The sequence below is a fragment of the Triticum aestivum genome, chromosome 2D, assembly GCF_018294505.1.
Source record: "Triticum aestivum cultivar Chinese Spring chromosome 2D, IWGSC CS RefSeq v2.1, whole genome shotgun sequence".
Taxonomy (NCBI): domain Eukaryota; kingdom Viridiplantae; phylum Streptophyta; class Magnoliopsida; order Poales; family Poaceae; genus Triticum; species Triticum aestivum.
This window is the reverse complement of record NC_057799.1, coordinates 90481758-90553846: the sequence shown is the minus strand read 5'-3', so window position 1 is coordinate 90553846 and position 72089 is coordinate 90481758. Positions and strand designations below refer to the sequence as shown.

Sequence of the window (72089 nt, the reverse complement as noted above, 5' to 3'; positions counted from 1 at the left end):
GATGAACTTCATTATCATGAACATAGTCAAAAGGTCTTTGCAAATTATGTCATACGCTTTAGTTCTACTGTTTAAGATATGTTCCTAGAGAAAATTTAGTTGAAAGTTGGTAGTAGCAATTATGCGGACTGGGTCCGTAAACTGAGGACTGTCCTCATTGCTGCACAGAAGGCTTATGTCCTTAATGCACCGCTCGGTGTGCTGAACCTCAGCGTCGTCTGTAGATGTTGCGGAACATCTGACATACACGTTTTGATAACTACGTGATAGTTCAGTGCGTAATGCTAACGGTTTAGAATTGTGGCACCAAAGACGTTTTTTGAAACGTCGCAGAACATATGAGATGTTCCGAAAACTGAAATTGGGATTTCAGACTAGTGCCCACGTCAAGAGGTATGAGACCTCTGACAAGTTTCTTAAACCTGCAAACTAAGGGAGAAAAGCTCAACCGTTGAGCATGTGCTCAGATTGTCTGATTACCACAATCGCTTGAATCGAGTGGGAGTTAATCTCCCAGATGAGATAGTGATAGTTCTCCATAGTCACTGCCACCAAGCTAGTAGAGCTTCGTGATGAACTATAAATATCAAGGATAGATGATGATCCTTAAGTAACTCGCGATGTTTGACACCGCGAGAGTAGAAATCAAGAAGGAGCATCAATTGTTGATGGTTAGTGAAACCACTAGTTTCTAGAAGGGCAAGGGCAAGAAGGGATACTTCATTAAACGACAAATCAGTTGCTGCTCTAGTGAAGAATCCCAAGGTTGAACCCAAACCCGAGACTAAGTGCTTCTGTAATGAGGGGAACGGTCACTGAAGTAGAACTACCCTAGATACTTGGTAGATGAGAAGGCAGGCAAGGTCGACAGAAGTATATTGGATATACGTTATATGAATGTGTACTTTACTAGTACTCCTAGCAGCACCAGGGTATTAGATACCGGTTCAGTTGCTAAGTGTTAGTAACTCTAAATAAATGCTGCGGAATAAATGGAGACTAGCTAAAGGTGAGATGACGATATGTGTTGGAAGTGTTTCTAAGGTTGATGTGATCAAGCATCGCATGCTCCCTCTACCATCGAGATTTGGTGTTTGCGTTGAGCATGATTGGATTATGTTTATCGCAATACGGTTATTCATTTAAGGAGAATAATGGTTACTCTGTTTATTTGAATAATACCTTCAATGGTCTTGCACCTAAAATGAATCTCGATCGTAGTGATACACATGTTCATGCCAAAAGATATAAGATAGTAATGATAGTTCCACATACTTGTGGCACTGCCATTTGAGTCATATTGGTATAGAACGCATGAAGAAGCTCCATGTAGATGGATCTTTGGACTCAGTCGTTTTTGAAAAGACATGTGAACCATGTCTATTGGTATATATATGCATGAAGAAACTCCATGCAGATGGATCGTTTGGACTCACTTGATTTTGAATCACTTGAGACATGCAAATCATACCACATGGGCAAGATGACTGAAAGGCCTCGTTTTTAGTAAGATGGAACAAGAGAGCAACTTGTTGGAAGTAATGCATTTTGATGTATGCAATCCAATGAGTGCTGAGGCATGCAGTGGATATCGTTATGTTCTTACTTCACAGATGATTTGAGTAGATGCTGAGTGTATTTACTTGATGAAACACAAGTCTGAATTATTGAAAGGTTCAAGTAATTTCAGAGTGAAGTTGAAGATCGTCGTGACAAGAGGATAAAATGTCTGTGATATGATCATAGAGATGAGTATCTGAGTTACGAGTTTGGCACACAATTAAGACATTGTGGAAAGTGTTTCACAATTAATACCGCCTGGAACACCACAGTGTGATGGTGTGTCCGAACATCATAACTGCACCCTATTGGATATGGTGCATACCATGATGTCTCTTATCGAATTACCACTATCGTTTATGGGTTAGGCATTAGAGACAACCGCATTCACTTTAAAAGGGGGCACCACGCAATTCCGTTGAGACGACACCGTTTAGAGAAACCTAAGTTGTCGTTTCTTAAAAGTCTGGGGCTGCGATGCTTATGTAAAAAAGTTTCAGGCTGATAATCTCGAACGCAAAGCGGATAAATGCGTCTTCATAGAATACCCAAAACAGTTGGGTATACCTCCTATTTCAGATCTAGAAGCAAAAGTAATTGCTTCTAGAAACAGGTCCTTTCTCGAGGAAAAGTTTCTCTCGGAAGAATTGAGTGGGAGGATGGTGGAGACTTGATAAGGTTATTGAACCGTCACTTCGACTAGTGTGTAGCAGGGCACAGGAAGTTGTTCCTGTGGCACCTACACCAATTGAAGTGGAAGCTTATGATAGTGATCATGAAACTTCGGATCAAGTCACTACCAAACCTCGTAGGACGACGAGGATGCGTGCTACTTCAGAGTGGTACGTGATCCTGTCTGAGAAATCATGTTGTTGGACAATACTGAACCTACGAGCTATGGAGAAGCGATGGTGGGCCCATATTCTGACAAATGGTTAGAAGCCATGAAATCCGAGATAAATGGATCTTTGAGAAGAAGACGGACATGTACGGTAATGTTACCGTCCATGAAGCTCGACTTGTGGCAAAGAGTATTTCCACAAATTCAAGGAGTTGACTACGATGAGATTTTCTCATCCGTAGCGATGCTTAAATCCGTCGGAATCATGTTAGCATGAGCTGCATTTATGAAATCTGGCAGATGGATGTCAAAACAAGTTTCCTTACCAGTTTTCGTAAGGAAAGGTTGTATGTGATACAATCAGAAAGGTTTTGTCGATCCTAAGGATGCTAAAAGGTATGCTAGCTCCAGTGATCCTTCTAAGGACTGGAGTAAGCATCTCGGAGTCAGAATATATGCTTTGATGGAGTGATCAAAGTTTTTGGGTTTATACAAAGATTGTTAGAAACTTGTATTTACAATAAAGTGAGTGGGAGCGCTACAACATTTCTGATAAGTATATGTGAATGACATATTGTTGATCCGAAATAATGTAAAATTTCTGGAAAGCATAAAGGGTTGTTTGAAAGGAGTTTTTCAAAGGAAGACCTGGATAAAGCTGCTTACATATTGGGCATCAAGATCTATAGAGATAGATCAAGACGCCCGATGATACTTTCAAAGAACGCACACCTTGACATGATTTTGAAAGAGTTCAAAATAGATCAGCAAAGAAGGAGTTCTTGGCTGTGTTACGAGGTGTGAGTATTGAGTAAGACTCAAGACCTGACCACAGCAGAAGAGAGAGAAAGGACGAAGGTCGTCCCCTATGCTTCAAACGTAGGCTCTACAGTATGCTATGCTGTGTACCGCACATGGAGTGTACCTTGCCATGAGTTGGTCAAGGGGTACAATAGTGATCCGGGAAAGGATCACATGACAGCGGTCGAACTTATCCTTAGTATCTAGTGGACTAAGGAATTTTCTCGATTATGGAGGTGAAAAGGAGTTCGTCGTAAAGGGTTACGTCGATGCGAACTTTGACACTAATACGGATGACTCTGAGTAGTAAACCGGATTCGTATAGTAGAGCAGTTATTTGAAATGGCTCCAAGTAGCGCGTGGTAGCATCCACAAGATGACATAGATATTCGTAAAGCACACACGGATCTGAAAGGTTCAGACCCGTTGACTAATAACCTCTCTCACAAGCATAACATGATCAAACCAGAACTCATTGAGTGTTAATCACATAGAGATGTGAACTAGAATGTTGACTCTAGTAAACTCTTTGGATGTTGGTCACATGGTGATGTGACCTATGAGTGTTAATCACATGGTGATGTGGACTAGATTATTGACTCTAGTGCAAGTGGGAGACTGTTGGAAATATGCCCTAGAGGCAATAATAAATAGGTTATTATTATATTTCCTTGTTCATGATAATCGTTTATTATCCATGCTAGAATTGTATTGATAGGAAACTCAGATACATGTGTGGATACATAGACAACACCATGTCCCTAGTAAGCCTCTAGTTGACTAGCTCGTTGATCAATAGATGGTTACGGTTTCCTGACCATGGACATTGGATGTCGTTGATAACGGGATCACATCATTAGGAGAATGATGTGATGGACAAGACCCAATCCTAAGCCTAGCACAAGATCGTGTAGTTCGTTTGCCAAGAGCTTTTCTAATGTCAAGTATCATTTCCTTAGACCATGAGATTGTGCAACTCCCGGATACCGTAGGAATGCTTTGGGTGTGCCAAACGTCACAACGTAACTGGGTGGCTATAAAGGTGCACTACGGGTATCTCCGAAAGTGTCTGTTGGGTTGGCACGAATCGAGACTGGGATTTGTCACTCCGTGTAAACGGAGAGGTATCTCTGGGCCCACTTGGTAGGACATCATCATAATGTGCACAATGTGACCAAGGAGTTGATCACGGGATGATGTGAGTTACGGAACGAGTAAAGAGACTTGCCGGTAACGAGATTGAACAAGGTATCGGGATACCGACGATCGAATCTCGGGCAAGTAACATACCGATAGACAAAGGGAATTGTATACGGGATTGATTGAATCCTCGACATCGTGGTTCATCCGATGAGATCATCGTGGAACATGTGGGAGCCAACATGGGTATCCAGATCCCGCTGTTGGTTATTGGCCGGAGAACGTCTCGGTCATGTCTGCATGGTTCCCGAACCCGTAGGGTCTACACACTTAAGGTTCGGTGACGCTAGGGTTATAGAGATATTAGTATGCGGTAACCCGAAAGTTGTTCGGAGTCCCGGATGAGATCCCGGACGTCACGAGGAGTTCCGGAATGGTCCGGAGGTAAAGATTTATATATGGGAAGTCTTATTTTGGTCGTCGGAAAAGTTTCACACTTTATCGGTATTGTACCGGGAGTGCCGAAAGGGGTCCGGGGGTCCACCAATGGGTCCACCAGCCCCCAGGGGGCCACATGGGCTGTGGGGGGTGCGCCTTGGCCTATATGGGCCAAGGGAACCAGCCCTAAGAGGCCCATGCGCCAAGAGATAAGATAAACGGAGAGTCCTAAAGGGGGAAGGCACCTCCGAGGTGCCTTGGGGAGGAAGGACTCCTCCCTGGCCGCACCCTTCCTTGGAGGAAGGGCCAAGGCTGCGCCCCCCCCCCTCTCCCTTGGTCCTATATATAGTGGGGGGGAGGGAGGGCAGCAGCAATCCAAGCCCTGGCGCCTCCCTCTCCCTCCCGTGACACCTCTTCCTCCCCGCTTGCGCTTGGCGAAGCCCTGCCGGGATCCCGCTACTTCCACCACCACGCCGTCGTGCTGCTGGATCTCCATCAACCTCTCCTCCCCCCTTGCTGGATCAAGAAGGAGGAGACGTCGCTGATCCGTACGTGTGTTGAACGCGGAGGTGCCGTCCGTTCGGCGCTAGGATCATCGGTGATTTGAATCACGACGAGTACAACTCCATCAACCCCGTTCTCTTGAACGCTTCCGCTCGCGATCTACAAGGGTATGTAGATGCACTCCTTCCCTCTCGTTGCTAGATTACTCCATAGATTGATCTTGGTGATGCGTAGAAAATTTTGAATTTCTGCTACGTTCCCCAACAGTTGGCTCCCACATGTTCCACGATGATCTCATCGGATGAACCACGATGTCGAGGATTCAATCAATCCCGTGTACAATTCCCTTTGCCAATCGGTATGTTACTTGCCCGAGATTCGATCGTCGGTATCCCAATACCTTGTTCAATCTCGTTACCGGCAAGTCTCTTTACTCGTACCGCAATGCATGATCCCGTGACTAACGCCTTAGTCACATTGAGCTCATTATGATGATGCATTACCGAGTGGGCCCAGAGATACCTCTCCGTCGTACGGAGTGACAAATCCCAGTCTCGATCCGTGCCAACCCAACAGACACTTTCGGAGATACCCGTAGTATACCTTTATAGTCACCCAGTTACGTTGTGACGTTTGGCACACCCAAAGTACTCCTGCGGTATCCGGGAGTTGCACGATCTCATGGTCTAAGGAAAAGATACTTGACATTGGAAAAGCTCTAGCAAGTGAACTACACGATCTTTGAGCTATGCTTAGGATTGGGTCTTGTCCATCACATCATTCTCCTAATGATGTGATCCCGTTATCAATGACATCCAATGTCCATAGTCAGGAAATCACGACTATCTGTTGATCAACGAGCTAGTCAACTAGAGGCTTATTAGGGACACGTTGTGGTCTATGTATTCACACATGCATTACGATTTCCGGATAACACACTTATAGCATGAACAATAGACAATTACCATGAACAAAGAAATATAATAATAACCATTTATTATTGCCTCTAGGGCATATTTCCAACAGTCTCCCACTTGCACTAGAGTCAATAATCTAGTTACATTGTGATGAATCGAACACCCATTGCGTCCTGGTGTTGATCATGTTTTGCTCTAGGGAGAGGTTTAGTCAACGGATCTGCTACATTCATGTCCGTATGTACTTTACAAATATCTATGTCCCCATTTTGAACACTTTCACGAATGGAGTTGAAGCGACGCTTGATATGCCTGGTCTTCCTGTGAAACCTGGGCTCCTTGGCAAGGGCAATAGCTCCAGTGTTGTCACAGAAGAGAGTCATCGGGCCCGACGCATTGGGAATCACCCCTAGGTCGGTAATGAACTCCTTCATCCAGACTGCTTCCTGTGCTGCCTCCGAGGCTGCCATGTACTCCGCTTCACATGTAGATCCCGCCACGACGCTTTGCTTGCAACTGCACCAGCTTACTGCTCCTCCATTCAAAATATACACGTATCCGGTTTGTGACTTCGAGTCATCCAGATCTGTGTTGAAGCTAGCGTCGACGTAACCCTTTACGACGAGCTCTTCATCACCTCCATAAACGAGAAACATATCCTTAGTCCTCTTCAGGTACTTCAGGATATTCTTGACCGCTGTCCAGTGTTCCATGCCGGGATTACTTTGGTACCTTCCTACCAAACTTACGGCAAGGTTTACATCAGGTCTGGTACACAGCATGGCATACATAATAGACCCTATGGCCGAGGCATAGGGGATAAAACTCATCTTTTCTCTACCTTCTGCCGTGGTCGGGCATTGAGCCGTGCTCAATTGCAAACCTTGCAATACAGGCAAGAACCCCTTCTTGGACTGATCCATATTGAACTTCTTCAATATCTTGTCAAGGTATGTACTTGTGAAAGACCAATGAGGCGTCTTGATCTATCTCTATAGATCTTGATGCCTAATATATAAGCAGCTTCTCCAAGGTCCTTCATTGAAAAACACTTATTCAAATAGGCCTTTATACTTTCCAAGAATTCTATATCATTTCCCATCAATAGTATGTCATCCACATATAATATGAGAAATGCTACAGAGCTCCCACTCACTTTCTTGTAAACACAGGCTTCTCCATAAGTCTGTGTAAACCCAAACGCTTTGATCATCTCATCAAAGCGAATGTTCCAACTCCGAGATGCTTGCACCAGCCCATAGATTGAGCACTGGAGCTTGCATACTTTTTTAGCATTCTTAGGATCGACAAAACCTTCCGGCTGCATCATATATAACTCTTCCTTAAGGAAGCCGTTAAGGAATGCCGTTTTGACGTCCATTTGCCATATCTCATAATCATAGAATGCGGCAATTGCTAACATGATTCGGACGGACTTCAGCTTCGCTACGGGTGAGAAAGTCTCATCGTAGTCAACCCCGTGGACTTGTCGATAACCCTTAGCGACAAGTCGAGCCTTATAGATGGTCACATTACCATCCGCGTCTGTCTTCTTCTTAAAGATCCATTTATTTTCTATGGCTCGCCGATCATCGGGCAAGTCAGTCAAAGTCCATACTTCTTTTCATACATGGATCCTATCTCGGATTTCATGGCTTCTAGCCATTTATCGGAATCTGGGCCCGCCATCGCTTCTTCATAGTTCGAAGGTTCACCGTTGTCTAACAACATGATTTCCAGGACAGGGTTGTCGTACCACTCTGGTGCGGAACGTGTCCTTGTGGACCTACGAAGTTCAGCAGTAACTTGATCCGAAGCTTCATGATCATCATCATTAACTTCCTCCCCAGTCAGTGTAGGCACCACAGGAACATCTTCCCGCGCTACGCTACTTTCCGGTTCGGAAGGGGTGACTATCACCTCATCAAGTTCCACTTTCCTCCCACTTAATTCTTTCGAGAGAAACTCTTTCTCCAGAAAGGACCCGTTCTTGGCAACGAAGATCTTACCTTCGGATCTGAGGTAGAAGGTATACCCAATAGTTTCCTTAGGGGTATCCTATGAAGACCCATTTCTCCGACTTGGGTTCGAGCTTTTCAGGTTGAAGTTTCTTGACATAAGCATCGCATCCCCAAACTTTTAGAAACGACAGCTTAGGTTTCTTCCCAAACCATAATTCATACGGTGTCATCTCAACGGATTTCGATGGAGCCCTATTTAAAGTGAATGCGGCAGTCTCTAAAGCATAGCCCCAAAATGAGAGCGGTAAATCGGTAAGAGACATCATAGATCGCACCATATCCAATAGAGTGCGATTACGACGTTCGGACACACCATTTCGCTGAGGTGTTCCAGGCGGCGTGAGTTGTGAAACGATTCCACATTTCCTTAAGTGTGCACCAAATTTGTGACTCAAATATTCTCCTCCACGATCTGATCGTAAGAACTTTATTTTCCTGTCACGTTGATTCTCAACCCCACTCTGAAATTCCTTGAACTTTTCAAAGGTTTCAGACTTGTGTTTCATTAGGTAGACATACCCATATCTACTTAAGTCATCAGTGAGAGTGAGAACATAACGATATCCTCCGCGAGCCTCAACACTCATTGGACCGCACACATCGGTATGTATGATTTCCAATAAGTTGGTTGCTCGCTCCATTGTTCCGGAGAACGGAGTCTTGGTCATCTTACCCATAAGGCATGGTTCGCACGTGTCAAATGATTCGTAATCAAGAGACTCCAAAAGTCCATCTGCATGGAGCTTCTTCATGCGCTTGACACCAATGTGACCAAGGCGGCAGTGCCACAAGTATGTGGGACTATCGTTATCAACTTTACATCTTTTGGTATTCACACTATGAATATGTGTAACATCACGTTCGAGATTCATCAAGAATAAACCATTGACCAGCGGGGCATGACCATAAAACATATCTCTCAAATAAATAGAACAACCATTATTCTCATATTTAAATGAGTAGCCATCTCGAATTAAACGAGATCCAGATACAATGTTCATGCTCAAAGCTGGCACTAAATAACAATTATTGAGGTTTAAAACTAATCCCGTAGGTAGATGCAGAGGTAGCGTGCCGACGGTGATCACATCGACCTTGGAACCATTCCCGACGCGCATCGTCACCTCTTCCTTTGCCAGTCTCCGCTTATTCCGCAGTTCCTGTTTTGAGTTACAAATATGAGCAACCGCACCGGTATCAAATACCCAGGAGCTACTATGAGTACCGGTAAGGTACACATCAATTACATGTATATCACATATACCTTTGGTGTTGCCGGCCTTCTTGTCCGCTAAGTATTTGGGGCAGTTACGCTTCCAGTGACCACTTCCCTTGCAATAGAAGCACTCAGTCTCAGGCTTGGGTCCATTCCTTGACTTCTTCCCGCCAACTGGCTTACCGGGCGCGGCAACTCCCTTGCCGTCCTTCTTGAAGTTCTTCTTACCCTTGCCCTTCTTGAACTTAGTGGTTTTATTCACCATCAACACTTGATGTTCTTTTCTGATCTCCACCTCCGCTGATTTCAGCATCGAATATACCTCAGGAATGGTCTTTTCCATCCCCTGCATATTGAAGTTCATCACAAAGCTCTTGTAGCTTGGTGGAAGCGACTGAAGGATTCTGTCAATGACCGCGTCATCCGGGAGATTAACTCCCAGCTGAGACAAGCGGTTGTGTAACCCAGACATTCTAAGTATGTGCTCACTAACAGAACTATTCTCCTCCATTTTACAGCTGAAGAACTTGTCGGAGACTTCATATCTCTCGACCCGGGCATGAGCTTGGAAAACCATTTTCAGCTCCTCGAACATCTCATATGCTCCATGTTTCTCAAAACGCTTTTGAAGACCCGGTTCTAAGCTGTAAAGCATGCCGCACTGAACGAGGGAGTAATCATCAGCACGTGATTGCCAAGCGTTCATAACGTCTTGGTTCTCTGGGATTGGTGCTTCACCTAGCGGTGCTTCTAAGACATAATCTTTCTTGGCAGCTATGAGGATGATCCTCAGGTTCCGGACCCAGTCCGTATAGTTACTGCCATCATCTTTCAGCTTGGTTTTCTCTAGGAACGCGTTGAAGTTGAGGACAACGTGGGCCATTTGATCTACAAGACATAGTGTAAAGACTTTAGACTAAGTTCATGATAATTAAGTTCATCTAATCAAATTACTCAATGAACTCCCACTCAGATAGACATCCCTCTAGTCATCTAAGTGAAACATGATCCGAGTTAACTAGGCCGTGTCCGATCATCACGTGAGGCGGACTAGTCAAGATCGGTGAACATCTCCATGTTGATCGTATCTTCTATACAACTCATGCTCGACCTTTCGGTCCTCCGTGTTCCGAGGCCATGTCTGTACATGCTAGGCTCGTCAAGTCAACCTAAGTGTATTGCGTGTGTTCCGAGGCCATGTCTGTACATGCTAGGCTCGTCAACACCCGTTGTATGCGAACATTAGAATCTATCACACCCGATCATCACGTGGTGGTTCGAAACAACGAACCTTCGCAATGGTGCACAGTTAGGGGGGACACTTTCTTAAAATTATCATAAGGGATCATCTTACTTACTACCGTCGTCCTAAGCAAATAAGATGCAAAAACATGATAAACATCACATGCAATCAAATAGTGACATGATATGGCCAATATCATTTTGCTCCTTTGATCTCCATCTTCGGGGCACCATGATCATCTTTGTCACCGGCATGACACCATGATCTCCATCATCATGATCTCCATCATTGTGTCTTCATGAAGTTGTCACGCCAACGATTACTTCTACTTCTATGGCTAACGCGTTTAGCAATAAAGTAAAGTAATTTACATGGCGTTATTCAATGACACGCAGGTCATACAAAATAATAAAGACAACTCCTATGGCTCCTGCCGGTTATCATACTCATCGACATGCAAGTCGTGATTCCTATTACAAGAATATGATCAATCTCATACATCACATATATCATTCATCACATCTTCTGGCCATATCACATCACATAGCACATGCTGCAAAAACAAGTTAGACGTCCTCTAATTGTTGTTGCAAGTTTTTACGTGGCTTGAATAGGTTTCTAGCAAGAACGTTTCTTACCTACGTAAAACCACAACGTGATTTGCCAATTTCTATTTACCCTTCATAAGGACCCTTTTCATCGAATCCGTTCCGACTAAAGTAGGAGAGACAGACACCCGCTAGCCACCTTATGCAACTAGTGCATGTCAGTCGGTGGAACCTATCTCACGTAAGCGTACGTGTAAGGTCGGTCCGGGCCGCTTCATCCCACAATACCGCCGAAACAAGATAAGACTAGTAGCGGCAAGAAGAATTGGCAACATCAACGCCCACAACTGCTTTGTGTTCTACTCGTGCATAGTAACTACGCATAGGCCTGGCTCATGATGCCACTGTTGGGGATCGTAGCAGAATTTTAAAATTTTCCTACGCTCACCAAGATCCATCTATGGAGTATACTAGCAACGAGGGGAAAGGAGTGCATGTACATACCCTTGTAGATCGCGAGCGGAAGCGTTCCAATGAACGTGGTTGATGGAGTCGTACTCGCCGTGATCCAAATCATCGATGACCGAGTGCCGAACGGACGGCACCTCCGCGTTCAACACACGTACGGTGCAGTGATGTCTCCTCCTTCTTGATCCAGCAAGGGGGAAGGAGAGGTTGATGGAGATCCAGCAGCACGACGGCGTGGTGGTGGATGTAGCGGGATCTCGGCAGGGCTTCGCCGAGCTTCTACGAGAGGGAGAGGTGTTGCAGGGGAGGAGGGAGGCGCCCAAGGCTGTAATGTTGCTGCCCTCCCTCCCCCCCTTTATATAGGCCCCCTGGGAGGGGGGGCGCCGGCCAAGACCCATCTATGGGGGGGGGGCGGCGGCCAGGGGGGGGGGAACTTCCCCCCAAGTCAAGTGGGGCGCCCCCCCACCCTAGGGTTTCCAACCCTAGGGGCAGGGGAAGGCCCATGGGGGCACCCCAGCCCACTAAGGGCTGGTTCCCTTCCCTCTTCAGCCCATGGGGCCCTCCGGCATAGGTGGCCCCACCCGATGGACCCCCGGGACCCTTCCGATGGTCCCGGTACAATACCGATAACCCCCGAAACTTTCCCGGTGGCCGAAACTGGACTTCCTATATTTAATTCTTCACCTCTGGACTATTCCGGAACTCCTCGTGACGTCCGGGATCTCATCCGGGACTCCGAACAACTTTCGGGATTCCGCATACTCATATCTCTACAACCCTAGCGTCACCGAACCTTAAGTGTGTAGACCCTACGGGTTCGGGAGACATGTAGACATGACCGAGACGCCTCTCCGGTCAATAACCAACAGCGGGATCTGGATACCCATGTTGGCTCCCACATGTTCCACGATGATCTCATCGGATGAACCACGATGTCGAGGATTCAATCAATCCCGTATACAATTCCCTTTGTCAATCGGTATGTTACTTGCCCGAGATTCGATCGTCGGTATCCCAATACCTTGTTCAATCTCGTTACCGGCAAGTCTCTTTACTCGTACCGCAATGCATGATCCCGTGACTAACGCCTTAGTCACATTGAGCTCATTATGATGATGCATTACTGAGTGGGCCCAGAGATACCTCTCCGTCATACGGAGTGACAAATCCCAGTCTCGATCCGTGCCAACCCAACAGACACTTTCGGAGATACCCGTAGTATACCTTTATAGTCACCCAGTTACGTTGTGACGTTTGGCACACCCAAAGTACTCCTGCGGTATCCGGGAGTTGCACGATCTCATGGTCTAAGGAAAAGATACTTGACATTGGAAAAGCTCTAGCAAACGAACTATACGATCTTTGAGCTATGCTTAGGATTGGGTCTTGTCCATCACATCATTCTCCTAATGATGTGATCCCGTTATCAATGACATCCAATGTCCATAGTCAGGAAACCACGACTATCTGTTGATCAACGAGCTAGTCAACTAGAGGCTTACTAGGGACACGTTGTGGTCTATGTATTCACACATGCATTACGATTTCCGGATAACACAATTATAGCATGAATAATAGACAATTAACATGAACAAAGAACTATAATAATAACCATTTATTATTGCCTCTAGGGCATATTTCCAACATTGGGGGGTTAATTTAGGTGTTTCATACATTGTGTTATCTAGCTAATTAATAGAGAGAAGTATCTTCTCTTATCTCCGTGCTTGGTCGACGTACGCTACGTATTATATGTATAGAGAGGACTCGACACGCTAGCTAGTAAGCAAATGAAGGAAACAGAAGATCGTCATGAACATATGCATACAGAGAGAAGTGATATCGACCACCCCTCTCCTTCTCCGAGAGATTGGTCGAACAACAAGTTCTCGTATATCTATCCGACACTACTGGCTACATATATACAATAATTATCTCTTACAATATAATATCCCAATTATATACGAACTCAAGGTCCACATGGTATTCTCCGTCTTCAGCGATCACGTGGTCAAGGAAGAATGCCGCCAATTCCTCTTGAATTGCTCGCATACGATCTGGTGGTAGGAGTTCATCCCGCATCCGAAAGATCTAATTTGAAGAAGGGGGTCAATACATATATATATGAATAAATGAAACTCAACACAAATGATGGTAATAAAATAAAATTGTGAATATTATTGCTTACGCACTTCATATTGTTCGTCAGAGTAGCCCCGCTCACAGGTCGTGTAGGGGATGGACTCGCAAACGTAGTATCCATAGTAATTATTCTCGGCTTCCTGCCACAACCACTTTACAAGAAATAGAGGTCAATCAAACTGATAAGCAAGCATGCTATAAATGGTATTGATGAAACTAGCGCTTGAATCACTAGGAGATGCGCGGAACATGCTAGTAGTACTTACTTTCGGGTGTCTAAATTGCAACTTCTTCGGCAGTCCCGGAGCTTTTTTGGTGAATTTTGTCCAAACCCTGTCAGACAAAGAAAACAATTACTTGATATCAGGAAATGAACAAAGTTGCTGATATGGTGCGATAATGATCGATTTAACTTCTCGAGCATTTCAGTCATGTCCGCATACTCCTTAGGATCTTTTCGTCTCGAGTCTAAGACGGTTACTAGTCCCTGCTCAAGCTTAATCTCTAGGAGAATATAGTGGAACCTGCGCACGCATGCATAACTCATCAATTACATTACTATAACCTGGACTAATAAGGGAAACCGAATATGCACAAGACAGTAACACTCACTTGAAGTTGTAAGGAAAGAGTATTATATCTTTGTTTTCATTTATTACGAACGATCGTAGCAAGTTGGCCTCGGTATTTTTGGCATGAAATTTAACCTCATTTGCATCTATGAGATTTGTGTTATTGAACCCAATATCACCGATTTGTCTTTTCTTCAATTCGGCGATCTTCAGTCTGCATAATATAGCGAGGATAATTATAAATACATGCAATGAAAGAGCTGACCTATATATAGAGACTTAATGACAGAAGTAGTACTTACAGACAGTAGCAAGTGATCGTTGATTTATCGAGGGCCATTTGATTGAAAAACTAGAAGAAGTCCTCAAATGGAACATTCAACAGTTCAATTCCAATGAGGTCATGCTCCTCTCTAACTCTCAACGTCAAACTATTCGTCCCCCCAGACTCTCTGCAGGTTTTCATGTACCAATCATGGAATCTTCGCATCATCGTTGTTAGAGATTTTTCATCTTTGACGAGAGGCTTCCCGTACTCGTATCTGTATTCGTCCACCTCCAAGAAATCATAATGTACATCGTCGGGCAGGTAATCTCCAAGATCGCTATAATCGGGCACCATCCTTGGATCATTAGCGATGATGTCGCTAGACACCTTGAGCGGGGGGCACGATTGGTCCGCTTGTTTGCCGAGCTGGGCAATTTGTTTCCCAGCTCGTCGTTCTGCTAACCTTTGATCACTGATAGCACTTCCCGACCGCTTCGCTTCGAGAAATGACTTTTTAATAATGCGGTCATAGTTGGCTTTCGGCGGAGACTTTGGTGGTTTCTTCAGGGCAGCCAGAGTGTGCTCCGCTTTCACCGGATCTATCTTCTCCTCCGGAGGTGGATGTTTCTTTGCTTTCACCCCTTCAAAGAAGTTCGTCACTTCGGCTCGCACGATATTCGCGTTTTCCTCCACGATCCTCTCGTATGGTAACTTCGGCGGAGTCTTCAGAGAAGGACCATATCTGTATTGCCTCCCGCCTCTGGCTGTACTGCTAGACGCCGGAGCAGACGGAGCGGTTGCGGCTGTCTTCTTTCATGCTTGCTTACGAGGCGGAGGAGAAGGACTACGACGCGCCGGAGCAGCCGGGGCGGCAGCGGGTCTCTTCCGCCCTTGCTGGCGAGGCGGAGAAGGAGGAGGCTGGCTGCTCGAGCGCGCCGGCGCAGGCGGAGAAGGAGGCGGAGTGCCGCCACGCGCCGGAGAAGGAGGCTGAGTGCCCTGATCACTCGCCGGAGGAGGAGGCGGAGAGCCCTGACTCGTCGTCGGAGGAGGAGGAGGCGGTGGCGTCCAGTTCGGAAGGTTGATGAGCTCCCTCCGCCATAGGCATGGAGTCTTCAGACAAGAACCCAGCCGAGTATCCCCTTCACCCGTAGGGTGGTCAAGCTGGAGGTCCTCAAATCCTTCTGTGATTTCATCCACCATCACCCTAGCATATCCTTCTGGAATCGGCCGGCAGTGAAAAGTTGCGCCAGGTTCAGGAGGTGCAACAGAGCCAACAGTCGCCTTGACTTTCAATTCCATCCACTGCGTCATAAGGTGGCAATGCTGAGACTCCGTGATAGCATCCACGGGGTAGCTAGCAGGAGCCGTGAAGACAGGCTCCTGAAGCAGCTCCGTGGAAGCCACGCTGCTTCTCTACTGAGATGGCGGGGTAGCTTCGGGTGTAGGTTCGGCAGGTCGCGTGCTGCGAACTGCCTCTCGTTCCTCTAGCGCTTGTACCCTTGCGTGCAGCGCCTGTAGTTGGGTCAACTCCTTTTTCTTCTTCCTCTCCTGGCGTTTGTAACCGCCTGCGTCGGGAAATCCAGCCTTCCATGAAAGGGAGCCTGGTGTGCCTCGTGTCCGTCCGGGGTGCTCAGGATTCCCGATGGCCTCTGTGAGCTCGTCGTTCTCTCTGTCCGGAACGAACGTCCCTTGCTGCGCCTTTTTGATATACTCATGAAGCTTCTCGATGGGTGTGTTCAGCTACTCGTCGGTCCAAACGCACTTCCCTGTTATAGGGTCCAATTTTCCCCCAACCCCGAAGAACCAAGTCCTGCAACGGTCTGGCCAGCGTCGCGTCTCTGGTTCGATCCCTTTATCAATGAGGTCATTCTCAGCCTTGTCCCACAACGGCCGGGCTTTCAGGTAGCCACCTGACCCCGTGCGATGGTGATGCTTCTTCTTTGCAGCATTTTTCTTGTTTGTCGCTGACATCTTCGCTGCTCTCTGAGATTTCTTTTTGGTGACAAATTCGGGCCACTGATCTTTGATCTTCTCAAATCGGCCGATGAATTCTGGAGTCTTGTCTTGGTCGACAAACGTTGATTTCAGCTCATTCTTCCACCTCCTGAATAGCTCAGCCATCTTCTTAAAAGCATAAGCCTTGATCATTGGCTTTTTAACTGGATTCTCCGGATCCTCCTCTGGCAGGAAGGTGAAATTTTCCTGCAGCGCGGTCCAAAGATCAGCTTTCTGCCTATCGCTGACATAAGGCACCTGAGAGTCTTTGTCCTTAGGCTTCAACCATTGCTCGATGCTGATCGGGATCATGTCCCTCACTAGAACCCCGCACTGAGCATTAAATTTTTGCTTGGTCCGGAGGGGTTCAATCGGTTGGCCAGCGCGATCAATTTCGATGATCGTGTACCTTTCATCCGCGCGCAACTTTCTCTTCGGGCCTCGTCTCGTTACCGAAGTGTTGCTCGATCCGGAGGGCTAGAAAAGAAGAAAAATAAGAGAGTTAATATGTGTACATACCAAAAACAATTAATGCATCAATTAGCTATAGTCAGCACATGCTTAATTAATTAATATATATACCTGGCCGGACTCCGTTCGGTCACCGGAGCCTACTTCTTCATCCTGTCCTTCCCCCTCCATTCGGTCACCGGAGCCGTCATCACGGTGTCCTTCGTCCTCCATTGTTTGATCATCTTCGTAGCCTGCTTCTTCATCCTGTCTTTCCAGACCATCGGTGCATGTGTCGTTGAGAAACGACAAGACGACATCACTTCCGTGTGCGATTATCTCCCCCAACACCGCTTCTTTTGCTTCGTCTCGGGGGTGCGGATCCATAGTTTCTACAAATATTTACAACATGGCAATTATTATTCAAACATGACAGATGGATATATTAGTGGCAAATGTTGAACTAGGTAGCTAAGCACAATATAAGGAATCATATTAGTGGCATGGCCTCGACGCTTCTCTAGGGTTTGGGGTGGCCTCGGCACCGCTTCAAGGGTTTGGGGTGGCCTCAACAACGCTTCAAGGGGTTCAGGGTGGCCTCGACGACAACGCTCTTTTAACTTGGTAAATTTGGGTGGCCTCAAGAGAGTATGTCGATCGGGTAGGGGCGCGGCGGGGGGGGGGGGGTAGGAGACCGACATCGTTTTTTTCTAGGGTTTGGGTGTCCTCGAGAGTTTTGGTCGAGCGAGAGGGCCGGGGGGTGCTCCCGTGGTATAAGTTATCACGGTCGAGAGGGGGTATAAATATCGACCGTCCATCATGTCGAAGTTATCTGGGAGGGAGTTATATATCGACAACGACGACATACATACATGGGAAAATAATGTTATCGGGGAGGGGGTATATCGACAACGACATACCCGATAAAAAATAAGAAGACAAAGAAGAAATAAAAAGAGGAGAAGAAGAAAGGAATAGAGGAGAAGATCAAAGAAAAAAAGAAGAAAAAAAAGAGGAGAAGAAAAAAGGAATAGAGGAGAAGAAGAAAAAATAGAATTATTCTATTTTTTCTTCTTCTCCTCTATTCCTTTCTTCTTCTCCTCTTCTTTTTCTTCTTTTTTCCTCTTCTTATTTATTTCTCCTCTTCTTCTCCTTTCTTCCTCTTCTTATTTTCGTTTTTCCTCTCCTTCTTTTTCTTCTTCTTCCTTTCCTAGCTAGATATATAAAACTTTTCTAAAAATGTAACTTTTGCATATATAAAACTTTTCTATGGATCATCATTTCTCATATATATCCATCTATAGCCACATACATATATAAATGGAAAAAATGCTATGAACAAAAATACATATATACTTGGTAAATATTCTATGAACATCGTTTCTCATATATATCAATGCATACATCCATGGATCATCATTGCTCATATATCCATAGTCATATATAAAAACTTTCTGTATATGAACAAAAAACTTTCTATGAACAAAAAAACATTTTTGACATATTTAGCACATTCTAAATTTTCCTAACTCTTTTACAACCACAAAAATTACTCCAACTTCATGACAGTACCCACACTCCATTTCACCAAAAACCTTCTGATCCATAGTTCAAAATTTTCAAATTTCATTCAAATGAAATTTGAACCAGATTCAAATTCCTTGCTGAAAACCTATTCTAAACCAATCCAAAAATTCTGAAATTTTGCCATCACCTTTGTCTTGCATCAGTACCTCACCACAAAAAATATCATAAATTCTAAAAATGCCCAAAGCCATCTACCATTTGATCAAACACCCTCTATATGCACTGTTCATATGTGCAAAAAAATTCAGAAATTTCAGAAAATTGGACGGCGTGTTGCTGCTGCTCCACTCCTTCTCCTTTCCTCTCCTTCTCCTCTCCTTCTGCTCTTCAATGCATCGGGGCCGGCGGCGACCATGGAGCAGGGGCAGAGAGCAAGGGGCGCTCGGGCGCAAGAGCGGCGCTCGATAGGGACCATGGGAAAGGGGGGCTCACTTCGAGGGGGGCGGCGATGGCAGGAGTCCGGCAACGAGGACGGCGGGCTCGGGGCGGCACGCGGTGACGGGGACGGCGGTCTCGGGACGGCACGCGGCGACAGGGACGAGGAGGGGTGGGCTCGGGGAGGCACGCGGCGACGGGGATGACAAGGACGGCGGGCTCGGGGATGCCGGCGACGAGGACGGCGCGGGCTCGGGGAGGCGACGGCGTTGGCGGCGGCGGCGTAGACGGCGAGGTGGAGCAGCCTGACGGCGTCGTCGGCGGGGGAGGGGGAGGCAACTAGCGATGAAAACTGAAAATTTTCACAAGTGTTTGTTATATAGTCCAAGCATTAGTCCCGGTTGGTGGCGTAAACCGGGACTAATACCCCCTTTAGTCCCGGTTGCTGCCACCAACCGGGACCAAAGGTCTCTTTTCAGCAGCCCAAAGGGCGGGAAGCGGCGGCCTTTGGTCCCGGTTGGTGGCACCAACCGGTACTAAAAGGGGGCATTGGTACCGGTTGGTGGCACGAACCGGGACCAATGCCCACCTTTAGTCCCGGTTTGTGCCACCAACCGGGACCAAAGGCCGCGCACAGCGGCGTGGTGGTGGGAGTTTAGTCCCACCTCGCTAGTTGAGAGGGGCGCGCAGTGATTTATAAGCCCCACTGTCGCACCCCTCTCGGGCTCCTCTCTATTGCAGGATCACGGGCCTAATTGTCACTGCTATGCCAGATGTGCCTACTGGGCCTTCTGCGGGCCTGAATCCTGGCCCATTGATGGGTTTCTAGTCGTATTCAGGCCGTGGTGGCCCAGTAGGTGGCAATTTTTTTATTTTTTCCCAGTTTTTTGTTTTCTTTTTTTTGTTTTGTTTCTACTTACAACAAAATACTTATTTATTTTATTTTATTTTATTTCTACTTATATATTTGCTATTAAAGTTTCTAACAAACAAAGTTCTTTATGAAAATTCTTTTTGCTTTTAATGATTTTGAACAGAAAATACTTTGATAATTTTAGTTGCATCAATTTTATATAATTTTAGTTTCATAAATTTTAGAGGTTGCTTATAATGTTTTGAACAGAGAATACTTTGATAATTTTAGTTTCATAAATTTTATTTATGTTATTAAACTTTATTTTATTTTATTTTATTTTATTTCTACTTATATATTTTATTAAAGTTTATATTATTTTGTTTCAAATTACTTATTTATTTTATTTTATGATAATTCTTTTTGCTATTAAATTTTCATGCATTTACTGATTATTTTATTTTGTTTCTCTTTCAAATTATCAGGGTTTCATACGGAAACTCGTCTGTTACAAAAGGATTTCATTTTTTTGAACTTATTTGAACTCCATAGTTTTTCTATGTTCAAAATGCACCATTCAAAGCCACATCATCAATTTTCAACCCTTTCTGACTTCATTTGTTATTTTTCATGCATTTACTGATTTTTTTCAGCTATAAGACCATGAAATTGAAAAGCACTACAAATGAACTCTGAAAAGGTTAAAAGTTGGCATGGTATCATCATTTCACCCACATAGCATGTGCAAGAAAGTAGAGAGGCTTACGGCAAAAACTGGATGCACTTCGTGTACAAAACGGACAATCTCTTTCGAAGTATCAGGGTTTCATACGGAAACTCGTCTGTTACAAAAGGATTTCATTTTTTTGAACTTATTTGAACTCCATAGTTTTTCTATGTTCAAAATGCACCATTCAAAGCCACATCATCAATTTTCAACCCTTTCTGACTTCATTTGTTATTTTTCATGCATTTACTGATTTTTTCAGCTATAAGACCCTGAAATTGAAAAGCACTACAAATGAACTCTGAAAAGGTTAAAAGTTGGCATGGTATCATCATTTCACCCACATAGCATGTGCAAGAAAGTAGAGAGGCTTACGGCAAAAACTGGATGCACTTCGTGTACAAAACGGACAATCTCTTTCGAAGTATCAGGGTTTCATACGGAAACTCGTCTGTTACAAAAGGATTTCATTTTTTTGAACTTATTTGAACTCCATAGTTTTTCTATGTTCAAAATGCACCATTCAAAGCCACATCATCAATTTTCAACCCTTTCTGACTTCATTTGTTATTTTTCATGCATTTACTGATTTTTTCAGCTATAAGACCCTGAAATTGAAAAGCATTACAAATGAACATGGATAGATAAGTGACCAAATTAATAGTAGTTCATCATCACATTAAAACCAAAGTACATACATAGTTCAAATTGAACAACATATAGCTCTCCAGAGCATCTAGTTAAACCATACATTGAAACTATGTAAAACCTTTCAATGCAACAACAAATGCGATCATAATCACAACTAAGGTAACAATTGATCCAACGGCATAATGATACCAAGCCTCGGTATGAATGGCATATTTTCTAATCTTTCTAATCTTCAACCGCATTGCATCCATCTTGATCTTGTGATCATCGACGACATCCGCAACATGCAACTCCAATATCATCTTCTCCTCCTCAATTTTTTTATTTTTTCCTTCAAGTAATTGTTTTCTTCTTCGACTAAATTTAACCTCTCGACAATAGGGTCGGTTGGAATTTCCGGTTCAACCACCTCCTACATAAATAAAATCTATGTCACGTTGGTCGGCATAATTGTCATAAACAATAAATGAACCAAATAGTTATAAAAAGATAATATATACCACATCCGAATCATAGACAGGACGAGGGCCGACGGGGGCGGATACCAGAACCATCGCACTATATAATAACAAGGAATAATAAAAGTAAGAAAATTAGACAAGTATCTATCCCAAGTAAGAATTTTTTTCTTTCAGATAGAAGATAAGAACAAGAGGCTCACCACGGTGGTGCCGGCGACGAGATCGGCGCGGGCGATCGACGGCGGTGAAGACGGAGACGGGACGTGACGGACCGCTAAACCTAGAAAAATCTCGGGGAAAATGGAGCTCGGAGGTCGAGTTTCGAGAGAAGAAATATTAACTAGTGTGGCTCGGACATTTCATCAAACACCTCATGTGCATAGGAGGTGAGCTAGAGCACCCAAATGCCCTCCCCTCGCCGGCCAGCAAAAAACAGAGCAGGGTGGAGTGCTCTGCTAGCTGGCGATGGGCTATATATAGGCAAATCATTTGTCCTAGTTCGTGGCTGGAACCGGGACCAATGGTTATGGGCCAGGAGCGAGGCCCATTGGTCCCGGTTCGTTTCTAGAACCGGGACAAATGGGTCCAGATGAACCGGGACCAAAGCCCGCGAGGCCCCGGCCGGCCACCTGGGCTCACGAACCGGGACGAATGCACCCGTTGGTCCCGGTTCGTATAAGAACCGGGACTAATGGGCTGGCCAGGCCCGAACGAAAGCCCCTTTTTCTACTAGTGTTCGTACCTCGGGGCAGTTCTACCTCAGATATCAACCGTCCAACTGTGAGATAGAAACAACGCTACAAATGCAGGCTGGCAACGCCCGCGATTCATGACCATCGCGACAGACGACGGCTTCATCCACGCTCCGGTCCCTGAGTCGAGTCGAAAGTAGTGATGCTATGTAGTTCTGAAATATCGATTAGCTCATGTTGTAATTAAACTTTAATGAACTTGTATGTCTCTTTGGTTTGGACAGTCGCTCAACTTATATGTAATCGATGCTATTTATTAGTAGGACCATGAATCGTGCTATTAATGTCTTGCTTTTCTCTTCCAATCCTTTTGTTGCATACTTATATATTGCTTATGTATTGTCTGTGAATTGCTACTAACGTTTTGTTTGGCTAGTGCATAGAGATGCCGTCGTATGTCGTGTACAAGGGTAAGGTTCCCGGAGTCTACGACGACTGGGAGGAGTGTCGGAGACAGGTTCACCATTTCAGGGGTAACAGTTACAAAGGGTACACCACTAGGACGGAGGCGGAAGCTAAATACGCGCGCTATCTAGCGGGAGAGAGGAGAGAGCGAAGGAGGAACCGGATGAAGACCAGTTTCATCACAATGATGCTAATCGTGATGACCGCAGCTCTTTTTTATGTGATGGTAGTTTAGATGATCGATATCGACTTGTAATGTGAAGACAAACTCGCTACTCGCGGTCTCGAGACTTGTAATGTTCTAACTTTGTTCGGTCTTTTAAATTCGGAGACTAATATGATGAATTGTATTCGGAGACTAATCTTTTATTGTATTCGATAAATCTGTTGTTTATATGTTGTGCTGTCTATATTCTATGCAGTAATATATTTTGTAACCTGTGCAAATATCAGAAAAGAAAAAAAATCCTAATATTCATACTAGTGGCGCACCACACAGCACTTTAGTGGCGCATTGCAATAAACACACTAGTGGCGCACTATCTAGTAGTGCGTCATTAGTAACCCAGAGCACAAGGTAAATATGGCCCCCTGGGAGGCATAGTAATAGCGCACCGTTTGACATACTAATGCCGCACTCCCTGGTGCGCCACTACTGTCTGGTATACTAATGGCGCACCAGGGGTGCGCCATTAGTATTAGTTACTAATGGCGTGATGATAGTGGCGCACCTGTAGTGCGCCATTAATGGCCAAAACAGGTGCGCCACTAATTAGCCTTTTCCTAGTAGTGCCGCGTCGGCCTCGGCCTCGGAGGAGACCGTGCGCCTTATGCCCACCTTGATCGAGTGCTACCCGGCGACCACCAACGGCAGCAGCACTAACGCGACGGCACGGTTTTTAATTTCGACAACAAAATAATTTCGGACATCATATTTCGGAAATTATTTCGGATTTTGAGATTTCAAATTTCATTCTATTTTAACGAATTCTAACATAATTTAAATTTATTTTAAAGCAGTTTGAATCTGCCTTGAAATTTCAGGGTTCAAAATATTTCGGGCCCCACTGAAATATGTGAAATTTCGAAAATTTCACTGAAATTTCGTTAAAAAATTTAACCCTAATCCGCGCCAAACGTGCTGTCGCTCCTCGCCGCGCTCTCCTCCGCCGCCGCGCCTCGCATCGGTCCACCGGCCCCGACCATGTGTTCGCCCGCGGAATCTGCTTCCGCGACGCCGCGCCGTCCGACTGCCTCGCGTGCCTATCGTCGGCGGCCAAGAACCTGGCCGCCACCCGGCGCGCCCACGTCTGGTCTGGTGGCTGCTCCGTGTCATACGCCGACACCGACGTCTCCGGCCCGCTCGCTAGCACTTCCAAGTCCGACGTCGACGACAAGATGCTGGCCCCCGGGGACGCGACACCCGCGCCGGTGCCGGCGAAGAGCAAAACGATCTGTAGGTTTCCCACGTCCTTCATTCACCGTCCTCGACCTCGTTTCATCTGTACGTACATTGCTTCAAATTCGTGGGTTAATCGTGTGACTCCATTTGCGTGTGCGTGCGTGCATGCAGGGATGAAGATGAAGAGCCACCCGGTCCTCTTAGCCGTGTTCGTCGTCGCTGGCCTTAGCCACGTACCCCTTTTGGCTTTCTTCATTTGTGTGTTGTTCTTCTGTTGTAGTTAATTAAACCTATGCGTACGGTTGGAGTAGTTAAGCAGACAGACTAGGGAGTGCATGCGTACTGTTCGGCTCGGTTCGATTTGTGCACCGGTATGGAGGGAGTAGCATATCTTTGGATCACCGGCTCGAGTATTAGCTGGCCAACTTAACTTTCGAGCTACTGGATGTACGACGTACGTACGTGATCGATCTATGAGTGTCAAAAATGTAGGCGTGCGTTGGGTCAATTTCCATGCCACTCCAGATAGGGAAATGGTGGGTGGTACATGCCTCACAGATTAACCTCGAACCTGTCACAGACGCCGGCACTAGCTGCTCGCGCGCTGCTTCTGTTCAAACGGACATGCACTACATGTCGATCTTTGATTTTTTTTTTTAATTGTTTGGATTGCTTACCACATGTTTCATGTGGTATGTCGATCTTCGATTAATTACCTACCCGTCGCGCATTTTTTTACCTAACTAAAGCATCGCTACATTTCTTGACTTAATCTACGAGACCTTGTGTGATGGATGTGAGCGGTGAAAGCCGTATGGGTCGTATTTGTTCCGCACAACACTTACACATGCACTAATGATTTCCGTGCACGGCGGCGCCGTCGTACCCGTCCCCACACGTCGTTCCTCTGCAACCACCCACACTAGACGCGGAACGTCGATCGGGCTCAGTTCACTAGCCATGTATCTTTTTTTTTTTTTTTTTTTGAGAATACTAGCCATGTATCTGAAATGCATAAAACAACATCTGACATTTTTGTGCACCGATTTTTGATCGGGAACAGAATTATATATGATGTTTCTTAATTATAACACACACGCACACAAGAAACAATTAAAAAGATAGGTATTGGTCTCATGTTTTTGGTACCGGTCCCATATCTGTTTGATACTTTTCAGCACTTCTGCTTCGGTAACTCCTATTGTTACGTGAGGATGAAGGTCACCACAGATTACATCTGAACTGAAGTATTCAATTTTTCGCGGGATGGAACTGAAGCAATCATTGTAACAGTTGGACTTCATCACATGTTTGTCGCAAAATAATAGTCGAACCATGCACATCATCCAAGCGCACGTACAACGACACGTAGTAAGAGTGGCAAAGTTGAAAGGTTTGTTCGCTGCCAGACCGATATTAGCATGCATGGATCGAAGAAGCGAGCGACCCCATCAGTTGTGTAGATCTGAATCGTTCATGGCAAAGGCTGGCTCTGATCGACCAAATTGGTGCAAAGAATTTGGTGGCCTTGTGCACATGGGTGGAGTGCGGCAATATCCGGACTCCGGTGACAGTCACAGGTCGCTCGACGGTGGTAGCTAGCTAGCATCCATGCAATTGCATTGCATGGTTGGGCAAGCCTTTGCCTTTGCGCCCAAGTACGTACACCTAGCTAAGCTAAGCTCTCTTCCCTGAAAAAAAAGAAGAAGAGAAAAAAGCTAAGCTAGCTCTCCATCCTTGCATCTACATGAGTCACATAACCACACTCCGAGTACATGCGCGATTGCGCGCGGGAGATGGACGGTGAGGTGATATGTCCACTACGTATATACAGAAGAGACTGACAATGCAGCAGCAGCAGCAACGCGCAACTGTAAAACAGCTCCTGCTTGCTATTTACCGCCAAGTTAAGAAGATCGACCGAGAAATAAACACATCGGCCGGAGCCGGAGACCGATTATTACAAACATAATACATATGTGTACGTGCATGCAGTGAACAACACATGCTAGAGAAACTCTAGATCGAGTACGTAGTAGTCGCAGAGACCATGCAATGCCTGCTGCTAAAGCATACATAACATACCGTACCAATATATGCCATGCCTGCTGCTAATTAAGCACTGATCGAATGACCAGATACACGCATCGCAACCCTAGATACTTAGCTCGCACACCTCCCGCCAGGGAAGGCTCTGGACCCGGCCGATCCTGACCTCAGACCGCGGCGCCGCCTGCGCCTTCCGCTTCTTGCTCCAGGTCGCCGCCCATGCAAGCCCGGATCTTGTCCGCGATGAAGTGGTCGATGAGGTCGAGGATCCGCGCGATGCCCAGCATCGCCGGGATGGCCACCACGCCGAACACAAAGCCCTCGAGAAAGCTCACGTCGCATGGAATCATGGCTAGCTTAGCTTTCGTGGTTGAGCTGGAAGAGGCCGGCCGGGGTGGAAGAAAGGAACGAGACGGAGGGGTTACTTATAAAGACGTACGTTGCAAGCTGGCCTCCTCCTCCTCCTCACCCCTTTTCCGCTGGTGAAATGCTCATTCTTCACCGTAAGCCCGTACGTAGGGGTTGAAAAATGAACGAGACGCAACCGTCCCAAAATGGCAATACGCGTCAGCCGCTCTCGGCACGCAGCGATTTAAAGCCCGGTCCGGCCATCGCATCGTCTGGGTATCGTTTGTCACCGCGTGTCCATGGTGACCTGTCCTCGACCCAGAGTACGGGTACATCGTTGGTGTTGGTGCGGTATTGCATGCATGCAGTGTGTAAACTTTTCTTTTTCTTATTTCCAGTGCGAGTTGCTACGTGTGTAGACCGCACTCAAAATGAAGCGATTCTAGCTCGTAGTGCGATTGGGGCCCCGTCGCGTCGTGTGGTGTTGAATCGGGAATGACAGACAAACGCGAGGGAGAGTGTTGAGATTTATCTAACCCGTGTAATTAGAGATAATCTACGCTTGTAACCGAGGGACGCTTCTGTTCGACGCGTCCTTCCGAAACGTCACGCCTGTGTGACGCGCCCCCTCAGTGGGTATATATATGTAATCCATCGATCAATGAAGAAAACTGATTCTTTCTCTATCACTTGTCGATTTCCTTCGATCTCCATTTTAACACGTTATCAGCACTTTCGTTCTCCGCTGAGAACAGGCGACCACGACAGGACGTGGCGGAGCGGCATCCTTCGACTTGGAGGCGGCGTCAGTGGCGACGCGCCACCGGCTTGCAACGCGAACACGGTGAAGCATCGACGGCGTACGGCCAGGTAACGGCGAGATGCGCTGCGACGCGGCCTCAACACCCGGCAACGACGACGAGAAAAGCAATTCCGGCCACCACGCGCAGAGATTTTCCTCGAGAAAGAAAAGGGAAACAAGGTGCTCCTTCTCTGATTTTGTTCCTGGAAACTGTATTTGCTTTAACAAGGAACGGGAAGCCATGAAGAACAGGGGCGTTGGCATCTACTTCCTCCGTTCCAAAATAGATAACTCAACTTTGTACAAAGTTGGGTCATCTATTTTAAAACGGAGGGAGTACTATATAGAGCAAAGGAACGAAGCCCGTAACTAAAATTGAATCGCTCGGATCGAGCATGTAATACTCCAAGCAAGAATTTGGGGAATTACTTACCGTAAGCTGGTCATGGCGGCGGCGGCCTCGCTACACTGGTTGGCGAGGGAGCAACAGCGTTGCTCACCCGCGGGGTCCGGCTGCTCGGACGGCCCTATCCCAACGCTCCAGGAGAGAGGGCGCGGCGCCGCCGATCCATGGATACGGGGCGGACGTCGTCCGTGGTATGTGGGGAACGACTAGAATAGAAGAAGAGGTCTAGGTGCAAAAATAGAAAAATCGATTCTGGGCCGTCGGATGGATCATGCATGGTACAGATTGTACTGAGTGGAATCTGTGCGCACAATTGCCATTCGAGTCCCTCGCTCCTAACTATTTTCCTCCTGACACCCTTCTTCTTCGAGTCCCTCAGCGGCAGCGCAAGCCCCTTCCAACCCTATCCCTCCGCCGCACCAGGCCGATGCCGCCGCCCGCCGACGATGATTGGCGAGCTCCTAGAGGATCTACTCCTTAGACAGTAGCCGCTGATACAGCACGCCGCCCGCCCGACCGCGAACCCCCTTGCAACGGCGACGTAACCATGGCAATGGTGGTGAGTTCCACCAGTCCTCAAGCTTTCTTCCCCCTCCCTCCTTCACAGAGTGCAGAGCCACCACACGGCTGACTTCCTTGCAGAAATTCCTCACTCCCCTTGCCCCTCGCCATTCTCTTTCTTGTGTGGTGCATCTGTTCTCCCTCGGATGGCCCCTCTTCTACCCCCTTGCTTGTTCTCTCATGAAATTCCCGCAAACCGAGCCACCTCTCAAGCTCCAATCCCTTTCCTGGATGCACGAAATCTTGTCTCATTTTCCCTATATATATTGCAGATCAATTTGGAGCTGTAGCCATTTTTTTGCGATAAAGCTGTAGACGAAATTTAGATGCCAAACCAGATCAAGTTTGAGGTAATGAGCATCATTCTGGTGTCATGGGAAAAAATTCGTTGTATGTGCTACTGTTTTTGTACCATTGTTTCGGCATATTTTGGACGCATCTCCTTTATTACTGAATACCTCTCTTTTGTGTGTCTTGATTCTGAAGCATATGTAAGCCTGGTTAGTCCGTATTTTGGTTCTGAAGCATGTGTGAGGCCGCTGTATTTTTGGACAGTGGATTTATAGAGATTATGACTGTCACACAGGGAAGACATTTGATTTCCTGTGTTCTTTGGGTCCACATTGTTCCTCGGGCGTTATGCTTACGGAAATATATGTTCTCACACTGATGTATTCCTCCGATGGTAGGCATCGGAGTAGAGTAGGAACTAAAGTTTAAACTACATAATTTCTCCCTAACGTCTGGCCTAGAAGCAATGATCTCACTTCTGACTTTGTAACTTTCATGTCAAGATCCAGTGATGGAGGGGAGCAGTGCGACGTTGCCTTTAGTAAAGCTGATAGTTCCAATTATCTCAGCATGTGGACCAACACTATCAGGTGAGAACATCGGTCTAAGAAAGTAAAGAATATGTTGATGCACCTGACATTCTGTTAATCCTATGTGCGATGTTGTTTGCTAAAAAATTGTTTGCAGCCATGGAATTTGTCGACAGTGCTCAAAATAAACATTAATTCCTCAATGCTTCTCATTGATGATTCCAGTACACCGAAAAAGAAACAGTCATTCTCTCAAGAGGTACACACACTTTCAAAATTTATGTACTTTAGTATCTTATGTCTGTCAATGTTAAATTCCATGACTTCATTCGTGTTTCGTAGGAAAGTATACACCCTTATCATGTGTCATGTCCATGCCAAACCATTGGCCTTGCAATTTGACTGACCTCTTTGTTATCACTAAAGCAAGTATGCATGTTCATGATTTAGGATTAATTCTTCTTCCATGACACATGCCTTTCTCTTTTCTTGTTCACTTATATCTCTCAAGATGTTGTAGTTTTCTTGTTATTACGAGGTATAATATAATGCATGCCATCACTAATCTGCATCAGTAGGATAGTCAAAAAAACCCCTTTCTTGTTTGTCGTCGTTGCTACTTATGAAGTTATGCTTTTTAGATAATTGTTGAAACCTGTAGTCTGCTGACAGGGCCGTACCTCCTAAACACGGGGCCCATTGCGAAATCAAAATTTAGACCCATGTGTACAAAGCCTATAACATTTTTTATTAAGGTATAACCCTAGTACATTCGTGAAATAAAGGTAATCACTAGTACAGTTGTACAATTTTCTTAGAATTAGTCTTAGGCAGGCCATAAGGAGCTCCAGTGAATGTTTTTTATTCTTGAGAAGGTGCAGGAGGCGGGAGTTGGGCCTGGAGTGGTTCCGTGGTTGACTTGGAGTCTAGCAGCCAGCCGCTTAGTCCATTTTTACTTTGATGTCTACTGGTCCATTAGTCTTTAATTCCTAAAGTTGTACGTAGAAAAAATGGGGGCCCTGTGCAGCTCCACAGGTTGCACATGTGAATGTACAACCCTGTCTGCTGATCTTAGGTCTATACATGGATGTTCAGGCGGTCATTCTGAGTGGATCTGTAAGCCATGTTAAAATTTTGTCAAGGCACCAGATCAATTCTTTTGCAAGCTAGTGTGTTTGCAAATAATCTTGCAAGATATTTTTCATACAAGATGACCTAGCGGAGTACCCAAATAAAAACTATTGAGCTCTTTTCAGTAAAAAGAACTATAGTGATGATGTTATGGTAAGTGTAGAAAAACATACATATTTGTTAATGCTTCACAATGTCAGGAATAGACATTGTGATGTGTCTATTATTATACTTGGTACATGGTTCACTGGTTATATTAGGAAGAGTCTCTGCTAATATTGTTCTTGTCAAACTCATGACCAGTTTTGAGTGATTAAAATGTCCAATGGCTTCGAGGGTTCAACACATCATTTTATCGTACGATATGCTCTTTTCTTATTTGTACATACAATAGGCTATTTGAAAGTGCCAAGGTTTTATAAAGGATGGATTTCTAATAGCACAATTAAATAATTATATTGCCTAATTCTGCCGGTTGTGGCGAATCTCTAGAATGCACTAGAGTGGTTTTTCCTATACAAGATAAATAATGTTTATATAATTTGTTCATTATTGGTAAGTTAGGATTATCCACAAAATAGTTGGCTTGTCTGTGAATTCCAGCATAGAAACATACTTTTGTATTTGTGATGAATGCGATTTCTTCTCCATTTTTCCTTCCGTGTGGTATGTGCATGAAACACTGTCAGGTGGTGTTGTTAATGCATTTGACCAGCCCATGATTAAAAAGTTTTAAGTATGAATGTACGACACATACACGGACTTGCACTAACTGAATCATATTTGCTCCGTCCGATCTCTCCCAGGACAAGAAGCTTGATGAACAAGAAGCATTGCATCTAGAGGCAACTGTCGTGTGCCATCAAGATATCAACGTCGATGCAATTTTTAATGGCAATTCTTGTTGAGCGATGATTATTATACTCCTTCAGACTTAGCCTTGCCCGTTATGTACCAAAGCTGATGCAATTTTCACTAGCAAGGCTTGTTGATCCTGTGATGGTATTTATAACTTGATATGAATGTCTTCTTTTGTTATGTCTGGGATGTTCCACTTTGACATGTACTAAACAAATTAGTATTTGTGCCTGGAATGGTCCATTTTAACATAAAGTGCCTGTGCCTATGAGGGTGGCTTAATTTTTGTCATGTACTCGAATATCTTTGAAAAATGTTGACATACTCTTGAGTGACCATCATGTTCTAGTTTCTTGCATAATTAGTTTATATGGTAGAACCCACTATATTGTACTTAATAGAGGTGCAAAGGGAAGGAGCATGAATGAACGCTGTGAAGATATGGCATTTTTTCTTGTCAGAAGATATGGCATTTGATTTTGTCAGAAGATATGGCATTCTTACTAGTAAGAACAGAATGTTTGGACATGAAAAAGTAAAGGTAGTTATTGCAAAAGTCTGTTTTACATCTAACTACTAGAAAGGGGGGTTTCATAAAATGCACATTAAGTGGCCTAGGATCCCTCCACTTGAATCTGTACCATCCACACAGGATCAGACGGCCCAGATTCATTTTTCTATTTTTGCACCACAAGCTGTGATTCTATTGTGGGACTGTCTAGGTCTCAGTCGACTGAGACTTCGCGAAATCTCAGTCGGCTGACGTCACCTTTGGCATATTAGGCCTGCTTAGCATGGGCTTGTGGTGTGGGCTTGCTTGTTTGTTTGTTTTCTGTTTTTGCTGTCTGTTTGGCCCATTGTACCTGTGACCCTGCCCATGGACGTAGCAAACACACAACAAAAAAGCAAAAAGCCCATGTATAGCTAAACAAGAGGAAAACTTTTGCTCCTCTCCCAGTTGTACGTTCTCTCTATCAGGTAAAACCCTGAAGGAATCCCCAACACAAACTCCACTGACTGAGCGTTGAGTGGAATGCTCTTGTTCAAAACAGTTGCTTCTGCTTGTGTGTCCACACTATCAGCAATCCACTGCACAAACCCCTGGGTACAGGACAGTCGACCAGCTCCAACAGATAGCCAAAACCACTGTTCCTAACAAGCTGGGCGGTGGCTCTTCCACACGAGATTGACAATCTCAAAGAAGTATGGCACACTGCACCGGCTGTAAGCTTTAGTTGCAATCTCATCAATGGTGGCCTTTGTTGTGGTTGGGTCAATCCTTGCTCTCTGCTGCAAAAGAAATATAGAAGGTAAAAAGGTGTGTGAATTTATTTGAGCTGGAAAACTATAAAAAAATGGAACCCCAACTGATGAAAAAAAAGAAAAAGTAGTGATGTACCTTCTTTTTTCGTTCCAAAAGAGCTTCCCGTCGTTCTTTCCTTTGAGCACTCTTACTCAGCTGGCGGAGGGAAAAACAAAAAAATCCATTAGGTTGGGGCAAGAAAAAAGAGGCAACATAGTTCATGCATTATCTATTTTTTTAAAACAACAAAAAAAGTGGATATTTATAGATAAAGTGTTACACACCAATGTCAGAACTTCTTCATATAGCAAACCCTCTGATGCTTCAGTGTCAGTGATCTCGACATTATAGCTTCTCTCTTCTAAATCAGTATCTTTAACACAACTTATCTCCGCCTTCTTCATTTCTATCACTCCCAGGTTTCCCTCCTTCAACTTCAAAAGCTGTACCTGTGTGCGGCTGTGTTAAAAAAAATGCATATGATACATTAGTGTTGCAAGTAACTTGTATCTCTTGGAACATACTCTAGGCCAAAAAAGATAAACAGCAAATACAACACATATATGTTGCAGGTAACTTCCTTGTTCGCTCATGCTTACAGAAAAACAAAAGCAGCAGACATTGTAAGCATACAAAGGGTGGTTGCATTTAACATACCACATTGTTTAGGCAATCTCTTTTTAAGTCTTTGGACTCCTTCATATGATCCTGTGCGAAAAAAAAAGAAAATGATGATGAGATCCAAAACAAACTGTGCAAAAAAGAAGGGGTTAAATCAAAAACACAGAAAAAAGACCGAGTACGTACAATTTTAAGCTGTTGACCTAACCCTTCTTTCAAGGAGGACTTGGTTTTAGTTTCGATCTCGCATCCATCAGACCCTGCTCATAAAAAAAAGAGGCACTAATTTATCCAAATATATATCACAAAAGTGGATTAACACAGAAACAAAAAAGGACAAAAATACCACTGGATACCCTCTCAAACTTTACTGTGCCAGTGAGCTAAGAAAAAAAGAAAAACTGCACAAAAATCATTCAATAAAGTTATGCATCAGAGAGTGTTGTGTCGATCTTAAATCTAAATTCAGATTAGGGGAAATCAAACACAAAGGTTGAGATCATTTTGGTTAGTAGGGCGGGCTTGAGAAAAGGTAATGCTCAGTGAGATGCAGGAGGCCCAAGACAAAAAATCCATATAAAGAATCTGTGAGTGTTTGTTTTACTAGTTACGAGTACATTAACAAATCCCAAACGTGCTTTTCTTTGGGCTTGCTTCATCTTAGCCAGCAGCTTTGGGATGATGATAGTTCCGATGTTGGCAATATTACGAGATGCCCTAATTAGCCATGATGAATAGCGGCAATCTCCTATCTCTAGAGAGACAGCAGGTAGTTGACTAGAAAAAAGGGTAAAAACTATCAACTACAGTGGGATTAAAAAACACTTGCGAATGATGTTGTTTCCCTTCCCGCACTGGTCTCTGAATGATGTAACGTATCTTCAGAAACCAGTGAGAGAAAATGAAAAAGCATGTCTCACCCTTGACTTGAGTGAAGGAACGGAGTCTGGCTAGAAATGGCCAGCAAATCAACTATGACATACTCTCTCTTTAGTACAAAGACATTTTTAGAGTAAAATAGTACTACGTATAACCCCACACTGGTGCAGCCTGATGTATAACACCACACTGGCCCAACAAAATCAATTATCTCAGTATGCCGAATGCCTCAGAAAAATTCAAACAAGCATTGGCAATGCTCAGTGCAAGCACGCAACTGAGCAGACATCAGTACATCACAGCAGAATTCAAAAATAGTTACCTTTGAAAAAAATACGAGGTCGAGCTAAAACAAAAGCACTAATACGCTCCCCTCAGATTCGTGATTCGCACCAATAAAAAAGCAGGAAAAAATATACTTCTAACTAGTGAGGATGGTTAATCCGTTCACATATTTCTACTTGTAACTAGTAAAAGGAAACACTCCCAGATTTTCTTATGGAAAATGTAAAACATCAATTGTCTGTTTTTGGCAGTTCACCTCATCAGCAGGGCGCGAGGACTCTGGAGGGGCGCTCGGATCGCCGAGCATCTCCTCACGGGCGTCGCCGAGCATCTCATCGCCGGCGAGTTCCGCCGCGGAAACCCCGCCCCCGTGATGTGGCTTCCTTCCTCTCCCGTTTTCTCTCTGTGTTTCAATTCGAACAGTGTCGTTGGGTGGCCTCTAGAAAGATGTTGAGCCTGGATCCACATTCCAGTGACTTAAAAAAGGAAAAAAAAAAGAAAACAGCACACCGTGTAAAGTCACTCCTTTCCTTCACAAAAAAGCATTGAAAAAATGTATATGAATTAAAAAAATATGAAAAAAAGAAAAATACACAAACTAGTTGTGAGATCAGGTGCTTGATTTGTGTTTGCAGGCATGGCGGAAAACAGCGGTACTAGGGTGCTCGTGTGAAACATAGTGAGGGTAGAGGATTCGTGGGGGAGCTGCCCCGTTCCGACCAAGAAAAAAAGTCTACTTGTGAAAAAAAATGTTTGTAAAACGACATGCAACTGCCCCATGTCTCTCGACACGCCCCCTTCGACAAAACAAAAGTCCCCCCTAGTTGCTACCAATCTAGAAGACATGCAGTTGCGTGCCTAGTGTGGGACATGCAATTAGGCCCCATGTCTCTCGACGCCCCCCCTCCAACAAAACAAAGCCATGTCATTGCACGCCTAGTGTGGGACATGCGACTGGTCCCCATGCCTCTCGACGCCGCCCCCTTCTGACAAAACAAAGACCCCCCCTAGTTGCAACCAAACTAGAAGACATGCAGTTGTGTGCCAATTGTGGGACGTGCAAACTGTCGCCTCTCCCCGTACAAACAAGCAATGGAAGTCGAGTTGCAACCAAGTTATAAGGCATGCAGTTGCAACTAAGTTAGAAGACATGCAGTTGCGTGCCTAGTGTGGGACATGCAACTTGCCCAATCTCTTTCGACGCCGCTCCCTCCGACAAAACAAAGCCCCCCCTCGTTGCGAGCAGACTAGAAGACATGCAGTTGCATGCCTAGTGTGGGACATGCAACTGGACCCCATGCCTCTCGACGTCGCCCCCTCCGACAAAACAAAGACCCCCTAGTTGCGACCAAACTAAAAAACATGCAGTTGCGTGCCCATTGTGGGACATGCAGCTGACGCCTCTCCCTGTACAAACAAGAAATGGAAGTCGAGTTGCAACCAAGTTATAAGGCATGCAATTGTGACCAAGTTAGAAGACATGCAATTTCATGCCTCCTGTGGGACATGCAGCTGGGCCTCATGTCTCTCAATGCCGGCCCATCCGACAAAAGAAAAGCCCCCCCAAGTTGCGACCAAGTTAGAAGACATGCAGTTGCGTTCCTAGTGTGGGACATGAAACTGGGCCCCATGCCTCTCGACGCCGCCCCTCCGACAAAACAAAGACCCCCCCCCCCCAGTTGCGACAGAACTAGAGGACATGCGGTTGCGTGCCCATTGTGGGACATGCAGCTGGCGCCTCTCTCCGTACAAACAAGAAATGGAAGTCGAGTTGCAACCAAGTTATAAGGCATGCAGTTTTGAGCTCCTGTGGGACATGCAGCCGGGCCCCATGTCTCTCGATGCCGTCCCATCCGACAACACAAAAGGCCCCCTCCCTCCCCGAGTTTCAACCAAGTTAGAAGACATGCAGTTGCGTTCCTAGTGTGAGACATGCAACTTGCCCGATCTCTCCCGACGCCGCTCCCTCCGACAAAACAAAGCCCCCCCTAGTTGCGACTAAACTAGAAGACATGCAGTTGCGTGCCTGGTGTGGGACATGCAACTGGGCCCCATGCCTCTCGACACCGCCCCATTCTGATACGGTAATTGTTGGTTCTGGTCAAGCCACAATTACACTCCCTATGGGTACTACATGGTAATCATGGGTGCATTGATGTATCTAGATTCTACTCGTACCTTGCTGAGTTTTAAGGATATCTGCAATGGTTTCTATGTTGAAACCCATAAAGCGAGTGAGGTTGGAAGCCTACTCATGACTCAGCAAAAGGGATTTGAATGAAATCCTAGACTAAATGTCTTCTCTATCTTTTGGATTGTACTATACATACATTAAATTAGATGCGCATTTGGCGTATAAGATAATTTTCTAGAGTCTTGATAAGTTCAAGATATGGCAACATTGCCTGGGTGTCCCTAGTATTGGGATGATGAGAAAATTATTGATGGTATAGTTGGACACAAATCTAACGGTGTGAATTTTCTAAATTCATTGAATTGTGTATGCACGATGTGTGCAAACCAGGAAACTGATCACAAGGCCATCTTATCTCATGAAAGAGGATGGGCCACTAGATTTCCTTGGATAGGAGATATATATGTGATCCAATTCAACCGTTATATGGGATATTCACACATTTTATAGTGCTTTTGGATGCATCAGTGAGATGGTCCAATGTGTGTCTTATTATAAGGGACCATGCTTTTACATAGTTGATTGCTCATATCATTAATTTGAGAGAAAATCAATCCTAGCACGGGATAAAATCCATCAGAATGGATAATGCTGCGAAATTTAGTTCGTGAGCATTTGATGATTACTGCCTAGATTGAGGCATAACTGTGGAGCATATTGGTACTTTGTGTACATACCCAGATTGGTCTGCGGAATCACTTGTCAAGAGGATAAGTTGATAGCAAGATTGCTCCTACAGAATTGTAATCTCCTAACATCTAGTTGGGGACATTGCAGTTTTACGTACTGCATATACAAATTCGACGAACTGCATATTATATGGTCTCCCTGTTGCAGTTAGTACGTGGAAATGAGTAAGTATTTCCCATATGCGATAATTCGGTTGTGTTAGATACATACCGATTTCACCACCGCAGCGTACATATATGGGCCCCACGTAGAGAAATGGGGATCTACGTGAGGTACAATTCTCCGTCAATTATAAAGTACCTGAAGTCCTTACAAGGGGACTTGTTTATGGCGTGGTACACTGGTTGTATTTTGATGAGGACATTTTTCCAGCATTAGGGGGAGATAATAAACACATTGAATGCCGGGAAATAGAATGAGATGTGAATAGACATCTAGTCCTTAGGTCCACGTACGAATGAGTCTGAACTGGAGGTTCAGAAGATTGTCAATTTGCAAAGTATCGCAAATAATCTGCCAGTTGCATTTACTAAGTATATAGGTGTCACAAAGTAAAATGTTCCCATAGTGAATGTGCCAAAAAGAGTGGATGTGATCCATAGATTCACTCGGCCACCCAAGAGGGAGGAGGAATTTGGACACAAGAGGACAAAGCTTCAAGGAAGCGTCCGAGGGAATGAGGAATCCTCAAACAGTAAATGCAAGTCAATTTCATGTTGACATTCAACCTAGGGTTGAAGGACACCTGAAGGATGTTGGATACATCCAGGACCCAGCACAAGTGCGCACACAAATTTAGTGCTGGGATATTGGAAGACCTTGACTCAACCGTTGTGGGAAATCACGAAGAGTCAAAAGCTAATGATGAAATCTCCACTATGGATATGGATTCGGGAGAATCATATAATTGAAAGACTACATTATGTCGACATTTATTTCTCCTCGAGAATTGCAAAAGACCTTGGATTGGATCTAGAACTTAAGTCCATGCATGGCTGAGTGTCTTGGACGCTCTAGTAGATCCAAAGGAAGGCAACAAATGAGGAGGCGCTCGCTCTCAAGAAGAGAGGGTATTGACCTGATCAGTAATACCCACTCCTCTGGATTGTTCCCTGGGGGAGCAAATGGGTTTTTGTTCATGTGAGCAACGAAAATTATGAGGTGGTGAGACATGAAGCGAGGCTTGTAGCACAGGGGTTCACGCTGAAACCCATCATCGTTTATGATGAAACATATTCTCCCGTTATGAGTGGATAACGTTCCGATATTTTATATCCCTGGCAGTGAATAATGAATTTGTATATCCAACTGATGGATGTTGTGATTGCATAGTTGTATGAGTCACTTAATTCAGATATATCTATGATAGTTCCTGCGGGAATGAAGATTCCGAGTTTAATCGCAAAATGTGTTGCGTAAAGCTTCAGAAGTCATTATGGCTTGAAGTAGTCGGCAATGATGTGGTAGAACCGACAGGGTGAGCTCCTTTATTAGAAGGTTATACTCAAACATTGATGATTGTTCATGTATGTTCAACAAGAAATCCGAAGAGGGATTTTATACAATTTCTGTGTATGTTGATGACATGAGTATCATTGGAGCTACACAAGAAATACATGAGACAAGCAAATCATCTTAAGGCGGAGTGAGATGAAAGATTTGGTTTAAACCAAACTTTGCTCGAGTTTAGGACTTGAGCATATTCCTTGTGGATACTTGTTCATCGGTCTATATTTATCCAAAAGATGTTGAAAAGTTCAACATGGATAAGTCATATCTATCACGGAACTATGGTGTGTGAGATCTCTTGAGTAATAGAGATAAATACCCATTTGTACCTAATGACGGTGATGAAGAAATACTGGAACCGAGTTTCCATATCACGGTGCAATTGATGCACTAATGTATCTAGGGAGCTGCACCAGGCCTGGTATATCATTTATAGTAAATTTATCAGCTAGATACAATACATCTCCAATGAAAGGCATTGGGTTGGTGTGAAGAATATTTTTGGATATCTTCTAGACACCAAAATCTTGGTTTGTTTTATGAGAAAAATCAAGATACGACCATGGTTGGATATCGTGATGCTGGGCATATATCATACCCCCATAATCCCAGATCACAGACTGATTTTGTCTTCTCGAATGGAGGTACGGCCTTCTCTTGGAAGTCGAGAAGAAAAAAAACTTTAGTGGCTGCATCCACTAATCATTCTGAATGTACGAAGCAACATTTGAATCTGTTTGGCTTCACTAAATGGTGAACTTTGTTAAAAGTTCAAGTGGAATTGATTGGTAGAAATCACCCACCATTATCTATGAAGATAATGTTGTTTTGTATTACATAGATCGATGCAGATAGGTTATAAAGAGCAACATTAGAATGTGCATAGCTCTGAAAGTATTTTCTTTCCCATGAGTTGGAGGACAGTGGAAAGATAAATATCTTGCAAATAAAGTCATGCGATAATTCTGGTGATTTATTCACAAAGTCTTTACCAAGTTCTTCATTCCAGAAATAAGTTAATGGAATTGGTATGAGATGATTTTGTTATTTGCAAGGTTTAGGGGGAGTGCACTCCTGAACGATAACCCATTTGAGATCTTCGGATCTTTTGTATTGCACTCTTTTCCTTTATGAGTTTTCCGGAATGATTTCTCATGAAAGGTTTTTAATGAGGCAATAGTAATACAAGTATTGTGATATGTCATTTTCTCTTTATTTTTCCATTGGGTTTTTGGAAGGAGTTTTTGATGGCATATTGCACATAGCTCCTCATATTTTTCCTATAAGGTTTTTGGAGGAGCATTTTTTCAAGACTGATGGAGTTACATGGACAAGCATAGATTAGGGGGAGTGTTGAGATTTATCTAACCCGTGTAATTAGAGATAATCTACGCTTGTAACCGACGGACGCGTCCTTCCGAAACGTCACGCCTGTGTGACGCGCCCCCTCCATCGATCAATGAAGAAAACTGATTCTTTCTCTATCACTTGTCGATTTCCTTCGATCTCCATTTTAACAGAATTGATGGCCTTGTGCATAAACACAGCGTGGGAACTCCTTCTCTTGCATGGGAGAGGCTGCCCGGCTGGCCTCACGGGCAGTACCTAGATGATTGATGCGAGCGTACGTCCGTCCGTCGCTGGACGGTAGGACGTTGACGGGAGCCTGATGAGCATCTACTAGCTAGTTAGACCTACCTTGCCTGTCAAGCACAAAAAAGGAGGTGCAACCAGCATGCACCAGTTGCAAGTGTGCAACTCACCATTTTTTTTACGTCGGGAATTCCCAGTCATTTTTCTTTTGAAGGATTGGACTCTCCAAAACATTTTTCATTCCTGAGGATGATCAGAATTTTCCTCTACGAACCGCCTCATGTCACGCAGGCGGCCACAGCCCCAGCACAATACCGTCCCCGTGTGCACCATGTCATGCACCGCGCCGCGCCGGACTAACTCGGCGCTGGTCGGCGATGACAAGGGGGATGCCATATCGTTGCCGCAAGCTAGCCAAGGCGAGCTAGACCAAGAGCTCTTCCAAGGGGATTAATTCGATAATTCTACACCTACGAAACGAGTTACGAAAGGCTATGTAACTTTCCTTCCACAATTTTCTTCCGGCCCCTGATTTTAAGTGGGGGTGGGCCCCTCCTTCCTCCAATCCCAGTCACTATCTGTCATGTGGCTAATTATGTAAAATTTATGTTAGCTCGTTTGTAGTTGTAGCATTGCTCGGATTAATTTATCCTGCCATTAATTAGCGGACACGGGAGATGACTAGAGCACAAAGAATCACATACACAGGACGTACGGCGGCTCAAAAAATTCCTCAAGACCAGAATAGTATCTTCCTCGATCGGTTCTACGGCGCGGTTGCAACCAACCTACCCTGCCACCTGCTCGTGACAACTGAGACGGCACCGCCTGCTTCGACTTACAGGCTATGTCTATAAAAAAATACCGGTTTTTTTAATTTTTTAAAATGCTACCACAATTTTGATTCGTTATTACAAAAAACCCAAGTGACTAGATGTTTAACTTTTAATCATGATTATGACAACGCTGGGCCACCCGTCAGGTCTGATGTGGCATCAAAGTCAAACCATTAACTTTGACCGTTAGGCCGACCAGATGGAGCCCACATGTCAGTCCTTTCAAAACAATATATAAGCAATCGGGTCCCTGTAACTTCTTATAAAAAGCAATCAGGCCCCTTTGACCGTGGTGGCGCCGGCCATGGTGGTGGTCGCCGAGCTGCTGCTTGCTGCTTTCCGCACCGCTGCTTGCCGTACCGCTCCTTGCCGCGCCGCTGCCGCTTGTTGCGATGCTGCCTTGCCGCGCCGTTGCTTGCCGCCGCGCTGCCGTGCCGCTGCGCCGCTGCTTGCGCCGCGGCCGCTACTGCTGGGCGTGATGTTGCTTGCGCCGCTTCTTGCCGCCGCTCGCCGTGCTGCTGCGTGCGCCGCCCGCCGCTGATGCTTGCCACCGCCCCTGCCTCTGCTGTCCGCTCCCCCTGCTGCTGGTATTGCTTGTCGCCCCCTTGCTGCTGCTTGACTGGGAGCATGGCGACGCAGGCCACCGGAACAGCAGAAGGCCACTAGAGAAGAAAGGGAGATAGAGGAGAAGAAGGTGGCATGTGGGCCATATACCATGTCATAACGGTCAACTAACCGTTTACATCACGGTGTTGACTTTTTTTTGGCCATGTGGAGCTGACGAGCGGGGCCTCCATGTCATAATCATGATTAAAACTTAAGCACCTGGTCATTTGGGTTTTTTGGAACAGCGAATCAAAATTGTGGTAGCATTTTGAAAAATTAAAAAAACATGTAGTTTTTTGTAGACATAGCCTGTAATATGGTAGTTTTATGCTATATACTCTCATCGTCACCACAACACGCAAGGGTGATTTTTTCTTTTACCGCAAGTGTAACTGAGCGGGTAAACCATCACCGCGCCCGCCCATGCCACCACAGACACGCACCGCATATATACCAAGACCGGGCGCTCGATCGACCTCTCCACTTCCAACTTCCAAGTGCCATCCCAACCATCTCAAAACACAAGCAATCAATGGCGGTTGCAGCGATCGCCCTCACTCTCCTCCTCGTCTCCGTGGCGCCGGCCGCCGTCACCTGTAGCGAGGAGCTTGCTGCAGTGCTCCGGTGCCACCCGGCGCCGGCGCTCACGGACGCATTCCGCGCCACCGTCCTGCCCCTCCTCGCCGCCCTCCCCTCCGCAGCCGCGCCGACAGGCTTCGCCTCCCTGCACTCCGACGGCGCGTTCGCCCGGGGGGTCTGCTTCGGCGACTCCACCACGCTGCCTTCAGGCTTCGAGTGCGCCCGGTGCCTGTCCGACGCCGCCAGGAACCTCACCGCCGGATGCGGTGCCGCCAGCCACCGAGCCGGCATCTTGAGCCAGCGCTGCTCGCTCTGGTACGCCGACACAAACTTCTCTTCGCCCGGCGAGGACGCCTTCCTAGCGCGCTTCCGCCTCGCGCTCCCTGCTTCTTCTGACTCTGAGACCAGCACCGGGGTCTACTCCGCCGGCCTGCACGAGGAGCTCCGAGCTCGTCGCCATGGTGCAGCGCTCGGCCGGAAGGCTCTCCAGGCCGGCGATGCCGTCCAACACGCGCGTGGTTCACAAAACCATCGTGGAGAGAGGCTGCGGCTACGACTACGCCGTCGTGAGAAGCACGGTCCATGTGCGGGTGCATTGCGCCGGCGACCTCACGGCGGCGGACTGCGGCCGGTGCGTGCAGCACTCGGTGGAGGCCATGGGCTGGGACCTCGACGTGGCCTGCGGCGATGGTGGCGCGGCGGCCGCGGTGGTGGGCTTCAACTGCCACGTTCAGTTCGAGGTCTCCACCGCACTGGTGCCGCGTAGCGACCAGAGTGACGACCCCAGCGACCACAGCAGCCGTGAGTTCTCGATCTTAAACGGCCTACAATCTTTTTTTCCTTTTCCTTTCATTCAAAAACGAATCTCTTTTCTTTCTCTGGCACTGATACACAACAAATTTTGGTTTCCACAGTTCTCCGTGTAGGCCTTCTAGCTTTCATCATAGCCAACTTGATTTTGACTGCTGCACTCCTTCTCCTTCCTTCTCGCCGTCGCCGGTGAAGACAAGACAACACCGGCAGGTACTCCTTTTTTTTTCGTTTTTTGCTTTTGCTATATTTCTTTAGAGAGGGAGGTAAAAAAATTGCAATAAAAATCTTATGTTACAGTTTGCTTACATACTCATGCATGTTGGCCACTCTCGATTGCGCAGGGAGTATCTTCTTAACTATCTCCAGAGGGTCGGTGACAAACATGATGAGAAGCGAGAAACAGGCTACAGCAATTAATCCGCCATTTAAGATCAAGAGTGTTAATCAGTATCGTTATTTTCGCCACCTTTTCCTTTTCTGTTCACCAGTAGTGTTCGAGAACAGTGTATGTGGATGGTCCATCGGTAGGTGCATGCATGGCTGCCTACTCCTGTGTTAATTTCGACTAGCTATGTATGCATGTCGTACTGAGTTGTAGCAGTAATTGGTTAATAATCAGGCATGCAATGCAAGATTGGCACCCCAGTTTGATCAAGTGCCAACTTCTCGTTTTTGAGTTGATGAAGTGCTGACTTGCCTGCACGTACGAGTACGATCGAACTGTGTAGTAATAAACTGTTGATGTGAGCAGCAGCATGCATCTCCGGATGAGCTGCCCAGCTAGCTGCATGTGCGCCCTGCTTGGAGTCGACTGCCGTGCGTGTCCACATGAACCGCCGCAAATGTACCGAGCAATCGTCAGCTTGGTAGACTTCGTGCACAATCCAAACCATCACTGTAGTTCATTCAACTAATAAAGGGAAACATCACTGATTTTTATTTTTTGTATTTAGAACCATGTACATTACATAAATTAACCTGCGCTCAACCTCTTGCCCTCCCGTCCTTTATTTCATGCATTTATATTTTGTTCAAACTTCACAAAACGGTCTTTATATATAAAGCACAAATGGCCAAACCAATACAAGGGTTATTTTGTTCAAACTTAGAAAGGGTATAATTTTGAACTGTTTTTACCATTGCATTTCTAGCATCGATATGTAACACTAGATACCGTATCGATAGGTTTTAGTAAACATTTTTCATTTTATTTTTATTGAAATTTTCTACATTGTATGTGCCATATGTTGGAGCAACTGGCGGATGATGCTATGATCATACTGCATTCAATGATTGTGCACTTTGACTTATCTTACCTATGAAAGAGCCGAAGGTTCAACCAAGGGAGTGAATATGCGGCTACACATTTTTAGTTTAGGGATTGCAAAATTTTAAGTTCTCTAAAATGTAACCAATTAATGGAATCAAGCTATATAAGACCATTCCAATCTAGATTTAGGCTAAGCACAAACAATCGGAGAAGATGAAAATAACTAAAATAGAGAGCATACAAGACAAAGTGGCTTATCCGTAAGCTCAATGCTTTGGGGGCTGGGGGGGGGGGGGGGACTCAAGATTGTGTAGAATTCCCCGAAATCTCAAAGAGTTCAACTTTGGTTTGAAGGAAATATGCCCTAGAGGCAATAATAAAGTATTATTTATTTCCTTATAGCATGATAAATGTTTATTATTCATGCTAGAATTGTATTAACCGGAAACATAATACATGTGTGAATACATAGACAAACAGAGTGTCACTAGTATGCCTCTACTTGACTAGCTCGTTCATCAAAGATGGTTATGTTTCCTAGCCATAGACATGAGTTGTCATTTGATTAACGGGATCACCTCATTAGGAGAATGACGTGATTGACTTGACCCATTCCGTTAGCTTAGCAATCGATCGTTTAGTATGTTGCTATTGCTTTCTTCATGACTTATACATGTTCCTATGACTATGAGATTATGCAACTCCCGTTTACCGGAGGAACACTTTGTGTGCTACCAAACGTCACAACGTAAATGGGTGATTATAAAGGTGCTCTACAGGTGTCTCCAAAGGTACTTGTTGGGTTGGCGTATTTCGAGATTAGGATTTGTCACTCCGATTGTCGGAGAGGTATCTCTGGGCCCACTCGGTAATGCACATCACTATAAGCCTTGCAAGCATTGTGACTAATGAGTTAGTTGCGGGATGATGTATTACGGAACGAGTAAAGAGACTTGCCGGTAACGAGATTGAACTAGGTATCGAGATACCGACGATCGAATCTCGGGCAAGTAACATACCGATGACAAAGGGAACAACGTATGTTGTTATGCGGTTTGACCGATAAAGATCTTCGTAGAATATGTAGGAACCAATATGAGCATCCAGGTTCCGCTATTGGTTATTGACCGGAGAGGTGTCTCGGTCATGTCTACATAGTTCTCGAACCCGTAGGGTCCGCACGCTTAACGTTACGATGACAGTTATATTATGAGTTTATATGCTTTGATGTACCGAAGGTTGTTCGGAGTCCCGGGTGTGATCACGGACATGACGAGGAGTCGCGAAATGGTCGAGACATAAAGATTGATATATTGGACGACTATATTCGGACACCGGAGGTGTTCCGGAGAAGTTTCGGATAAAACCGGAGTGCCGGAGGGGTTACCGGAACCCCCCGGGGAAGTATTGGGCCTTAGTGGGCCTTGAGGGGAGAGAGAGGGCAGCAGCCAGGAGGTGGCGCGCCTCCTCCCATGAGGAGTCCTAATTGGACTAGGGGAAGGGGGCGCAGCCCCTCTTTCCCTCTCCCTCTCCCTCTCTTTCCTTCCCCCCTCTCTTCCTAGTTGGACTAGGAAAGGGGAGTCCTACTCCTACTAGGAGGAGGACTCCCCCCCTCTCCTTGGCGTGCCCAAGGCAGCCGGCCTCCCCCTTGCTCCTTTATATACGGGGGCAGGGGGGCACCTCTACACACAAGTTGATATACGATATTTTAGCCGTGTGCGGTGCCCCCCTCCACCATATTACACCTCGATAATATCGTTGCGGAGCTTAGGCGAAGCCCTGCGTCGGTAGAACATCATCATCATCACCACGCCGTCGTGCTGACATAACTCTCCCTCAACACTCGGCTGGATCGGAGTTCGAGGGACGTCATCGAGCTGAACGTGTGCTGAACTCGGAGGTGCCGTGCGTTCGGTACTTGATCGGTCGGATCGTGAAGACGTACGACTACATCAACCGCGTTGTGATAACGCTTCCGCTGTCGGTCTACGAGGGTACGTGGACAACACTCTCCCCTCTCGTTGCTATGCATCACCATGATCTTGCGTGTGCGTAGGATTTTTTTTAGAATTACTATGTTCCCCAACAGTGGCATCCGAGCCAGGTTTTATGCGTTGATGCTATGCACGAGTACAACAAAAATGAGTTGTGGGCGATATAAGTCATACTGCTTACCAGCATGTCATACTTTGGTTCAGCGGTATTGTGAGATGAAGCGGCCCGGACCGACATTACGCGTACGCTTACGCGAGACTGGTTTCACCGTCGGAGCACTCGTTGCTTAAAGGTGACTGGCGGGTGTCTGTCTCTCTCACTTTAGTTGAACCGAGTGTGGCTACGCCCGGTCCTTGCGAAGGTTAAAACAGCACCAACTTGACAAACTATCGTTGTGGTTTTGATGCGTAGGTAAGAACGGTTCTTGCTAAGCCCGTAGCAGCCACGTAAAACTTACAACAACAAAGTAGAGGACGTCTAACTTGTTTTTGCAGGGCATGATGTGATGTGATATGGTCAAGACATGATGCTATATTTTATTGTATGAGATGATCATGTTTTGTAACCGAGTTATCGGCAACTGGCAGGAGCCATATGGTTGTCGCTTTATTGTATGCAATGCAATCGCCATGTAATTGTTTTACTTTATCACTAAGCGGTAGCGATAGTCGTAAAAGCAATAAGTTGGCGAGACGACAACGATACTACGATGGAGATCAAGGTGTCGCGCCGGTGACGATGGTGATCATGACGGTGCTTCGGAGATGGAGATCACGAGCACGGTGCTTCGGAGATGGAGATCACAAGCACAAGATGATGATGGCCATATCATATCACTTATATTGATTGCATGTGATGTTACTCTTTTATGCATCTTATCTTGCTTTGATTGACGGTAGCATTATAAGATGATCTCTCACTAAAATTTCAAGATAAAAGTGTTCTCCCTGAGTATGCACCGTTGCGAAAGTTCTTCGTGCTGAGACACCACGTGATGATCGGGTGTGATAGGCTCTACGTTCAAATACAACGGGTGCAAAACAGTTTGCACACGCGGAATACTCAGGTTAAACTTGACGAGCCTAGCATATGCAGATATGGCCTCGGAACACGGAGACCGAAAGGTCGAGCGTGAATCATATAGTAGATATGATCAACATAGTGATGTTCACCATTGAAACTACTCCATCTCACGTGATGATCGGACATGGTTTAGTTGATTTGGATCACGTAATCACTTAGATGATTAGAGAGATATCTATCTAAGTGGGAGTTCTTAAGTAATATGATTAATTGAACTTAAATTTAGCATGACCTTAGTCCTGATAGTGTTTTTGCAAATTATGTTGTAGATCAATAGCTCGCGTTGTTGCTTCCCTGTGTTTATTTTTGATATGTTCCTAGAGAAAAATTATGTTGAAAGATGTTAGTAGCAAAGATGCGGATTGGATCCGTGATCTGAGGATTATCCTCATTGCTGCGCAGAAAAATTATGTCCTTGATGCACCACTAGGTGACAGACCTATTGCAGGAGCAGATGCAGACGTCATGAACGTTTGGCTAGCTCAATATGATGACTACTTGATAGTTTAGTGCACCATGCTTAACGCCTTAGAATCGGGACTTCAAAGACGTTTTGAACGTCATGGACCATATGAGATGTTCCAGGAGTTGAAGTTAATATTTCAAGCAAATACCCGAGTTGAGAGATATGAAGTCTCCAACAAGTTCTATAGCTAAAAGATGGAGGAGAATCGCTCAACTAGTGAGCATGTGCTCAGATTGACTGGGTACCACAATCGCTTGAATCAAGTGGGAGTTAATCTTCCAGATAAAATAGTGATTGACAGAATTCTCTAGTCACCATCACCAAGTTAGTAGAACTTCGTGATGAACTATAGTATGCAAGGGATGACGAAAGTAATTCCCAAGCTCTTCGTGATGCAGAAATCGACGAAGGTAGAAATCAAGAAAAACATCAAGTGTTCATGGTTGACGAGACCACTAGTTTCAAGAAAAGGGCAAAGGGAAGAAGGGGAACTTCAAGAAGAACGGCAAGCAAGTTGCTGCTCAAGTGAAGAAGCCTATGTCTGGTCCTAAGCCTGAGACTAAGTGCTTCTACTGCAAAGGGACTGGTCACTGGAAGCGGAACTACCCCAAGTATTTGGTGGATAAGAAGGATGGCAAAGTGAACAAAGGTATATTGGATATACATGTTATTGATGTGTACTTTACTAGTGTTTATAGCAACCCCTCGGTATTTGATACTGGTTCAGTTGCTAAGAGTAGTAACTCGAAACGGGAGTTGCATAATAAGCAGAGACTAGTAAAAGGCGAGGTGACGATGTGTGTTGAAAGTAGTTCCAAGATTGATATGATCATCATCGCACACTTCCTGTACTTTCGGGATTAGTGTTGATACTAAATAAGTGTTATTTGGTGTTTGCGTTGAGCATGAATATGATTTGATCATGTTTATTGCAAAACGGTTATTCATTTAAGTTAGAGAACAATTGTTGTTCTGTTTATATGAATAAAAACCTTCTATGGTCATACACACCAACGAAAATGGTTTGTTGGATCTCGATCGTAGTGATACACATAATCATAATATTGAAGCCAAAAGATACAAAGTTAATAATGATAGTGCAACTTATTTGTGGCACTGCCGTTTAGGTCATATTGGTGTAAAGCGCATGAAGAAACTCTATACTGATGGGATTTTGGAATCACTTGATTATGAATCACTTGATGCTTGCGATCCGTGCCTCATGGGAAATATGACTAAAACGCCGTTCTCTGGAACTATGGAGAGAGCAACAGATTTGTTGGAAATCATACATACAGATGTATGTGGCCCGATGAATATTGAGGCTCGTAGCAGGTATCATTATTTTCTGACCTTCACAGATGATTTGAGCAGATATGGGTATATCTACTTAATGAAACAGAAGTCTGAAACATTTGAAAAGTTCATATAATTTCAGAGTGAAGTAGAAAATCATCGTAACAATAAAATAAAGTTTCTACGATCTGATCGCGGAGACAAATATTTGAGTTACGAGTTTGGTCTTCAATTAAAACAATGTGGAATAGTTTCACAAATTCGTGCCACCTGGAACACCACAGCATAATGGTGTGTCCGAACTTCATAACCGTACTTTATTGGATATAGTGCAATCTATGATGTCTCTTACCAATTTACCACTATCGTTTTGGGGTTATGCATTAGAGACAGCTACATTCACGTTAAATAGGGCACCATCTAAATCCGTTGAGACGACATCTTATGAACTGTGGTTTGGCAAGAAACCAAAGTTGTCGTTTCTTAAAGTTTGGGGTTGCGATGCTTATGTGAAAAGGTTTCATCCTAATAAGCTCAAACCCAAATCGGAGAAATGTGTCTTCATAGGATACCCAAAGGAGACAGTTGGGTACACCTTCTATCACAGATCCGAAGGCAAGACATTCGTTGCTAAGAATGGATCCTTTCTAGAGAAGGAGTTTCTCTCGAAAGAAGTGAGTGGGAGGAAAGTAGAACTTGATGAGGTAACTGTACCTGCTCCCTTATTGGAAAGTAGTTCATCACAGAAATCTGTTCCTGTGACTCCTACACCAATTAGTGAGGAAGTTAATGATGATGATCATGTAACTTCAGATCAAGTTACTACCAAACCACGTAGGTCAACCAGAGTAAGATCCGCACCAGAGTGGTACGGTAATCCTGTTCTGGAGGTTATGTTACTAGACCATGACGAACCTACGAACTATGAAGAAGCGATGGTGAGCCCAGATTCCGCAAAATGGCTTGAGGCCATGAAATCTGAGATGAGATCCATGTATGAGAACAAAGTATGGACTTTGATTGACTTGCCCAATGATCGGCGAGCCATTGAGATTAAATGGATCTTCAAGAGGAAGACAGTGATAGTAGTGTTACTATCTACAAAGCTAGAATTGTCGCAAAAAGGTTTTTCGACAAGTTCAAGGTGTTGACTACGATGAGAGTTTCTCACTCGTATCTATGCTTAAATCTGTCTGAATCATGTTAGCAGTTGCCGCATTTTATGAAATATGGAAAATGGATAAACAAAACTGCATTCCTTAATGGATTTATTAAAGAAGAGTTGTATATGATGCAACCAGGAGGTTTTGTCAATCCTAAAAGTGCTAACAAAATATGCAAGTTCCAGCGATCCATCTATGGACTGGTGCAAGCATCTCGGAGTTGGAATATACGCTTTGATAAGTTGATCAAAGGATATAGTTTTATACAGACTTGCGGTGAAGCCTGTATTTATAAGAAAGTGAGTGGGAGCACTACAGCATTTCTGATAAGTATATGTGAATGACATATTGTTGATCGGAAATAATGTAGAATTATTCTGCAAAGCATAAAGGAGTGTTTGAAAGGAGTTTTTCAAAGAAAGACCTCGGTGAAGCTGCTTACATATTGAGCATCAAGATCTATAGAGATAGATCAAGACGCTTGATAAGTTTTTTCAATGAGTACATACCTTAACAAGATTTTGAAGTAGTTCAAAATAGAACAGTCAAAGAAAGAGTTCTTGCCTGTATTACAAGGTATGAAATTGAGTAAGACTCAAAGCCCGACCACGGCAGAAGATAGAAAGAGAATGAGAGTCATTCCCTATGCCTTGGCCATAGGTTCTATAAAGTATGCCATGCTGTGTACCAGATCTATTGTATACCCTACACTGATTTTGGCAAGGGAGTACAATAGTGATCTAGGAGTAGATCACTGGACAGCGGTCAAAATTATCCTTAGTGGAATAAGGATATGTTTCTCGATTATGGAAGTGACAAAAGGTTCGTCGTAAAGGGTTACGTCGATGCAAGTTTTGACACTAATCTAGATGACTCTAAGTCTCGGTCTAGATACATATTGAAAGTGGGAGCAATTAGCTAGAGTAGCTCCGTGCAGAGCATTGTAGACATAGAAATTTGCAAAATACTTATGGATCTGAATGTGACAGACCCGTTGACTAAAATTATCTCACAATCAAAACATGATCACACCTTAGTACTTTTTGGGTGTTAATCACATAGCGATGTGAACTAGATTACTGACTCTAGTAAACCCTTTGGGTGTTGGTTACATGACGATGTGAACTATGGGTGTTAATCACATGGTGATGTGAACTATTGATGTTAAATCACATGGCGATGTGAACTAGATTATTGACTCTAGTGCAAGTGGGAGATTGAAGGAAATATGCCCTAGAGGCAATAATAAAGTATTATTTATTTCCTTATATCATGATAAATGTTTATTATTCATGCTAGAATTGTATTAACCGGAAACATAATACATGTGTGAATACATAGACAAACAGAGTGTCACTAGTATGCCTCTACTTGACTAGCTCGTTAATCAAAGATGGTTATGTTTCCTAGCCATAGACATGAGTTGTCATTTGATTAACGGGATCACCTCATTAGGAGAATGACGTGATTGACTTGACCCATTCCGTTAGCTTAGCAATCGATCGTTTAGTATGTTGCTATTGCTTTCTTCATGACTTATACATGTTCCTATGACTATGAGATTATGCAACTCCCGTTTACCGGAGGAACACTTTGTGTGCTACCAAACGACACAACGTAAATGGGTGATTATAAAGGTGCTCTACAGGTGTCTCCAAAGGTACTTGTTGGGTTGGCGTATTTCGAGATTAGGATTTGTCACTCCGATTGTCGGAGAGGTATCTCTGGGCCCACTCGGTAATGCACATCACTATAAGCCTTGCAAGCATTGTGACTAATGAGTTAGTTGCGGGATGATGTATTACGGAACGAGTAAAGAGACTTGCCGGTAACGAGATTGAACTAGGTATCGAGATACCGACGATCGAATCTCGGGCAAGTAACATACCGATGACAAAGGGAACAATGTATGTTGTTATGCGGTTTGACCGATAAAGATCTTCGTAGAATATGTAGGAACCAATATGAGCATCCAGTTTCCGCTATTGGTTATTGACCGGAGAGGTGTCTCGGTCATGTCTACATAGTTCTCGAACCCGTAGGGTCCGCACGCTTAACGTTACGACAGTTATATTATGAGTTTATATGCTTTGATGTACCGAAGGTTGTTCGGAGTCCCGGGTGTGATCACGGACATGACGAGGAGTCTCGAAATGGTCGAGACATAAAGATTGATATATTGGACGACTATATTCGGACATCGGAAGTGTTCCGGAGAAGTTTCGGATAAAACCTGAGTGTCGGAGGGGTTACCGGAACCCCCCGGGGAAGTATTGGGCCTTAGTGGGCCTTGAGGGGAGAGAGAGGGCAGCAGCCAGGAGGTGGCGCGCCCCCTCCCATGAGGAGTCCTAATTGGACTAGGGGAAGGGGGCGCAGCCCCTCTTTCCCTCTCCCTCTCCCTCTCTTTCCTTCCCCCCTCTCTTCCTAGTTGGACTAGGAAAGGGGAGTCCTACTCCTACTAGGAGGAGGACTCCCCCCTCTCCTTGGCGCGCCCAAGGCAGCCGGCCTCCCCCTTGCTCCTTTATATACGGGGGCAGGGGGCACCTCTACACACAAGTTGATATACGATATTTTGGCCGTGTGCGGTGCCCCCCTCCACCATATTACACCTCGATAATATCGTTGCGGAGCTTAGGCGAAGCCCTGCGTCGGTAGAACATCATCATCGTCACCACGCCGTCGTGCTGACATAACTCTCCCTCAACACTCGGCTGGATCGGAGTTCGAGGGACGTCATCGAGCTGAACGTGTGCTGAACTCGGAGGTGCCGTGCGTTCGGTACTTGATCGGTCGGATCGTGAAGACGTACGACTACATCAACCGCGTTGTGATAACGCTTCCGCTGTCGGTCTACGAGGGTACGTGGACAACACTCTCCCCTCTCGTTGCTATGCATCACCATGATCTTGCGTATGCGTAGGATTTTTTTTGAAATTACTACGTTCCCCAACATGGTTGTCCTCCCAGACAGGGAAGGAGTGGTGTCTTTTATATGGTTCTTCAAAAATTGCTCACTACTCACCCATCTGGGTGACTCCGGGCATCTAACCCCCCCCCCCCCCCCCCCCCCCCCCGCGCTGTGCAAGTGCATGTGTTTGGGTTAGCTAGGATTTCCTATAACATGTTTTTCTTTGTAGAGGTTACCTTTTGACATTTGTCTCAAGTCTTTGGGAATGCTTAGGATTGTTACTTGCCATGAATCCCCACTCTTCGGCATTCGCCGAAGCCCCTGTTAATAATATGCTTTTATTAAGACACAAAGATAAATTGTAGGATGACATTTCAATACACTGTCTTTTTAAATTTATCTTTTTTTCTTTGGGGTCTCCAGCATCTTTATACTTCATTTCCTTGGGACTAATGACTTGTTAATATACTCATGAATATTGTTTGTCCCCTAATCATGTGTCATTATCACCAAAACTTAGTTAGAGGTAAAGACATCGTTTCACCCGCTTCCATTATCGACAACACAGACGCGGCAAAGATACCAAGGAAATCGTAAAATCACTCGAAGGTGGAAGACAAATACTTTTTTGTAATGTTAAATAATATTAGATTTCACGAGAGCCTCCCACTTCACGAAGTTTGATGCCATTGAAGTGAAATTTTAGATGCATGTACACTTTGATTAACCAAATACTGTAGTTAAAACATGAAGTGACATGAGAAATTGTTGCCCACGGAACCACCACAAATGCTCAACTAGGCCATCTCGAAGTTGTTCATGTGCCATGCGGATGCGGTCTTTGATATGTTGATGCATTTCAAGAAAATTATGTGGTACTGTAGTACTTTTGTTTCGTGGGAAAGGGCTGAAGTATTCATTCATTTGTAAACAGTGGAACTAGGACATCACATCACATCTTGGTCCCGAAATAAGATGGTCGGGGGCCTTCTAGCGAGCGACCCCATGGTGTAGTGTTGAATCATGCATGCATGAGAAAGGCGGGCAGGCTCTGATGGATCGAATTGGTGCAAGACTTGATGTTGATGGCCTTGTGCAGATCGGTGCAGCGTCTCCTTTTCTTGTTAGATAGAGCAGGGGCCTTGACGGGCTGTAAATAATCCAACACGAGTCGCTCTCGCTGGACGGTGGTAGCTTAGGACGTTTAAAGGTTTCACCGGAAGGGAATAAGATGGCGCAGAGACCGCACATGCATGCATGCATGCTTGAGCCAGCCGGTCGATCGATGCACACAGCCACAGCGTCATGCTCATGCTCGCTGCCGGACGTACCTACCGTTCCTATGTTTCGCGGTTGCGGTGGCGCATGCTTGATCACATCTCATCTGCATTATAAGTCTACTCCCTCCATTTCTAAATATAAGCCTTTTTAAAGATTTCAAGATTTCAACAAATGAATACATACGAAGCAAAATGAGTGAATCTATAATCTCAAATATGTTCATATATGTTGTAGTCCATTTAAAATGTCTAAAAGACTTATATTTAGAAATAGAAGGAGTATGTCACTGTTGTATCTAGCTAAGCTAGCCCATCCCTTGCTCGTCATGCACAAGCAGCACAAACACACAGTACAAATTAAAGAGAAAGGTGCAACGCGCACCAGCTGCAAGCCCGCAACACAGCACGTATGCAACGCCCTTTTTTCGTGAAAGAATTCAATGCACTTTGTCCCTTCAGTACATCGTTGGTGCACACGCTTTTTTTTCTTCTTCTTTTTCTTATATCCAGTGTGAGTTGCTACGTGTGTAGACGTCACATGCTCTCTTCTCGCAGTTTTCTTGTCGTAAATATCACGCATCGTTCAGCATCATTTTTTAGAAAAGAAGGACCCCCGCCCTCTGCATCTGGATGATGCATGCAGCCACTTTATTAATTATTCATACAAGACCTTACAGTCATACAACAGTAAGACTAAAGCCACCGTATAGGCAACGGCAACATCTGTCGCTACTCCTATCCAGTTGATGTAGGGATGCTGATAGTCTGGACCTAATACCAAACAGACCTAGCAGCCAAACCTAACATCTAAGACCTGAGGTCCGATAATGCTCTTTTCCCGTAATCCCCCCGGCCCCCGCGTCGCTCCCGCAGGGGCGACTCGGGCGGCGATAACCTAGCCCGCCGCCAGCCTCCCCTCCCCCCTCTCCTCTCCCTCGCCACCACCGGAGGGGGTCGCCGGAGCGCCGCACGTCCGCCCGGGGAGGGTGGTGGCGAGGATCTGTTCCGCCCTGTCGCGTGCAGGGGGCTTTGGAGCCGAGGCGGCGGCCTCGGGTGGTGGAGCGACGGCGCCCTCAGCAAGCGGCCGTCGCTAGTGCTGGCCGTCCTCCTTGGCCGCGCGGGTGGCAAGGCGGCGGCGGGTGGTGGCTGTGGGGCGCGGTGGCCGCGGGGGCGCCCGTCCCGGATCTGACGTCTCCGTCTCCAACCCTTTCGGCCCCTGTCAGATCTGGTCTCCGGCTGGCCCAGGCTGCCGGCGCCGCGTCTGTGCTAGGGGTGGGGAAGACGTGGAGCCCGGAGAAATCCATGGCTAGCTCTGCCGGCCACGACGACGGCGACGCCTGAGGGCGCCGTCTCCTACTTGTAGGCGCCGTCAAGGTTATCCCTTTCCCCCTCTGCCTCGTTCCCCTGCTCGTTCTCCGGGGTGAAAACCCAAATCCCTTTGGATTGGGCGGCAGCGACGCTCGCGGCGCCGTCACCCCCATGGTGGTGCCGCCTTCGGTGAGTTTGGGGCGGTGGTGAGTCCGATCTGGTTGGTGGGCGTTTGGCGGCGACATGGTTGGAGCTGGTGGGCGTTTGGCAGCTTGTTCAGTCCAGTGGCTCCACTCCTTTGTTGCTCTGTCATCGGCAGCCCCACTGTGCTTTTGCTTCTCCTTGAGTGTTGGTTCCCTCCCAGTGCCATGTTGCCCTTCGTTGAGCTCGGCGACGCGTGTTGGTGGTGCTCTGGTATGGCATTTCGTGTGGCCATGGCGTCGGGTGTACACCTTTGCTCTTGGGAGAGCGTTCTCATCGTCCGACGGATCGGCGCCTCGTGCCAGGCGAGGGGCTAGGGAGCCCCTTTCGGAGATGTAGGAGGTTGTCGCCGATTCGGCCGGAGCCCATGGAGCTGCCATCGTCACTCCCGCTTGCTAGCTGGGTCTCCTCAAGGTCAGATGGTGTCTCGGTGGGGTGGATCGCAGTCGGTGGAGGGCTTCAACGTCTCCAAGCTGGTCTTGTTCTTTAGATTCTGCATCTTTGCTTGTAGATGGTAGGAAGCCTTTTAGCTGTTAGCACAACACTCTTGTACCCTTTTAGCTGTTTTCTGTGTTCGTCTCTGTACTTGGTGCTTGTTGTAATCCTGGCCGGTTGATGGCTTTGTTAATTCAAAGCCGGGCTCGTCCTGAGCCTTCGTTCCAAAAAAAGACCTGAGGTCCCAACCAGGACGTTTGCCGGGTACGGGGCACCCACCAGTCCGGCGCACTCCTCAATCAGGACGCCTGCCGGGTATGAGGCCGCCGCAGCCACCTGCCACCAATCCATCTTCAGTGATGTACTGCTGCATCCACCTTGCCCGATCTAGTTGTCGTCGACGCCACCACGACGCCAGACAACGCCACCATCTTGCGCTCGTCCATCATCACACGCCCATTGGCGAGACCCGCTGCTCCATGCCGCCGAGACCCGCCGTCGTCGACGTGAGAGAAGGCACGCCACACCACCTCACGCCTCTTCCATCCGGCGCCGCTCCACAAACGATGCCCCCAATAGGGAACAGGACACCGCAGCGCCGCCATCGTCCAATCCGGTGATCTTAGGATTTCTCCTGGAGCGGCACGAGCAGGTTGATGATAGTTGCTGACGATGCCTTCATCAAGGTAACAACGTAGACGCCGCCATCGCGCGCCATGACCGGAGTCACCTCGTTTTCACCGGCAACTATGTCTCCCAAACTCGCCGCCGGTGCTAATAGTGGGATCCAAGATCCGTCACTACCAGCTTGGCCAACCGCCTTCGGTGGAGAAGGCAACCACCACCACCATGCCCGGGCCAAGAGACCTGGACGTCCTCGTGTCGTGAAGATTATCCAGGGGGGATCTCCTCTTGCCGTTGTCGAGACGAGGCGCAGCCGCAGTGGATCTCGATCTAAACCCCTCGGGCCCAGACCAGATCTCATCGTAGCCAAAATCTCATCCGAACGGCCGCCAGAGATCTCCTGGCCGCCGGCAACCCGCGGCGCACTGCCGTTGGAGGAGGAGGGAGATGGACGCCGCAGCCCCCACGCGTTACCGCCGGCCGAGGACTGCGCCGCCGCCGCCGCCTCACCACAAGGGCTTCGCGCCGCGGCGTCCTCAACAACGGCGGCGTGGACAGGGACTCCCGGGGGCAGCGCGGCGCCGCCGCCTCGGGGGAGAGAGGTCGGGAGGAGTTACCTTCTCATGTTGGCTTTGAATTTTTTGTGTATTTACATTCTCATGTTGGTTAAAACGATGATCCGATGCCTTCCAAGGCAATAAAACCATTCTCGAGTTTTTTGATAAAACTTTTTTTTGGTTCAGATGTTCTTACATGTTTACTTTCTTACCTCCAGAGGGCCACTAGCAACCACATGACACGTTCAGAGCAAGCTGCAACAAGTCCCGGGCCGGCCTCCCCTCTTCGGCACAAAATAAATAAACAGAATAACTAAGTCACATCCAGATGTTTTTTAGTGATCTCGCATCTAGGTGTCCATCCGTCCGACCTGTTTGTGCTTTGTTTTTCGCGCTCAAGTGATCGCTTTGTAAATATTCGTGCAGATTTGTTGATCGCTCTGTTTTCTTTTTGGGAATCGTTTGGCAACGGCGCACCGGCCGAAGCTTCAGCCGGCTCGCACGCCACGCTGGCCAACGCACATTACACAGTGGCCCCGTGCGCCCCGCCTCCTTCCCTATGCGCTCCATCCCCTACCTCCAGCCTTCACGGACGCGGATCTCCTCCCTCCTCCTCCTTCCGGGCTGCAACTAGGCCACCACGACCTCCATTGCCGGCGGCCAGGCTCCCCTCGCCGGCTGCCATGGCCAGATCCATCCCCTACCTCCAGCCTTCGTGCGGGCGCATCCCCTCCCCCCCTCCGGGCTGCGACTGGGCGACCACGACCTTCATCGCCGGCGGCCAGGCGCTCCCTCGCCGGCCGCCATGGCTGCCTGCCGCCATGGCTGCCTGCCGCCATGGCTGGATGGACCGGCGGATACTAGTGTTGCAATCGTCACTTAGAACAGCTTCAACAGTTGTTGAAAAAAGCTTCAACCATAGACAGAAAAGCTTCAACTGCACAGCAAGGGAAAGCTGCAACCGTAGTTGGAATTTGTTACTACTGCTGAAGTTTTTTGCTACATCCATCAAGCGGAGCTGCGACCTCGCGACGATGACAACGATGATTTTGCTGCAACCGTAGTAGAATTTTGCTACTTCCGCTGAAGTTTTTGCTACATCCATGTAAGGCGGAGTTGCGACCTCGCGAAGACGGCGACGGTATTTGATTTTTGCTGCACCCGTAGTTTATTTTTGCTACTACCAGTGAAGTTTTTTGCTACATCCATTCAAAATACCGTCGCCGTCCAACCATGTCTAGCTTTCACCCAGGAAGAACATGCTTCAACCATCGTTTGTGGAAAAGCTTCATCCAGCTAGAGGAAAAGTTTCAAGAGTGGCATGAGGAAAAATCTTCCACCGCGGGAAAAAGCTTCAATGGTGGAAAAAGCTTCAAACGGCAATGAAAAAGCTTCAACCGCCAGGAGAAAAAGCTTCAAGCGGTAATGACAAAAAAGCTTCAACCGGGGGAGTCGGGCGAACGACCGGTGGCGACGAGGACGACGACCGGCGACCGGGGGCAACGAGGACGGTGACCGGGGGCGACGACGGCGACCGGGCGGCAACAAGGACGGAGATCGGTAAGCGGGGGCAAGGACGGCAACCTAGCGGCAACAAGGACGGCGACCGGTGACCGGGGGCGAGGGCCGCGAGCCGGCGACGAGGATGGCGACCGGCGGCCTCGAAGCGTCCATGGCACCGCGGGGGATGAAGGGCTTCATTGTCGTTCATGCACGAGGAAGGGAGCGATAGAAGGGCGTGATCTAACGGCCCTGGGCAAAGCGATCCGACGGTGGGCAGCCGACCGGCCGAATCGTTCCCTTTCTTTTTAGGCAAATGATGATCGCTCTGTTGCCCGCACGCGTCGGGCGTGGGGCCTCTTGTCTTCGTGTCTACATGGCTTTGTCCACATATATGGGCTCCCCTCCGTGGGCTTGTCTAGAAGAATCAGCTGTGAGTGCGTGTTTGCTAAAAAAAGACTGTGAGTGCGTATCTACTACTGCATGCGTTTTTTTCCCTGTGTCTACAAGATTTTTCTACCTTTATTTATTCTCCCTTTTTTGCCTGTTTATGTTTGTGTCTTCATGCTCACGCCATGCTTTTGAGCTCTCTTTTTGAGAGAAATTTTTTTGTACTGTTTTTCTATCCTTTTATTTTTTTCTTATTTATTTTTTTCCTTTTTTACTTTCCCCATTTTTAATTCAGGATTTTTGTGAGTACATGAACTCTTTTTTGAAGTGTGCGAATACTTTTTAGAATTCAATATTTTTAAATACTATTTTTTTCAAATTACTATTTTTACAAAATTTATTATTGTTTTCCAAAATTTTGTTTTATATTTATGAATTTAAAAGAAACGGATTTGGTCATCCTCATTTGAAGGAGAATGAGTTAAGTCACATCTATTTTTGTGATCGTTTATATATGTTTCAAGATTTGTGCTTGTTCTAACCTACTGGCTCGGGTGGAGCTGTTTGTCGCGCACACAAATTTTGGCAGGCAACTAAGAGAAAATAGGTCGGGTTTAGTTGCAAGTTGATTCTCGACACGCAACTGGACCCGACCTACTTTGTTCCTAGTTGCAAGTCTACCTTCGACACGCAACTGGGGTGTGAGGGTGACCCATTTTTGTCTGAGTTACAAGACCACCCACGGTATGCAATTAGGGGGCCTGACCAATTTTTGTCCCAGTTGCATGTCCATCCTCGACACGCAACTGGGAGAGTGGGTGGGTTTATTGTCCTAGTTGCAACTCCATCCTCGATACGCAACTAAGGGTGCGACCCATTTTTTGTCCCAGTTGCAAGTCGACCCTCGACATGCAACTGGGGTAGTAGGGGTGACCCCCTTTTTGTCTCAATTACAACTTCACCCTCTATACTCAACTAGGGGCTCGACCCATTTTTGTCCTAGTTGCACATCAATCTTTGACACGAAATTGGCCTCAACCCTTTTTTTGTCCTAGTTAAAGTCCACCCAACTTGCGGGTGGGAGCGACCCCTTTTACCTTAGTTGAAAGTCCACTCTCGATACGCAACTGGAGGTCCGACCCATTTTTTCAAGTTGCAAGTCAATCCTCGACACACAATTGGTCTCGACCCTTTTTGTCCCAGTTGCAAACCCGCCGAACTGGGGGTGGTGGTGGCCCCCTTTTTTCTTAGTTGCAAGTTCACCCTCGATACACAACTGGGGCCCGGCCAATTTTTGTCCAAGTTGCAAGTCCATCCTCTTTATTTTTTATTTTTCCTATTTCTGTTTATTTTTTATTTTTTACTTTCTATCTTAGCTTTTAAGTTCATGATTTTTTAATGCCACTTGCATGTCCATCATCGAACACGTAACTGCAATTGTCTCTCTCACGCGGCAACTGCATGTGTCGCCCCACCCCGCAATTGCATGCACTACTAGAATCAAGGAATTTGCCATCAGCCAGTTCTTTGCCGTCTGCTAGTGCAAAGACATTATTTGCCATTGGCCAGTTCTTCGCCGTCAGCTAGCGGATGGCAAAGAATCTTTGCCATCCGCTAGCAGACGACAAAGAGGAGGGGTGGGGTTCAGTGGAGGCCAGCGCGTGGAGACTGGCCCATCCCCCTCTTTGCCGTCAGCTAGCAGACGGTAAAGAAAAAAAAGCTACAAACGGCCCTAACGGCCACCCCCACCTCACACTCCTCTCTCTCCCCTGTTCCCCGCAACCGCCGCTCCCGAGAGAACCCGCCGCCCGTTGCGGCCCCGACCCCCTGCCCGTCGCCGCCGCCCCAGCGCCTCGCTGCCTCGCCCACACCGCATCCGCAGACCTCGACCCCCACGCCGGCGCCCCGCTGCCCCGCCCACACCGCACCTGCCGCCCCGACCCCCCCGCCGCCCCGGCCCCCGCCCCCGCCGTCGCGCTGCACCGGCCCGCCGCCTGCCGCGGCCGCCCCGCCCCCTCCCCTGTAGCGGCCGCCCCGCCCCCCTCCCCTGTGGCGGCTCTCCTGCACCGGGCGCCTCCTCCATCGGCCCACTCCTCCACCGGCCGCCCCTCCCAAGGTGAGCTCTTCTCCTCTTTTTTCTGTTTTTTTAGATTTAGTTTAGGTTTAGTTTAGTTTAGTTTTAGTTTTGTTTAGTGCTGTTTAGTTTAGTTTTAGTTTAGTTTATTTAGTTTTAAGAAGAAGAAGAAGAAGAAAGAAGAAGATGAAAAAAAAGTAGTAGAAGAAGAAGATGAAAAGAAGTAGGAAAAGTAGAAAAAGAGGGTCGCCGAGGGTTGAGGGTCGCCGATGTTGGGGAACGTAGCAGAAATTTAAAATTTTCTACGTATCATCAAGATCAATGTATGGAGTCATCTAGCAACGAGAGAGAGGGGAGTGTGTCTACATACCCTTGTAGATCCCGAGCGGAAGCGTTAAAGTGAACGGGGTTGATGGAGTCGTACTCGTCGTGATCCAAATCACCGATGACCGAGCGCCGAACGGACGGCACCTCCGCGTTCAACACACGTACGGTTGGGAAGACGTCTCCCCCTTCTTGATCCAGCAAGGGGAGGGAGAGGTTGATGGAGATCCAGCAGCACGACGGCGTGGTGGTGGAAGCAGCGGGATCCCGGCAGGGCTTTGCCAAGCGCAAGCGGGGAGGAAGAGGTGTCACGGGAGGGAGGGAGGCGCCAGGGCTTGGGGTGCTGCTCCCATGCGCCTCCCCACTATATATAGGGGTGGAGGGGGCTGGTTTCTTGCCCTCCAAGTCCATTGGGGCGTTGGCAAAGGTGGGGGAAAGAAATCCCATCATTTTCCTTCCCCACCGATTGTTATCCCCCCTTTTTTAGGGATCTTGATCTTATCCCTTCGTGATATGATCTTATTCCTTCTAAGGTGGGATCTTGGTGCGCCTTGACCAGGGGTGTGGGGCCTTGCCCCCACTACCCACGTTCATGTGGGTCCCCCATGCAGGTGGGCCCCACTTCGGAACCTTCTAGAACCTTCCCGGTATAATACCGAAAAATCCCGAACATTTTCCGGTGGCCAAAATAGGACTTCCCATATATAAATCTTTACCTCCGGACCATTCCGGAACTCCTCGTGACGTCCGGGATCTCATTCGGGACTCCGAACGACTTTCGGATTTCCGCATACTAATATCTCTACAACCCTAGCATCACCGAACCTTAAGTGTGTAGACCCTACGGGTTCGGGAGACATGCAGACATGACCGAGACGCCTCTCCGGTCAATAACCAACAGCGGGATCTGGATACCCATGTTGGCTCCCACATGTTCCACGATGATCTCATCGGATGAACCACGATGTCGAGGATTCAATCAATCCCGTATACAATTCCCTTTGTCAATCGGTATGTTACTTGCCCGAGACTCGATCGTCGGTATCCCAATACCTTGTTCAATCTCGTTACCGGCAAGTCTCTTTACTCGTACCGCAATGGATGATCCCGTGACTAACGCCTTAGTCACATTGAGCTCATTATGATGATGCATTACCGAGTGGGCCCAGAGATACCTCTCCGTCATACGGAGTGACAAATCCCAGTCTCGATCCGTGCCAACCCAACAGACACTTTCGGAGATACCCGTAGTATACCTTTATAGTCACCCAGTTACGTTGTGACGTTTGGCACACCCAAAGTACTCCTGCGGTATCCGGGAGTTGCACGATCTCATGGTCTAAGGAAAAGATACTTGACATTGGAAAAGCTCTAGCAAACGAACTACACGATCTTTGAGCTATGCTTAGGATTGGGTCTTGTCCATCACATCATTCTCCTAATGATGTGATCCCGTTATCAATGACATCCAATGTCCATAGTCAGGAAACCACGACTATCTGTTGATCAACGAGCTAGTCAACTAGAGGCTTACTAGGGACACGTTATGGTCTATGTATTCACACATGCATTACGATTTCCGGATAACACAATTATAGCATGAACAATAGACAATTACCATGAACAAAGAAATATAATAATAACCATTTATTATTGCCTCTAGGGCATATTTCCAACAGTCTCCCACTTGCACTAGAGTCAATAATCTAGTTCACATCACCATGTGATTAACACTCAAAGTTCACATCGCCATGTGACTAATACCCAAGAGTTTACTAGAGTCAATAATCTAGTTCACATCACCATGTGATTAACACTCAATGAGTTCTAGGGTTTGATCATGTTATGCTTACGAGAGAGGTTTTAGTCAACGGGTCTGCAACATTCAGATCCATGTGTGCTTTACAAATCTCTATGTCATCTTGTAGATGCAGCTACCACGCGCTACTTGGAGCTATTCCAAATAACTGCTCTACTATACGAATCCGGTTCACTACTCAGAGTCATCCGGATTAGTGTCAAAGTTTGCATCGACGTAACCCTTTACGACGAACCCCCTTTCCACCTCCATAATCGAGAAAATTCCTTAGTCCACTAGATACTAAGGATAAGTTCGACCGCAGTCATGTGATCCCTTCCTGGATCACTATTGTACCCCTTGACTAACTCATGGCAAGGCACACTTCAGGTGCGGTACACAGCATAGCATATTGTAGAGCCTACGTCTAAAGCATAGGGGACGACCTTCGTCCTTTCTCTTTCTTCTGCCGTGGTCAGGTCTTGAGTCTTACTCAATACTCACACCTTGTAACACAGCCCAGAACTCCTTCTTTGCTAATCTATTTTGAACTCCTTCAAAATCTTATCACGGTATGTATTCATTTGAAAGTACTATTAAGCGTTTTTGATCTATCCTTATAGATCTTGATGCTCAATGTTCAAGTAGCTTAATCCAGGTTTTCCATTAAAAAAACTTTTCAAATAACCTTGGATGCTTTCCAGAAATTCTACATCATTTCTGATCAACAATATGTTAACAACATATACTCATCAAAAATTCTATAGTGCTCCCACTCACTTCTTTGGAAATACAAGTTTCTCATGAACTTTGTATAAACCCAAAAAATCTTTGATCATCTCATCAAAGCGTTCATTCCAACTCTGAGATGCTTACTCCAATCCTTAGAAGGATTGCTGGAGCTTTGCATACTTGTTAGCATCTTTCAGGATTGACAAAACCTTCTGGTTGTATCACATACAACCTTTCCTCAAGAAAATCGTCGAGGAAACAATGTTTTGACATCCTATCTGCAAGATTTCATAAATAATGCAGTAACTGCTAATATAATTCTAACAGACTCTTAGCATTTCTACGAGTGAGAAAGTCTCATCGCAGTCAACTCCTTGAACTTGCCAGAAAACATGTTAACGACAAGTCGAGCTTTCTTAATGCTGACACTTACCATCATTGTCTGTCTTCCCTTTAAAATCCATCTGTACCCAACAGCCTTACGACCATCAAGTAGTTCTTTCAAAGTCTATACTTTGTTTTCATACATGGATCCTCTCGGATTTTATGGCCTCGAGCCATTCGTCAGAATCCGGGCCCACCATCGCTTCTCCATAGCTCGTAGGTTCATTGTTGTCTAACAACATGACTTCCAAGACAGGATTACGTACCACTCTGAAGTAGTACGCATCCTTGTTGTCCTATGAGGTTTGGTAGTGACTTGATCTGAAGTTTCATGATCACTATCATAAGCTTCCACTTCAATTGGTGTAGGTGCCACAGGAACAACTTCCTGTGCCCGGCTACACATTAGTTGAAGTGACGGTTCAATGACCTCATCAAGTCTCCACCATCCTCCCACTCAATTCTTTCGAGATAAACTTTTCCTCGAGAAAGGACCCGTTTCTAGAAACAATCACTTTTGCTTCCAGATCTGAAATAGGAGGTATACCCAACTGTTTTGGGTATTCTATGAAGATGCATTTATCCGCTTTGGGTTCGAGCTTATCAGCCTGAAACTTTTTCACATAAGCGTCGCAGCCCCAAACTTTTAAGAAACGACAGCATAGGTTTCTCTAAACCATAGTTCATACGGTGTCGTCTCAAGGAATTGCGTGGTGCCCTATTTAAAGTGAATGCGGTTGTCTCTAATGTCTAACCCATAAACGATAGTTGTAATTCGATAAGAGACATCATGGTATGCACCATATCCAACAGGGTGCAGTTATGATGTTCGGACACACCATCACAATATGGTGTTCCAGGCGGTATTAGTCGTGAAACAATTTCCACAATTTCTTAATTGTGTGCCAAACTCGTAACTCAGATATTCATCTCTATGATCATATCACAAACATTTTATCCTCTTGTCACGGCGATCTTCAACTTCACTCTGAAATTACTTGAACCTTTCAATAATTCAGACTTGTGTTTCATCAAGTAAATCTACTCAAATCATCTGTGAAGTAAGAACATAACGATATCCACTGCGTGCGTCAGCACTCATTGGACTGCACACATCAAATGTATTACTTCCAACAAGTTGCTCTCTTGTTCCATCTTACTGAAAACGAGGCCTTTCAGTCATCTTGCCCATGTGGTATGATTTGCATGTCTCAAGTGATTCAAAATCAAGTGAGTCCAAATGATCCATCTGTATGGACTTTCTTCATGCATATATACTAATAGACATGGTTCACATGTCTCAATCTTTTCAAAAACGAGTGAGTCCAAAGATCCATCAACATGGAGCTTCTTCATGCGTTTTATACCAATATGACTCAAGTGGCAGTGCCACAAGTATGTGGTACTATCATTACTATCTTATATCTTTTGGCATGAACATGTGTATCACTACGATCGAGATTCAATAAACCATTCATTTTAGGTGCAAGACCATTGAAGGTATTATTCAAATAGACAGAGTAACCATTATTCTCTTTTAGTGAATAACCGTATTGCGATAAAATAATCCAATCATGTCTATGCTTAACGCAAACACCAAATAACAATTATTCAGGTTTAACCCCAATCTCGATGGTAGAGTGAGCATGCGATGCTTGATCACATCAACCTTGGAAACACATATCGTCATCTCACCTTTAGCTAGTCTCCGTTTATTCCGTAGCTTTTATTTCGAGTTACTAACACTTAGCAACCGAACCGGTATCTAATACCCTGGTGCTACTAGGAGTACTAGTAAAGTACATATTAATATAATGTATATCCAATATACTTCAGTCGACCTTGCCAGCCTTCTCATCTACGAAGTATCTAGGGTAGTTCTGCTTCAGTGACCGTTCCCCTCATTTCAGAAGCACTTAGTCTCGGGTTTGGGTTCAACCTTGGGTTTCTTTACTAGAGCAGCAACTGATTTGCCGTTTCATGAAGTATCCCTTCTTGCCCTTGCCCTTCTAGAAACTAGTGGTTTTACTAACCATCAACAATTGATGCTCCTACTTGATTTCTACTTTCGCGGTGTCAAACATCGCGAGTTGCTCAAGGATCATCATGTCTATCCCCGATATGTTATAGTTCATCACGAAGCTCTAATAGCTTGGTGGCAGTGGCTATGGAGAACCATCACTATCTCATCTGGAAGATTAACTCCCACTCGATTCAAGTGATTGTAGTACTCAGACAATCTGAGCACATGCTCAACGATTGAGCTTTTCTCCCTTAGTTTGCAGGCTTAAGAAACTTGTCAGAGGTCTCATACCTCTTGACGTGGGCACTAGTCTGAAATCCCAATTTCAGTCTTTGGAACATCTCATATGTTTTGCGACGTTTCAAAACCGTCTTTGGTGCCACAATTTTAAACCGTTCAACATTACGCACTAAACTATCACGTAGTCATCAAAACGTGTATGTCCGATGTTCGCAACATCCACAAACGACGCTCGAGGTTCAGCACACCGAGCGGTGCATTAAGGACATAAGCCTTCTGTGCAGCAATGAGGACAATCCTCAGTTTACGGACCCAGTCCGCATAATTGCTACTATCAACTTTCAGCTAAATTTTCTCTAGGAACATATCTTAGTAGAACTAAAGCGTAAGCTACGACATTATTTGCAAAGACCTTTTGACTATGTTCATGATAATTAAGTTCATCTGATTATTTAATGAACTCCCACTTAGATAGACATCCCTCTAGTCATCTAAGTGATACATGATCCGAATCGACTAGGCCGTGTCTGATCATCACGTGAGACGGACTAGTCATCATCGGTGAACATCTCCATGTTGATCGTATCTACTATACGACTCATGTTCGACCTTTCGGTCTCTTGTGTTCCGAGGCCATGTCTATACATGCTAGGCTCGTCAAGTCAACCTAAGTGTTTTGCTTGTGTTCCGAGGCCATGTCTGTACATGCTAGGCTCGTCAACACCCGTTGTATGCGAACGTTAGAATCTATCACACCTGATCATCACGTGGTGCTTCGAAACAACGAACCTTCGCAACGGTGCACAGTTAGGGGGAACACATCTCTTGAAATTTTAGTAAGGGATCATCTTATTTATGCTACCGTCGTTCTAAGCAAATAAGATGTAAACATGACAGACATCACATGCAAATCATAAAGTGACATGATATGGCCAATATCATCTTGCGCCTTTTGATCTCCATCTTCGAGGCGCGGCATGATCACCTTCGTCACCGGCATGACACCATGATCTCCATCATCGTGTCTTCATGAAGTTGTCTCGCCAACTATTACTTCTACTACTATGGCTAACGGTTAGCAATAAAGTAAAGTAATTACATGGCGTTTTTCATTGACACGCAGGTCATACAATAAATTAAGACAACTCCTATGGCTCCTGCCGGTTGTCATACTCATCGACATGCAAGTCGTGATTCCTATTACAAGAACATGATCAATCTCATACATCACATATATAATTCATCACATCCTTTTGGCCATATCACATCACATAGCATACCCTGCAAAAACAAGTTAGACGTCCTCTAATTGTTGTTGCATGTTTTACGTGGCTGCTATGGGTTTCTAGCAAGAACGTTTCTTACCTACGCAAAAGCCACAACGGTGATATGCCAATTGCTATTTACCCTTCATAAGGACACTCTTCATCGAATCCGATCCGACTAAAGTGGGAGAGACAGACACCCGCTAGCCACCTTATGCATCAAGTGCATGTCAATCGGTGGAACCTGTCTCACGTAAGAGTACGTGTAAGGTCGGTCCGGGCCGCTTCATCCCACAATGCCGCCGAATCAAGATAAGACTAGTAACGGTAAGCAAATTGAACAAATCATCGCCCACATCTAATTTGTGTTCTACTCGTGCATAGAATCTACGCATAGACCTGGCTCATGATGCCACTGTTGGGGAACGTAGCAGAAATTTTAAATTTTCTACGTATCACCAAGATCAATCTATGGAGTCATCTAGCAACGAGAGAGAGGGGAGTGTGTCTACATACCCTTGTAGATCGCGAGCGGAAGCGTTCAAGTGAACGGGGTTGATGGAGTCGTACTCGTCGTGATCCAAATCACCGATGACCGAGCGCCGAACGGACGGCACCTCCGTGTTCAACACACGTACGGTTGGGAAGACGTCTCCTCCTGCTTGATTCAGCAAGGGGAGGGAGATGTTGATGGAGATCCAGCAGCACGACGGCGTGGTGGTGGAAGCAGCGGGATCCCGGCAGGGCTTTGCCAAGCGCAAGCGGGGAGGAAGAGGTGTCACGGGAGGGAGGGAGGCGCCAGGGCTTGGGGTGCTGATCCCATGCGCCTCCCCACTATATATAGGGGTGGAGGGGGCTGGTTTCTTGCCCTCCAAGTCCATTGGGGCGTTGGCAAAGGTGGGGGAAAGAAATCCCATCATTTCCCTTCCCCACCGATTGTTATCCCCCTTTTTTTAGGGATCTTGATCTTATCCCTTCGGTATATGATCTTATTCCTTCTAATGTGGGATCTTGGTGCGCCTTGACCAGGGGTGTGGGGCCTTGCCCCCACTACCCACGTTCATGTGGGTCCCCCCATGCAGGTGGGCCCCACTTCGGAACCTTCTAGAACCTTCCCGGTACAATACCGAAAAATCCCGAACATTTTCCGGTGGCCAAAATAGGACTTCCCATATATAAATCTTTACCTCCGGACCATTCCAGAACTCCTCGTGACGTCCGGGATCTCATACGGGACTCCGAATGACTTTCGGATTTCCGCATACTAATATCTCTACAACCCTAGCGTCACCGAAGCATAAGTGTGTAGACCCTACGGGTTCGGGAGACATGCAGACATGACCCAGACGACTCTCCGGTCAATAACCAACAGCGGGATCTGGATACCCATGTTGGCTCCCACATGTTCCACGATGATCTCATCGGATGAACCACGATGTCGAGGATTCAATCAATCCCGTATACAATTCCCTTTGTCAATCGGTACGTTACTTGCCCGAGATTCGATCGTCGGTATCCCAATACCTTGTTCAATCTCGTTATCGGCAAGTCACTTTACTCGTACCGTAATGCATGATCCCGTGACCAAACACTTGGTCACATTGAGCTCATTATGATGATGCATTACCGAGTGGGCCCAGAGATACCTCTCCGTCATACAGAGTGACAAATCCCAGTCTCAATTCATGCCAACCCAACAGACATTTTCGGAGATACCTGTAGTGCACCTTTATAGCCACCCAGTTACGTTGTGATGTTTTGTACACCCAAAGCATTCCTACGGTATCCGGGAGTTGCACAATCGCATGGTCTAAGGAAATGATACTTGACATTAGAAAAGCTCTAGCAAACGAACTACACGATCTTGTGCTATGCTTAGGATTGGGTCTTGTCCATCACATCATTCTCCTAATGATGTGATCCTGTTATCAATGACATCCAATGTCCATGGTCAGGAAACCATAACCATCTATTGATCAACGAGCTAGTCAACTAGACGCTTACTAGGGACATGTTGTGGTCTATGTATTCACACATGTATTAAAGTTTCCAGTTAATACAATTGTAGCATGAACAACAGAAAATTATCATGAACAAGGAAATACAATAATAACCATTTTATTATTGCCTCTAGGGCATATTTCCAACAGCCGAGGGGTCGATGGTCGATTGTCGCCGAGGGGTCGAGGGGTCGAGGATCGAGGGGAAAAGGAGTCGAGGGTCGAGGGGTCGAGGATCGAGGTGTCAAGGGTCTAGGGGAAAAGGGTTCAAGGGTCGAGGGGTCGAGGATCGAGGGTCGCCGAGGGGTCGAGGGTTTAGGGGTCGAGGGTGGAGGGTAGCCGAGGGGTCGAGGGTCGAGGGGTCGAGGTTAGCCGAGGGTTCGAAGGGTCGAGGGTCGCCGAGGGGTCGAGGGTCGAGGGTTGACGAGGGGTCGAGGGTCGCCGAGGGGTCGAGGGTCAAGGGGTCGAGGGTCGAGGGGTCAAGGATCGAGGTGTCGAGGGGTCGAAGGTCGAGGGTTGAGGACTGTGCGTCGCCATACCCGAAGGCGCCCGAGGACGAGCGGGTTAGGGGGTTCCCCGGCCTCCCGCAACAACAGTTCTTGGGGCCGATGGCGGTCGAACACGAACACCTTGGTGAATTTGTCTTGCGGCCTCTACGATGAGGATTAAAAGCCAAGTGTTGAAACTTGAAACACCCAAACTGACTCATGACAAAAAATCAAAGCGTAGAAAGAGAAACCAAGGACAAAACAATACATAGTGAGAGGTTGTGCAACTAGGATGATATTCTGTAACAGATTTTTTAACGAATTTGAGAGGATGATGGTGAAGAACTCGAAAGCCATTGGTGTTCGGGTTCTTCACCACCATCCTCTCCAATTCATTAAAAGGCTGGTACAGAAAATCTTCCTAGTTGCACAACCTCTCACTATGTACTATTTCGTATTTCGTTTCTCTTTCTACGCCCTGATTTTTTTGTCATGAGTTAGTTTGGTTGTTTGAAGTTTCAAAACTTGTCTTTCAATCCTCATCGCAGAGGCTGCCAGACAAATTCGCCAAGGTGTTCGTGTTCGACCGCAATGGGCCCCGAGAACTTTTGCTGCAGGAGGCCAAGGAACCCCCTAACCCACTCGTCCTCGGGCACCCTCGGGTATGGTGACGCACGGTCCTTGACCCTCGGCCCCTCGACACCTTGATCCTCGACCCCTCGACTCCTCGACCATCGACCCATTTGAAGGAAATACGCCCTAGAGGCAATAATAAAGTTGTTATTTATATTTCCTTATATCATGATAAATGTTTATTATTCATGCTAGAATATTAACCGGAAACTTAGTACATGTGTGAATACATAGACAAACAGAGTGTCACTAGTATGCCTCTACTTGACTAGCTCGTTGAATCAAAGATGGTTAAGTTTCCTAGCCATAGACATGAGTTGTCATTTGATTAACGGGATCACATCATTAGAGAATGATGTGATTGACTTGACCCATTCCGTGAGCTTAGCACTTGATCGTTTAGTATGTTGCTATTAATTTCTTCATGACTT

General features: G+C 46.0%; 1 protein-coding gene and 3 long non-coding RNA genes across 4 annotated transcripts; 2 read left to right on the top strand and 2 right to left on the bottom strand.

Annotated features, from left to right (window-relative positions):
* Nucleotides 1–27375: 27375 nt before the first annotated feature.
* Nucleotides 27376–28109, bottom strand: LOC123051859 (uncharacterized). The gene is made up of 2 exons (XR_006424328.1): nt 27970–28109; nt 27376–27746 (listed from the first exon to the last, which is right to left on the bottom strand). It is a non-coding gene; the product is annotated as an uncharacterized lncRNA (long non-coding RNA).
* A 157-nt stretch (nt 28110–28266) lies between these two features.
* Nucleotides 28267–31568, top strand: LOC123051858 (uncharacterized). Its single transcript, XR_006424327.1, has 5 exons — nt 28267–28501; nt 28776–28853; nt 29298–29384; nt 29482–29583; nt 31262–31568. It is a non-coding gene; the product is annotated as an uncharacterized lncRNA (long non-coding RNA).
* A 1029-nt stretch (nt 31569–32597) lies between these two features.
* On the bottom strand, nt 32598–33682 carry LOC123048881 (uncharacterized). Its single transcript, XR_006423390.1, has 4 exons — nt 33424–33682; nt 33274–33324; nt 32901–33075; nt 32598–32772 (listed from the first exon to the last, which is right to left on the bottom strand). It is a non-coding gene; the product is annotated as an uncharacterized lncRNA (long non-coding RNA).
* Nucleotides 33683–42325: 8643 nt separating this feature from the next.
* Nucleotides 42326–43866, top strand: LOC123048880 (uncharacterized). Its single transcript, XM_044471906.1, has 3 exons — nt 42326–43209; nt 43323–43431; nt 43563–43866. Exon 1 carries the CDS (start codon nt 42362–42364, stop codon nt 43172–43174), a length of 813 nt encoding a protein of 270 aa, XP_044327841.1. The 5' UTR covers nt 42326–42361; the 3' UTR covers nt 43175–43209; nt 43323–43431; nt 43563–43866.
* Nucleotides 43867–72089: the final 28223 nt, after the last annotated feature.

Coding starts and splice junctions, on each gene's coding strand:
- LOC123048880 (XM_044471906.1), top strand. CDS start 42,362: ATGGCGGTTGCAGCGATCGCCCTCACTCTCCTCCTCGTCTCCGTGGCG.